Source organism: Amborella trichopoda, chromosome 5 (genome assembly GCF_054954075.1).
Source record: "Amborella trichopoda isolate Santa Cruz 75 chromosome 5, AtrichopodaSantaCruz75HAP2 v2.0, whole genome shotgun sequence".
NCBI lineage: Eukaryota > Viridiplantae > Streptophyta > Magnoliopsida > Amborellales > Amborellaceae > Amborella > Amborella trichopoda.
This window is the reverse complement of record NC_142340.1, coordinates 32,236,745-32,308,833: the sequence shown is the minus strand read 5'-3', so window position 1 is coordinate 32,308,833 and position 72,089 is coordinate 32,236,745. Positions and strand designations below refer to the sequence as shown.

The window sequence follows — 72,089 nt, the reverse complement described above, 5'->3', positions numbered from 1 at the left end:
GGTAGACATAACCTGACTCTAGGGGCCAACCTTGAGTGACAACTAGGCTAAAATTAGCCTGGAATCTAGACTCAACGAGTTTTAGTTTAGACTCTGAACTAGGGTAAGCCTAATCCAACCCTAGAGGTAACTCAAAGCTTAGACCTATACTAAAACCTAGACCTAGAAGGATTGGTTATCAGACCGGGTGTTGAGGACTGGATCAAGGTTGGGTTAAGCATGATTCTTGACTCGGACAAAAAGGGGGCCTAGGTTTGAACCTGGGCATTAATCTGGTTCGAAACTGGGCTAGGCTGGGAACAAACCGGGACTCGGACCCAGAAGATTTTAAATTCAGCTCGGGTGTGGACCCAGACTGAGAGCTAAGACTAATCAACCTAGATAAACAAGCAATGCACTCGAAAACTTTGCCCTAAATTTATGGGTAGGCTAAGTCTGAGCAGACTCCTAACTATTGAAATACAACTAGGCTGAGTAGGTCTCCACGTAGATCCTAGCCACCTATTAAAGGAATCAACCAGGTCCTACTGTATTTGGAGTTGCTTTGATACTAAGGATTACGGAGGAGTACTCACAGTTAAAGTTACACAAATCATAACCACCTTGGCTCTCAAGGCTAGGTTCTCCTCACGATGTTAATGCCGGATTTTGGGGGTTTTCGAAAAAAATTTGGTTTCCCGAGATTCCCTGGTCCATTGTGTGCAAGAGTGTGTAAAAAAGCATGCAAGTGAAAAGTAAATCGCAAGTAGGTAAACACACAATGAAAGAATGTAAGCACTTAGTACAGATCGTGCCAAGTGAGGTGCGTTATGAGTAAGAGTACAACCGATCAATAGCACAGTGAAGGTACAGGGATAAGCAACCTCTAAGAAGGTAAACAGTTAATAAAAGTGGGACTAGGCACAACTTATGCCTAATTGAACGCCCCCAGAGTCGATGGTGACTCGATCAAGGCACAATTAGAGAGAGAGAGAGTACAGGTGATCCTGGAAAGTTTCTCTTCTTTTCTTTTCTTTGTTGGATGAACAAAGAGAAGGGACAAAGGTTGAATAACAAGCAAAGAAATGAAAAGAGATTTTCGTTTTTACAAAGTATTTGTATTTTTATTTTTATTTTTGAAAAAAGAAAATGTCTTAAAAGTGACTTTTTTTGTCTTTTAAGTGAAGATTCTCTTTTTTCTTTTTTAGTTATTTATTTTTTTTTGCAAAAATGAAATGACTTACAAAAAGAAACTTTTGTAAAAAAAAATGATTTTTCTTTTAAGCCAAACAAGCTTTAAAATTTGTTGTTGTTGTTGTTGCTGTTGTTGTTTGTTCTTCTTCTTCTTGTTTTTTTTTTTTTTTTTTTTTTTGGAGATGGCAAAGACCTAAAAAAAAGTGATTTTTCTGAAATTTGTTTTTAGCTAAGAAAAGAAGGAAAATAGAACAAATAAATGCCATTTTTTTTTTGGAAAGCAAAATTGCCTCAAAAGTGATTTTTTTTAATTCAAGTGCTAAATTATAAGATAAGAAATTAATCTTTGTTTTTTAATCAAAAAATATATTTTTTTAATCTAAAATAAAATCCTTTTTTTAATCTAAAAAAACAAATTTATTTATTCATTTTTATTTTTGAAAATGGAAGGCCTCAATTTTTTATTTTTTTTCTCTGTTAAAGGAAATTTGCTTTTCTTTTTCTTTATTGTTTTGAAGGAGAAGAGGCTTTTTTTTTTTCGTAGAAGAACTGCATTTTTTTTTTTTAACTAATAGAAGGGCCCCTTTTTAGGAAATAAGAGAAAGAAGATGACTGGAACCCTTATCCCTTTAGCAAGATAATAACAAGTTAACAATTTTTTTATGGAAAGAAATATAAATATGTGATGGCCATGAGCAAGAGATCAACCGCCCCTTTTTAGGAAGAGAAAGAAAATGACCATAATCTTATCCCTTTAGCAAGACAATAACAAGTCAACAAAAATTTGTATGGAAAGAAACGGAAAAGAGTGATGGCCATGACCAAGAGATCAACCGCCTATTTTAGGAACAGAGAGAAAATGACCAGAATCTTATCCCTTTAATAAGATAATAACAAGTTAATAAAAAAACTTATGGAACGAAACATAAAGGCCTTAGAGGCGTGAAGGAAAAGAAAGTGCAGAAGTGGCAAGAAATAAGATTTTTTTTTTTTTTTTGGAAACCAACCTTAAATCTAAAATAAGTTTCTTTTAATGATTTCACAACAAATATCACTCAAAAAAAAAAAAAAATGCATCCCTCTCTCTCTCACATACAAAAAAAATTACGTGAGATGAATACACAAGAAGAAACATAAAGTCTTAAAATTTCCAGCCAACAACAAAACAAACAAGACCACCGGAAACACCAGCAAAGTAATGAACGGAACGACCAAAACCTATAAGCAAGTTGGAGTAGGTAGAGAGATAAAATATGAACAAGGTGTTATGTCTAGGGGTCTTTGAGTGCCCCTTTTTTTTTCTGAATTAAATTTTTTTCTTTTCAAAACTTTCTCCTTGAAAGAAGATCCGAGTATGTTTTAATTTTTTTTTTTCTTTTTCTTCTTTTCGTGCACGGATCTAGCTCGAAATACCCCATGGTGGGCGTCCAACTGTTCATGATGCAAATAGGAGAGATCTTTAGAGGAAAATCCCTCGGATCTGTACCACAAATTGATTTTAAAAGTGATAGATAGTGGAGAAAATCAAATTATGATATGAGACCAGATCTATTAAAAAACAAATAGATCCACTCTCAAATCAGTGGCAAAGCCATCATCGATCCAAAAAGCATGAAATATTGAATGAAATAAAAATAAAATCCTAGATCTAACAAAATAACTGAAAAATAAAGAAAAAGATGATGAGAAATCCAAAAGCATGAAATATTGAATGAAATAAAAATAAATCCTAGATCTAGCAAAATAACTGAAAAATAAAGAAAAAGAGGATGAGAAATCCAAAAGCACAAAATATTGAATGAAATAAGAATAAAATCCTAGATCTAACAAAATAACTAAAAACTAAAGGAAAATAAGTTGACGAGGAAAATACCTAACCTGAGGTTTCGAGGCCTCGCCTGTAACAGAACCACGGTTGTGTACGTATATCCATTGTTGTTCTCTCTTCAAACTTGACCAAACATTAGTTTGGTTGAACTAGAGTTTTACTGATCTTTGGTTAAAAGTTGGTTTCAAAGGGGGGACTATGGCTTAAGGTTGTTTTTCTAAATCTAGGGTTGCTCTCTAGCTCTCATATTTCCTAGCCTATGGGTTAACAAAGTCCACCCTAAATGTGTTTATATAAAAGTTCAAATTATACTAGAATAGATATATGCCAATTTCATGCAGATTTGCTAACAAAATTTCCATTTTGGGGGTTAAAGGGAATCTAAATCTAAACAAAATTAGTAGTTGCGTTTTGGTGATATTGCATAACAAATATCAGGTAAATATAAGTTATTTTACTATTTTTACTTAATTTATTACTAAAACAATGGTCTTACAGGATTCTGAATCACAGGATAGGGATCACGGATTATGATGGTCTATGGTTCGGGGATTTACTGGGATAGAGTTGTCCTAAGGGGCTCAAGAGTACACATAATTTGTCAGTTTTAAAAATAGGCGTCTACAAATCCATCTTAAAGATCAATGCAAGTAGATATTCCGTCTAAAAACAATGGAAACTAATAAAATTAAGTCCAATAATCTATCTCAAAAATAGATTTATTAATAGGCCTGCATTTCTACAAATGTGGGCTTAGCCGCATAGAAACCAGGTCCTGACAAGAATGGTTACTTTTTGTAAATTTGTAAAAGAAATTGATATTTGTCTCTTCCTTGTCTTGACAAGAATGATACGAGAGTGCTTACCTTTCAATATTTGTACGAAGAAAGGCCAACATTCATACCTAACATTTAGAGATTAGTGGTTAGGTGCCTCGAATTCGCCCTCCGGATCAGGTTGACCTAGTGGCATGTTTTCGGTTTCAAGATGGACTCGGGACCTGAGATCGTTCTCTCAGGAACCACGTAAAGAAGATGTGGGCTGGACTACCAACTGGTGAGAGAGGAATTAAGGTCGTGAGGCGGGACTTACCTCACGTGGGTCCGTGACACACTCGGGTTGGCTCGTGTGGGCACCATCTTGGATTACGTTGGAAAGCCCCCTCTGGCCTATGGCCGGTTTGGAATCGCCTCCTTTGACCTGTTTCTCTTTTCCTGGAAACACATACATAATTAAAAGTACAAACAAGTGGGGCATAGGTCCCTACCTTGTTACAGGATGAAGTGAAAGTGAGAGAAGACGTTTTACTGGGAAGCTAGGCTGGCACAATGGCTAGACCAGTACGGTGACTGACTTGACGTGGTAGCAAGACAGGCACAGTAACTCAGACCGGACGGCAGCAATACTGCTCGATAATAAGACTGGCACAACGGCTCAAGGTTCGGCCTGCCCTCTGATCAGACAAGGGATGGAGAGAAAAAAGGAAGTGAAGATAGCTCGACTCTCGCTAGGTCTTCAAAAAGAGACGAAAGTGAAAATAAAAGTGATGGTGAAATAAGAGCAATAGAGAATGAAATGAAATGAAAATGAAAAAGTTGAATTAAAATAAAATTTAAAAATGGAATTATGATTAAGATAGAATGAAGTGAAGTAAAATAAATAAAATGAATTGGAGTAAAATAAAATAAAACGGATAGAAGAAAATAAAATAAGATGAGACAATTAAAAATAAATGAAGGAAATAGAGTAAGATATGGTGGGATAAAATAGGTGGAATAAAAGAAAGAAAATAAAATGGAATAAAGGAAAATAAATTGAAGTAAATGAAATAAAATGAAAGGAAGGAGTAAAATGAAATACGATAAAAGAAAGGAGTCAAAGAAGTAAAATAGGATGGTTTTAATAAAATAAAGAAAGAAGAACTTTAGTCGGAAGAGAGAGAGAGTTGGTTTACTAGGTTTTTAAAGTTTAGAGAGAGAGAGAGACAGAGAGCTTTTTTTGAATAAAATAACAAAAAGGACAACGATTTGGTTGGTTAAGAGGAAGGGAGAGAGTGGAGTGCTTGTTCGGTTATTTAGATGAGAGGGACAGAGGGAAGAGTAATGGGTATTTGTGAGGAGGTAGGAAGATGACCGTGAGATAAAAAAAATGGGTAGATTAGTTAAAGGAGAGAAAGAGGCTTGAAGTAGGACGCAGTGAGGAAGAGTGAACGAAAGAAATATGAGACGTTATGAAAAGAAAACACAACGAAAGAGGGAAGAAAGGAGAGAGACACAGAGAAAAAGAATCGTAGAGGGCTCACTATTGGGATTTTTGTTTGAGAAAGGGAGAACAGGGAGACGATCGTGAAGGGCTGAGAAAAGGCCGGGAGATCCGCAGGAAAGTTGGAGAGCCAGGAGAGAAGTGGGACAGGAAGGTCGCGGAAATGGTGGTGCAGCAGAGGTAGAGAGGAGCGGATACAGGGCAGCAGAGGTAGAGAGGGGAGGAGATTGCTAAAAGCAGGGCGACAATGGAGAAGAAGGAAGTGAACGAGTGGTTGATGGTTGCACCTGCAAGGTGGTTGAGCTAGGTTGCAAAGAAGAGGGATGGTGTGGCAGAAGATAGGCGGAGGTGGTTTGCAGGTGATGGTGGTGGAAGCGCAGCTGGTGGTGGTTGTTGGTGGTGTTGCTGCAATGGCAGGGATGAGGCAGCTGCAAGAGTGGTGGTGGCGATAGCTTGCAGCTGGTGGTAGCTGAGCGAGGGAATGCTGGAAGGGATGGCGAGGAAGAGAGGAGGAAGCGAGATTGACAGAGTATGAGGCAGCGAGGTTGGAGGCGAAGAAGGCGTTAGCTGCTGAGTGGGACGGAGAAGGGAGAGAGGTGGAAGTGAATGTAGATGATTGTTAGCAGGGAGTTACAGGGGAGCAGTTGCGGTCACAATTGAGAGGGAGGTGAAGAGAGAGATTGTGGTCAAGCGAGATCACAAGCAGAAAAGACAAAAAGAGAATGAGAAAAAGTGAAACCCGGAGAGCGATGGGGGTTCCGCCGTATGTGGAATGCGGGACAGAGAGAGAGTAGACAGAAAAGAAGAGAAAAAAAAATAAAGAAAAGAGATAAGCTCTGAGGTACCGATTAAGAAGTTTCTCTCTTTTTTTTTTTTCTTTCAAGACGCGACTCAATAATAAAAAAAAGTCTTTTAAACAATAATAATACGTGATGTATATATCTTTTACTCAAACATAGGTGGATTGATCAAAATTAAACCTAATTGTTGAAAATTAAGATTTAATTAAATTAAAAGAAATTTTAAAAATAGGTATAAAATGACTGTTTTGCTTCTGCCTAACAAAATACATAGAATTTCAAAACAGTCCCTACTGCTACCCTAGAACGTGTGTGATCTTCCATAGATGATCTGGAGTTGCTCTAGTGTGCGTTTGTCCGAAAGATGATTGTTTTCTTGTAGGGTTCGGCATGGCATTCGATTTGATACCAACTTCGAGTCATGAATCATGTCTTCAAGCCACGATCATGTGATTTGAAATTTGTGCAAAATCTTGAAAACATATAATCAATAGTACACTCGTTTATTGATGTTTTTTTGTGATTTTTTCGCTTGATCACACTGAGCTTGCCGTCACGATCGCCTGGCAACAAACATAGTTCGATTTCGTACCCGGACGAAGATTTCACAACTGATGGGTTTTTGCTAGTATTTGTAATTTCGATGTCGGAATTTACAATTACTTTATTGGCTTCGTGTGCGAAATCCGGCCGTTCATCATATATGGGGTTCGCTGTTGGTTTTCTTGTAACTTTCTTCATGGATCAGCAATTTCTCTCTAGTTTTTCTCCTTGCTCGGGTGTTTTCACGAGGTGTGCCACATATCAAAATGTTCGTTTTGACGAGACGAATACGCTCCAACAAGTTTGAGCGCGATCCGATCTTGAACGAGTGAGATATGAACCTCGCAAGTTAATGCTTGTGACTGTCCTTTTAATATAGATTACTTGCAGGGTGGCCGCATAGGAATAGTGTGTGGCCTACCCATTTTCGGTATTTTACGGATAACTTTGTCCTGGAGTGCCCGATTAAGCCGAAACTTGACACATAGAGGTTTGTCAAATCTAATGACAGTGGTTCTACAGTTGTTTGACGCACCAAAAATATGGTTCTAATTTCAGGGGTCTGTTTCACTGTACTAGAGGCTGACTGTTTCTCAGTCTGCACTGCTTTAGAGATGTTGGAATGCTACAAAACTTGGCAGGAGACTTTTTGGAGTTCTTATGAAGATCTTGACTAGCTCTAAGGTCATTCTAAGACTGTCAAAATTTCCATTGTTTGTCAGGCTTTATTGACTGGCTTCTCTCTTTTATTTCGCATCGGGAACCCATGGTGCTAAAAAATGTCTTCAAACAATTAGATGGTTGAGGGCATGTCATTTACTCATTCCAATTCCAAGTCAACGGTTTAGACTTTGATTTCACGCGACTTCCAACTGTGATTTCACATCTAAAGGTGGCAATGAGCTTGGTTTGACCAGCTCGTGACTTCATATGCCCAACGCTTAGGGTTGAGAATTTACCCTGTCTTGATTTGAAACTCAAAATTTGGATCCGGATCTGGTACGGATCCAAGTTTCGGATCTAAAATGTGAATTTAGATCCAAATTTTGGATCTAGAACTAAAATTTAGATCTGAATTGTAATTCGAGTCGAATATGAGTATAGGTGGATCCGATTCGGATCTGACCCAGTTTTCTAAAATAATATAACATTATATATATATATAGGAAAATTGTTTCATGGGTTGGACTGCATTTCTACAATATGCGGTCCAGAGGTATAAAGCATCCATCTTAAAGATGGATGCAAATAGGTGGTCCATCTAAAAACAAGTGTAACTAACGGTCCAAATGTTTTCTTAATATAATTATTATTTTTAATCATTTCAATTTTTTGTTTTTTTTTCATATTCATGATCTTCATGTTAAAAATTATATATTCTCTAAAAATTAGGATCAAATTATATTTGAAAAATATATTTATTACCAAGCCCGTATTTCTACAATATGCGGGCTGGCGGCATGGAAAATGTGTCTATATATATATATATATATAATCACCAGGACTTGATAGTCAAGTTGATCCAGCACGATCCAACCTGATATTTATATATAATATGTATGTATATATGCAATATTATTTAGGGAAAAGTTTATATAGAGCCAAGGCTCTAAACAATCCAATTAGAACCTACCTCAAAATTTTCATTAGAAATAGCGAGCAAAAACTTCTTCAATAATATAAAATTATATACAAAAGAACAAAAAGAACAATAAATAAATAAAATAAAATATAAGAGATGGAATGAAGATCGAGCATAATATTCACAAAAAAATAAATAAATAAATAAAGGGTTAGTTTGTTGAACTCTTTTTCCCAGAGAATGATGTTGAGCTTTCTATTTCCATAGTACATAATAAGAGCAATATCCACATCCCAAACAATATAAAGCTCATAAGCCTTTTGAGAAAGCCATTTTTTTCTCTTTTAGTAGCTCACATGCCTTTTGTTATCTATCTTTTTCCTTTTCAAACTTTCCTCACCCCCATTTTTTCCAGGCTACCACTGTTTAGACAATAGAAATAGGCAATTCATGCTATTTTATAGGCAAAAAAGATAAATACTTCTCTTTGAGTAAAAATGAGAGAGCAAAGTGAGGGCTGAAAATAACTGAATCCATTATGAGGTCCTGCCTCCATAGTAGACCAGTATAAAACATAGAATCGAGGGTAAAAACAAATTTCACAAGTATGCAGGTACATTTTAGAGAGAGAGATGGGTGTGTAACTAGGGTTTATTGCATATTTTGTCTTTGTTTGGGTTACAAGTTCACCAAGAGACCATTTGGATACTTGAAAATATATTGTCTATAAAATATATTACGGGCGTAATATATTACCTGCAAATGGATTGTCACTGTTTAGGTAGTATTTAGATACAACTTGAGAAATACATTGCTACTGTTTGGCTATGTCTGGAAGAAATATGAGACCATCCAAAATGAAAAATATGGCTATGTTTGGCTAATATGATTAGACTTTGGTTACAACATGATATGTCATTGGAATAATATGATTGGAATAACAAGCTTTATTGTGATAAGCCTTATTTTTATCTATTTTTTATAGAAGTCTTTCAAATATCTCTCTATATATAATTTTAAATAAGCAATAAATTTATGATACCAAAATCAAAATATTTATGGTACAAATTAAAAAATGGGAAGAAGTTTTATTAGTAAACTAAAAGGTTTGGTAATTGCAATAAAAAATTTTACAGCTAGAGGATACTAAAGAGATATCTTATTTCAATTGAGCTTTTTACTAATCTCTTATGAGGATTATGTTGTGTGAAATTTTTTATTATTATTGTGTTGTGTAATTCCTCATTGATAACCAATTATTATTTTTATTATTTTTGCTTTTATATGAGAGCTGATAGCGGGTTACAACCCAAATTGGGGATCGAGGGATGTGGAAATTTTTTATTATGATTGCGGTAGAAAATTCTACTTCATCAAGTTCTACAACGGTTCAAATCAATTTAGATTTCCCCTTACTTTCACTTATCAATATTAAAAAAAAATTATTATTTTTATATGAGAGTCAGATAAAGACTATAACCCAAATTAGGGATAAAGGGATATAGAAATTTTTTTATTATGGTTGCAGTAGGAAATTGTGCTCGTACACCTGTTAAATCAATTTAGATTCTCCTTTTCAGATCCCCTACCTTCACTTTCTATTTACCTTAATAATTATACAACACAACGTACACTTGAAAGCGGGAAATGTTTTTTTAAATGGAAAAGGGCAAAGAGACACGTTAAATATTTTCAAAGATTACCTGTCAACCTCATAATAGATTTTTCACCACTGCCCATAATAGATTTCGTGATTTTTTGAGAAATCTCAGGTAATCTTGGGTAATGTCTTTTCATTTCCTTATTATTAAATATACCCAAACAGTGTAAATGTCACGTAATAGATTTCCACATACCCAAACGACCCCCAATGTGTTTTAAATCTTCAATAGGAAGTGCTACACCCATTCAACTCTAGCATCAAAAGTGCCCCTAACAACATTTTTAAGGACATCTTTTTCATAGTGCATTTGTAGTGTTCGTTTGGCATCATAGGCAGCAATATATAAAAATATGTAAAAGCACCCATAAAATAAATAAAAATACCAATATAATTTAAAAAGATTGAAACATACTTTCATGAACAGTATGGCAAAGAAGCATCATATCGATCCCTTTAGTTAAGATGCACCAAGATTCAATTGAACTACATCTTCAATGGATATCAAGCAATTGTGAAATGACTTTATGTTCCTGCTTACAGGAATTTTGAATCCCTATTGAACTTGCAGAGCCTTGTTTCATCTTAACAAATAGAAACTTAACATGCATTTTGGCCCCATATTCACATACAAAAATATCATTGCACAACATCCTACTGTTGTAAAAATGCCCAGAAAGCAAATAAGTAACCATAATGCTTTTACGCCTCTCATTATTATTTTTTATATTATAATTAATATCCTAAACACAAGGACCGAGTTTTCCTTTGCGAAAAGTACTCCATATATGTGTTGTTTAGGACATTCATGTTACATAGCAAGACACTCATTCTTGGTTATTAATGAGATGCTAATGCCGAACAAAGCGAATTAGTTGTTTCGGTTATGTTCGCTAACAGTATGGTAGATGCCTAGTTGTGCATTGTGCATCATTTCCTGGGGTTCTTATCGAGTAAGGCATAGAGCACAACATTTAAGGTTTGAATTTCAGCCAACATACTAAAAAGTGATGGTTATTGTTAATACTATCATTATAATTTCAAAGTTACAACATAAGGGTATGGCACAGTACCAAATGGTTAGCTAGAGTGGTCCAGTTTGGAATTAGGAGAAAATTTGTATCCTTTCTACACTTAAAAAATATATCTTAATTCGCTAGAGTAAGATCAATGAGGTCATTTTTCAAGTGGCGGTGCCACCTCATGGAACTTGAAAAAAAAGCTAGGGTTGCTCATGATATTGCATGTCTTATCTATGGGCTTTTTTGGCATGAGAATAGTGAAGTGAAACACCGTTGTTAAGACCCTAAAAAAAGAGTGGTGGAAGGGATAGCGTCATGGTTTTTCAAGAATGGAGATTTATCCCCTTGGAATCGAGGCCTTCTCTTTATCTCTCTACTCACGCATAAGAAAAAGTAAGAGGAAAATATAAGCCTTGTATTAGCTAAAACACATATTCTCTCTCTACATTCACATGGAAAAAATAGGAAGAAAAGATGAGTTTGCCATTACTCCCTAACTGAAACTTTATTGTATTGGTCTAATATGATTCGAATCCTCTCTCTTTTCTCTCTCACACACAATCTTTAATCGAGTTACTATATATGACGGTATTTACAATTCATTTCCTGGTGTTAAATGATGCTTATTTTTAGAGAGAAAATCTTGACTTTCCAAGTCAATCCTAATGGGAATGGATGGCTCCAATTAATGTGTAAAGAGAGAAAATTGCATGGGTACAATAAAAAAAGACATGTCGTTCTTTACAAAGTTGGGATGCATGGTCTGATTAATTATGAATTCGAAGCCTTTTCTATGGCCTTTTTTGTTTTTATCTTAGGATGGCTCTTGCTCGTTTCTTCTAATTTTTAGCTCCTAACAAGGATTATTTTAAAATTCACATCACCATATTATATGACAGATTTAATTTTCAGGCCATCACAAAGATTTTTGCTACTGAAAAATCATCTTTCGACACTATTTAAAGGTACACCTTACTTTGATTGTTTATACAAACCATGCCCATAAGAAAAACATGTTTTTTTTTACTTAAATAGTTAAGTTTAGATATAGACCAGTCCATAGGTGACTAATACTGAAACATAGGTGCAACAATGCAAGCAATTGGAAAAAAGCTTCTATAATTTCTCTATATGAACAACACTTATGAATTAGTTGGTGTGGTTTATAGAAGAAGGGTAGGGATTTATAAGTAGTCCCTACATTTGTATTGGGCAGCGTACAAAACCATAAGTATGAATAGTTGGGTATAGGTTGGCTAATATTACGTAGTATTTACTTGACAACTGATGTTGCTAAGTTATAACCTCGTACAAAGTTATAAAGAAGCATGTCTTATCAAGAGTTACTTGAACTGGGATCATTAAATTTGTGCCGAAATCTCGTACTACATTACAAAACATTTGAATTTAACATGTTTGGTTAAGCCTAAGCCTAAAATGTTCTTAGAAATCAAGGAGCAAATAGATAAACACAAATTTTTAGAACGCAACCAAATCTTAAAGAACATGACAAGAACTTTTTAATATCCTCATCATTGATGCATCAAACAAGCACCATAAACATTCTACCTCTTGGGAAAAAAACTTAAAAAAATATTAATAGTTACTTTATCCATCCATTTACAATGGCCACATTGTTTCTATACCTAATTATTGTGAGAAACGTTTTTTAACTAGGCTTCTTTTGTGATCTAGAATCAAACCATCCTCATCCTCATCCTCTTGCCCAAAATTTTCTTTTTATTTTGGATAATAATTCAAATCTTTAAGTGAGCTTTCTGAGAGTTATATTATTGAAGGTTTTTTTCCCCTGAAAAAGTAAACATGGAAAGCTGAATGAAGACCCATGAATAGTAGGAGTCCACGTCTACAAGGAAAAACCTTCAATGGGCTCCATTCCTAATGCAGTGAAAAAGATAAAATCATTGTTAATGTCCTTGGTGACTGTTAAAATCACAGTACTACTAAAAATTTCATGATATATTGCTGCTCCATCAATTAATCCCTTTGCCATAGACTTGCATTTGATGTATTACAAAATGTAATTTTTTGTGTATATTTTATAGTTGCATTTGTTTTTAAAATTTGCGAGGTTACCTAATTGCTCCTAGCTTTCTGACTCTTAACGTTTTTTTTAGCTCAAACTAAGTTTTAGATTTCAAAGCTTTGTCCTTCATGTCAAATCCGACAGCTTGGCACATGTTACAAAATTCAAAAAATATTTTTTGAATTTTGAACTTGATCAATGACGCACCCTTAGAACATGTGGATCTCAAGAATCAGAATTTAAGGCAAACAAGAAATTCAATTAGCCAAGAATTCATCCTCCCATGGTTTCTTCTAAATCAAACTCTCGTTTGATTGGAAAACTAGACCCCAAGAAAAATGTCTAAAGTCGAAGATTGCTACACTGTCAACATCCCATATAGCATTGGGGTAATTGTAAGGAGTGCCACCGGCTTAAAGATAGCACAGTTCTTGTTGACTATCACTTTGGATCCCGATTGTTGGAAACCTCTCAACCACACTGATTCAAAGATACAAGTGCCAGTTCGATGTCTTACGCATCAAAAGTATCAAAAGAATAATCCATCGAAAAAAGTTTTCCTTCCCATTATGTTTCAGGTGTCTACTTCTTTGACATTCACCTAATGTTCAAGTGCATGCCAAAAAGGGGCACTTGTAGATACCCTCTCAAATTCTAGCTAAGAGAACTTTTAAAAGCCTTGATTCTAAGTTTAAAATACCACACAAACTTTAGTAGGCCACAAGCAAACCTAAACCGTATATAATTGTCCTAAAATTTTTCAAAACCTATCCCAAGTTTAAGTATACCCCAAGAGCTTTCCAACAGTCTAAGAATGACTCAAATCGGACTTATGATTAAAAAGATCCAGAAAATAACAATTTGGTTTCTGCGATACCCTACAAGTGTCGAGTCTCAAGGCGGGCCATGACGCAGTAAACGCATTTTTTCTAATTAGATAAAACAAAAAAATCAAGATAAATCTTTTAAAAAAAAATCCCCACTTGAAGCCTATAAATACCTCCTTCCAAAATAAAAAAAAGACCTCAGAAATCCCTTAGAAATTATTAGAAAATAAGACACAATTCCCGAAATTAAAAAAGATACCAAAAAAAACTTAAAATTAGTAAAAATCCTTAGAAAATTCTTAAAAATTAAGAAAAATCCAAAACAATTCCAAAAAATCTCAGGAAATCCCAGAACCCATAAATTTTCATCCAATCCCAAGAAAAGCCTTGGTAGATCCCACTAAAAATTCTCAATAAAACTAATAAAATTCTCCTCAAATTTTAAAAAAAAACCTAGATAAACGCTATCTAAAATTCTTGAGTTTTTTCTATGCATTTGGAATCCTAGATCTAGATCAAAGAACCTTAGATCTAGCAATTTCAGCAAGCAAAAAGCATCCAAAAAAGAAGATGGTTGCACAAATCAGAAGAGTGACCTTATCCAATCCCAACACTTCAGGTTTCGGGTCCGTAAAGCTAAGCATTTATTTTTGTACTTAATTTAATTTAATTTCTTCATTTAATTCTCGGTTTTATTTTATTTATTTCAAAAAATTAATTTATTATTATATTTAACTAAATTTAGAAGAATTTGTAAGTCAAAATACGGATTTGGAGCTAGCACTGCTAGTGGACTAATAAAAATACCAGATCTGTATACATCTGCGATTTTTCATAATTCAAGAGACCCTACTTTCTCTACCTTTTTCAAATTTAACTAAGTTTGCTAACATTTGAGCAGATCTTATCCTAAAGATCGGTGCAGATCGGAGCGTAAACATAGTAAAATAAATAAAAAGTCTACCACATCTCTAAAACTTAAATTAACAAAAATTAAAATTTGTAGCAACTAGATCTTGATCTACATCATAGTTTCTCTCTTTAAGAAATTTTAGGTACTTTCTCTATCTAAAATTTAATATAGTTACTCTTTCTAAAATTTTAAGATGCTTTCTCTCTCTTTCTCTTTAAAAATTTTAAGTAATTTCTTTCTCTAACAACTTAAATGTTGAGATAGTTTCTCTCTTTATAATTTTTAAGTAGTTTCTTTCACTAAAATTTTAATACTTTCTCTTGTAAAAACTTAAAATTTGAGGTACTATCTAAACATTTTGAAATAATTTCTCTCTCTAAAAATTTTAGGTAATTTATCTATCTAAAGTTTGATATAGTTTCTCTCTCTGAAGTTTTAAGATATTTTCTCTCTAAAACATAAACTTTGAGATAGGTTTTTTATCTAAAAGTTTTCAAGTAGTTTTTCTTTCTAAAATTTGATATAGTTTGTCTCTGAAATTTTAATAAACTATCTTTAAAACTTAAAATTTGAGATAGTTTCTCTCTCTAAAAGTTATAAGATATTTCTCTCTAAATATTTTTAAGTAGTTCCTCTTTCTAAATTTTAATGTAGTTTATCTCTCTAAAATTTTAAAATATTTTCTCTCTTTAAAACTTAAAATTTAAGATAATTTTTCTCTCTAAAACTTAAAATTTGAGATAGTTTCTCTCTCGAAAAATTTTGAGATATTTCTCTTAAAAAAATTTAAGTAGTTCTTTTCTCTAAAATTTAATGTAATTTCTCTCTCTAAAATTTTAAGATTTTTTCTATCTCTAGAGCTTAAGATTTGTGATAGTTTATCTCTCTAAAATTTTAAGATATTCTCTCTAAAATTTTAAATTTGAGATAGTTTCTCGCTCCAAAAATTTGAGATAATTTCTCTCTACAAAATTTATTGTATTTTCTATCCCTAAAAAACTTCATTTACTTTTTCTCTCTAAAATTTGATAAAGTTTTCCTCTCTAAAATTTTAATATGGGTCCATGAAAAATTTGATCATTTCCATGAAATGTCAATTCCACCTATTTCGGTGGAATTGAGATTTCCAAATTTTAGGCTTAAAATGAGTATTCAAGAATCCCATGGAAATCTCAATTCCAATAGAAATTTCAATTCTAAGTGAACCAAACACGATTGGCCCACCTTTTTTAGGAAAAATGACTCCTAGAAATCGGAATTCAAGGAACCAAACGGGCCCTTTGGATCCCTAGATTTTTTCAATTTTGGGAAAAGTCAATCCTGAAATTGAGATTTATTGGAATTGATATTTACTGGAACATGGTGTATACTGTTTGGATCGCATCTTGTAGAAATCAAGAAAATACAAATTTCTTGTTTGGAAGGCCTAGAATATCCTTTAATTGGAAATGCAAATCATTTCTCTCTCTCTCTCTCTCTCTCAATTTTGAGATAGTTTCTCTCTCTAAAATTTTAATTATCTCTTTCAAAGACTAAATATTTGAAATAGTCTCTCTCTAAAACCTTTGAGATCTCCCTCTAAAAAGTCTATATACTTTCTCTCTCTAAATTTTGAGATAGTTTCTCTCTCTAAAATTTTGATATACTTTCTCTAAAACTTAAAATTTTAGATAGTTTTTCTCTATAAAATTTTTGAGATAGTTTTTCTTTGAACAATTTCAGGTAGTTTCTCTTTCTAAAATATATTTCTCTGTATAAAATTTTAAGGTACTTTATCTATCTAAAATTTAAAATTTGAGATAGTTTATTTCTAAAAAATTTAAGCTAGTTTCTCTCACTAAGAAATTTTAGGTATTTTCTCACTCTAAAATTTGATACAGTTACTCTATGTAAAATTTTAATATGTTCTCTCTAAAACTTAAAATTTGAGATAATTTCTCTCTTTAAATGTTTTGAGATATTTCTCTCTGAAAATTTTTAAGTAGTTCCCCTATCTAAAATTTAATGTAGTTTTTCTGTTTAAAATTTTAAGATACTTCTTCTCTCTAAAACTTAAGATTTCATATAGTTTATCTTTCTAAAATTTTAATAGTCTCTCTAAAACTTTAAATTTGAGATAATTTCTTTCTGTAAAAATTTGAGATAGTCTCTCTCTAACAAATTCGTATATGTTCTCTCTAAAAAAATTCGTTTACTTACTCTTTCTAAAATTTGATATAGTTTTCCTCTCTAATGTTTTCTCTCTCTAAAATTTAATACAGTTTCCATCTCTAAAATTTTGATTTTTTTTTTTGTTCTTCAACAACAGAATGGATCATTCCATGAAATGTCAATTCCACCTATTTTAGTGGAATTGAGATTTCCAAAATTTAGGCTTAAAATGAGCATTCAGAAATCCCACATAAATCTCAATTCCCACGGAAATGTCAATTCTAAGCAAACCAAACGCGATTGGCCTAGCTTTTTCAAGAAAAGTGACACTTAGAAATTTGAGTCCAAAGAACCAAGACCTGTCGTCTTGATTCCCGGGATTTTTCAATCTTGGGAAATGTCAATCCTAGAATTGAGATTTCTTGGAATTGTCATTTCTTGGAATCTGGTGTATCTTGTTTGGATTGCATCTCTTAGAAATCAAAATCAAGAAAAAACAAATTCCCTATTTGGATTGTCTGGAATTTCTTTTTCTTGGAAATGCATGTCCTCTCTCTCTCTATATATATACAAATTTAAAGATAGTTTCTTTCTCTAAAATTGATAGTTTCTCTCTCTAAAATTTGATATAGGTTTTTTTGGAAATTTTAATATACTCTCATTCAAAAACATAGAATTTGATATAGTTTCTCTCTCTAAAATTTTTGGAATACTTTCTCTCTCTAAAAATTTTAGATACTTTCTCTCTCTAAAACTTAAAATTTGAGATAGTTTCTATATATAAAAAATTTGCAAATAGTTTCTCTCTCTAAAGAATTTCATATAGTTTCTCTCTTTAAAACATTATATAGTTTATCTCATTAAAATTTTAAGGTACTTTCTCCCTCTAAAACTTAAAGTTTGAGAACTTTTTAAAAAAATTGAGATAGTTTTCTCTATAAGAAATTTTATGTACTTTCTCACTTTAAAATTTGATATAGTTACTCTCTTAAATTTTAAACTGCTATCTCTTTGTAAAACTTTAATTTTGAGTTAGTTTCTCTCTCTAAATTTTTCAAGAAGTTTTTTTAAAATGTTTTTACTTTTCATTCTCTCTCTAAAACTTAAAAATTGAGATAGTTTCTCAATCTAAAATTTTTAAATAGTTTCTATCTCTGAAAATTTCAGATAATTTCTCTATCTAAAATTTGATATAGTTTCTTTCTCTAAAGTTTTAAGATATTTTCTCTCAAAAGCTTAAAATTTGCAATAGTTTCTCTCTCTAAAAATTTTGACGTAGTTTTCGCCTTTAAAATTTTAAGGTACTTTATCTCTCTAAAATTTTGAGATACTTTCTCTCTCTAAAACTTAAAATTTGAGGTAGTTTCTATCTATAAAATTTTTGAGACAGTTTCTCTTTCTTAACAATTTTTTGTAGTTTCTCTCTCTAAAGTATGATATAGTTTCTCTGTCTAAAATTTAAGGTATTTTCTCTATCTAAAACTTAAAATTTGAGAATTTCTTTCTAAAATTTTTAAGATAGTTTCTCTCTCTAAGAAATTTCGTATACTTTCTCCTTCTAAAATTTGATGTAGTTACCCTATAAAATTTTAAAAAGTTTTTCTCTCAACTTTAATTTTGAATTAGTTTCTCTCTCTAAAATTTGTCGGTAGTTTCATTCTCTAAAATTTTACTATACTTTCTCTCTCAAACTTAAATTTGAGGTAGTTTCTCTATCTAAAATTTTTAAAATATATTCTCTCTAAAAATTTCAGGCACTTTTTCTATCTAAAATTTGATATAGTTTCTCTATCTAACTCTAAAGCTTAAAACTTAAGAAGTTTGTCTCTCTATAAATTTTCAGGTAGTTTTTCTATCTAAAATTTGATAATCTAATCTTTAAAATTTCAATATACTCTCTCTAAAACTTAAAATATGAGATAGTTTCTCACCCTAAAAGTTTTGAGATATTTCTCTCTACTAAATTTTAAGCAGATACTCTTTCTAAAATTTAATATAGTTTCTCTCTCTAAAATTTTAAAATACTTTATCTCTCTAAAATTCAAGATTTGAGATAGTTTCTCTCACTAAAATTTCAAGATACTCTCTCTAAAACTTTAACTTTGAGATAATTTCACTCACTAAAAAATTCATGTATTTTCTCTCTCTAAAAAATATTCGTATACTTTCTATCTCTAAAATTTGATATAGTTTCACTCTCTAAAATTTTAATATGTTCTCTCTAAAATTTGGTATAGTTTATTTTATTATGTTTTCGTTCTTCACCACCAAAATGACAATTCCACTTATTTTGGTGGAATTGAGGTTTCTAAAATCTATGCTTAAAATGAGTATTAAGGAATTCTTTGGACATCCCAATTCTAATAGAAATGTCAATTCTAAGCGAACCAAACATGATTGCTCAACTTTTTTCAGGAAAAGTGACTCCTAGAAATCTGAATCGAATGAGCCAAACGGGCCAAAGGAATTTATTAGTGAAATTTTTGATGGAATTTTTATTGTAGTAATATTCTTAATTCACTCTTATTATTAATGTGTTTATCTCTAAACCAAAATCAAATAATATTAAGTTAATGAAGAAATCAAGTTATAGGGATGAAGTTTTTTGAAAATAGACTAAATACAGATTTGTCTAGGCTCTATTAAAAAAGATATTATTTTGAAGGGTTATGTTAGGGTGCTCACACTATATATCATTTTATAATTTTACTCTACAAAATTTGGACATTTATATACCTTTGTTTTGTCATTAAATGGGGTGTGATATCTAAGTGTGACATTACCACATTGTGTGCTCCATATGGTGATCTTACATTCTTCCTAATGACAAAAAATACTTTTACTAAAAAAATATTTTATGTATAAAATAAAGTATAACAGCTCCGCTCCCATAGCATACTTGTTGGAGGGTAACAAGGTGCGAGCCCACGACCAGAGGTAGCGAATGTCACTCAGGTGGGAGTGTGCTCAACGCTTTTGAAAAGAACGAATCAAAGTAAACCACGAAAGAAAACAAAATCTCAAAACCCAACAATAACAAAAGCTGAACAAATTAAAATCAATATATACATAAGAGCTCTAAAGTTATTACAAATATATCCAATGCACTAAAGGCCCAACAACAAAATACATAGCTTCACAACAAAACCACTATATGGCCAACTACCATCTAACGCCTACAATCAAAGGGGAGCTTTCTTGTCAAGTGTAGGTCTTCAACCGCCAATCATGATCACCTAATCGTACGGCCTCGACCCGCGAGCTATCACTCTACATTCAAGAAAGTCAAAGGAATAAGCTATGAAGCCCAATAAGTAGGTCAAAGCGCCATGCATTCCTGCCTAAACACAGTTATTCAAATAACCGCCCCAAAATTCATGCCGGTTTTACAATATGGAATCATGCACCACAGTTCAACGTGTCATGAGAAATTTCTCTCATGGTGGGGCAATTGCAAATCAAATATCAGACATAACTTGAGCAAACAGTTTATCTGATCAACAAATTTAGGTAAACATATATTAACTGTATGCAATCTTAAAGTCGCATATTCCCGAAGTAGAAGCCCTATCAATCAAGCCAAGTCAATCTCATTGCTTAAGACTTCTATCATTCATCAGGAGGGAAGACAATGACAAATGGATAATTCATTTTGTAATATCTTCACACACACACACAGTCCCTAATGCGTTTGGGGCTTTTGATAGGCAGAGGCCTTACAAAACATGACTCTTATGTCCTTATGGCCAGAGAGCGTTACACTACCATGGATGACCGAATGTGTAGTGTCCATATAGATTTGGGGGCGCGACTCTCTTGACTACTCTAATTCGCATCTTAACTCTCATCCTATCATGGGGAGTTAGAGAAGATCTCAATTATTTGTACAACTTTCTTATCATATCATATCACATGACACTACTAACGGATGACCCGTTGCGTAGTGCGTCATATCACATCAATGGCATGTCTTGTTAGTTCACTCACATTTCATAGGCATGTCTTATTACAACAATGCGCATTCAATATTTCATACATTCACTATTTCATATGCATTCACTATTTTATAAGCATATCTCATTACAACCATGCATATTTAATATTTCATAAGCATTCACCATTTCATAAGCTTTAGCTATTTTTTAAGCATGTCTTATTACAATCATGCTCATTCAAATATTTCATAAGCATTTAATATTTCATAACAGAGCAGAAAATTTAGTGTAACAGTCTCTTAGAAAAACGAGCATAGTTTTCACTCATCATAATCACTTTGAAAATAGACTCCCTCATCTGTCTTTCAGAAGTGGTTTGGCTTCATTCTGAGGCATTTTGGTCATTAGACAATGCTACACAAAACATGTGATAGTTCTAGAAAATTCAGCAGAAAATCTAGTGTGGTATCATTGTAGAAAATGAACATAACTTTTGAATCACAGAGAATACGATCATGCTTGCTGACCATTTTTAAAATAGATTCATACATCTTTCATTTATAAGTGGTTTGAGCTCATTCTGACAGGAATTGCTCAGTGAACAATCTTACACAAAACATGTAACTGTTTTGAAAAAGTTCATGCATTCACAACAGGGACATCTTCATAGAAAAAAGGGGCATAATTTTCCAACCGTAGGGAATTTTTTTTTAATTCCAAAACCAATTTTGTTTTAATTCCAAAACCATGGTTAAAGTAGACTCACTCATCTTTCATTAAAAAGTGGTTTGAGTTAATTCTAACACGATTTGGTCAGTGAACAATCTTGTACAAAAACATGTAAATTTTATGGAATTCATTTTCATAATTCAAGCATATCTAAGCAAATGGCTCATAACTTTCCAATCAATATAGATATTGATATTGGATATTTTTCTTCTTAAAATAGACTCAAAGGGGTACTTCCCCACAAACTTTCATAATCAATAAAAATAACTTCAGTGCTCAAACAATTACTCAAATTGGAGTTACAATTCTAAAAAAACAGGCACATCCAGCAAAGTTGCAAGAGCATTCAAGCCATATTCATATTCAAAGTTTTATCCAAAAACCTCATAATTTGATAGACTAAAAAAACATGCATTAACTAAAAACATGAAGACGTAGTAGCTAAACACACATACATGCACCAAAAGACTCCAAGTTCCCCACATAGGTTCTCCTTAAAGGCCAAACTTCTAAGCTTAATGTTCTAAGTGTTAGAAAGGGAGGACGTGGGTGAGAGAAGGCAAAAGTTCTTAGAGGGGTTTGAAGGGCAGTATTTGTAAGCAAAGAGATGGGGGCAGCAGGCAAGTGGTATGCAAGTGACACACAAGTGACATACAGTGGCATCTAGGTGGCATACAAGTAACTTACTGGGGCATACAAGGCATACATGTAAAAGCAAGGTATAAGAGTTCTCTTGACATCCACGCTCGGCAGTAACACACATGGCGGCGTCGTGCTCAGCGACATCACGTGCGGCAGTGTTGCTCACGATGGCTTCCTCCTTGGCAGCAGCGCTCATGGCAGCATCACGCACGGCGGTGCCCCCCACGGTAGTGACGCGCACGACGGTGTCCTCATGCACACACGACACCTTATTCCTTGATGCAGTCATGCCCACGGCTTCCCCATTGGCAGCAGCGCTCATGGTAGCATCACACACGGCGGTGTCGCGCGGTGACGCGTACGGCGGTGTCCTCATACACGTACGACGGCTTACTCCTTGATGCAATCATGCCCCTTCGTGACCGAGCTAGGAAGGGTCGTATAACCCAAGAGAAAAGAAAGGGGCATTGATGTAATAAGGGAGATTATTAGGGTTGTTTTAAATTTTATTATTTTGATAAAAATAGGGAGTGCGCATGGATAATTAGGAGGACATGAGTTTGTATTGTGTTTATCTTGTTAGTTTGAGATGTAAATATGATAAGGTTAAATTAGGGGAGTTTTATCTTTATCAGAATAGGAAGGCTTTGAGTAAAACGTGGGAGGCTTTGCTTTGATAAAAATGTGGCTATTTATTAGCATGTGAAGTTAAGAGAGAAAAAATAGGGAAGAGAGAAAAAAAAGGAGAGTGTGTGGAGGTTTTTTTTCTCTTTTGCTAATCTTCTTTTTTAGTATATTTAAAAGGAGGTTTCCCTTTATTGTAACGTAGTCTATGAATTGAATAAAAATTAGTCTCGTGAAAGAGATTGTTTTGGGGGTAGATTCCCTTACAGACCTTTGAGATAAGGTATTTTATCTCAACCTTCCATCTTTTTATGGTTAATTTTCTGGTTTTTGTTCTCTCCTTGCATCACTCCTACACTCTCGGCGGCATCCATTGCACGCACGGCGGCATCCCTTGCATGCACGACAAACATCCCTTGCATGCACGACGACTTACTCTTACACGCACAATGTCATCCCTTGCACGCACAGTGGCATCCCGTGCATGCACGGCAACTTACTCTTACACGCACGGCGGCATCCTTTGCACACATGGTGACATCCCTTGCATGCACGACAGCTTACTCTTACACGCCGGAAAAGTCTGAGTCCATACATAAGAGCATATAAATATCCAAAATTTGTTGAATACAATTATAAAATGAGCACCATAACATAACCATTTCTTGAAAATCTTTTGAAAAATTAGGACTTTTAAACATAGTTAAAAAAAGGGAAAAAATTATATAGAGTAGTGGTTTTAAACAATCAAATTAGAGCTCACCTCAATAATTTTCACTAGAAGAGGTTGTTTTGATGTCCAAATATCTTCAAATTAATCATCTCAGCATCAAGATGCATGGACATGAGAAAAAAATGGATTTCAATTTTTGAAAATAATGCATCTTGTAACGCATTTTTTGACAGTAAATTTGTAAGTTTTCATAGATTGGTTCGATCTACACTATTTTTGAAGCTTTAAATATTATAATTAAAGATGAAAATATATTTTACGGCTTTCAAAAATATTTTCAATATTAAAACCACATTTCATGACACTATTTTGAGGGTACGCTTCACTTTTATTGTTTAGAGCCTCAACTCTATACAAACCTCACCCTTAAAAAAAAATGTGTTGTTTGTATAAGGCCGAGGCTTTAAATAATCAAAATAAAGCACACATTCAAATAGTATCGAGAAATGTGGTTTCAATACTATAAATCTTCTTGATAGCTTTAAAACATATTTTTATCTCTAATTATAAAATTTAAAGCTTAAAAAATAGTGTAGTTTGAGTGGATCTATGAAAAATTAAAAATCTTGAAAACTCGTGGTCTAAAAATGCATTACAAGATGTACTATTTTCAAAATTTAAAATCTATTTTTTTTTTCTCATGTTCATGCATCTTGAAGTCGAGATGATCAATTTGAGGATATTGTATTTGGGCGCATCAAAATAAGTGAAATTTTTGAGGCGGGCTCTAATTTCCTTGTTTAGAGCCCCGGCTCCTTATAAACTTTTTACTTAAAAGATATGATATATATAAACTATATTAAAGGGCGCGGTTTGTATAGAGCCTAGGATTTAAACAATCAAATTAGAGCCCACATTCAAATAGTGTCGAAAAATATAGTTTCAATACTGAAAATTTTTGTAATAAAATATATTTTCATCTTTAATTATAAAATTTAAAGCTTAAAAAATAATGTAGATCAAGCATATCTATGAAAACTTGAAAATTGACGGTCAAAAAATGCATTACGAGATGCACTATTTTTGAAATTTGAAATCCATTTCTTCTCTTGTCTATGCATCTTGATGATATTTAGGCATCAAGCCAAACTATTCTAGTGAAATTTTTGAGGTAGGTTATAATTTGATTGTTTAGAGCCTTTTATATAAATTTTTTCTTTTTTTTAAATCATATTCATAAGAAAAAAGTATCAAATGAGAGTGGTTTTTTTTTTATAGAAAGTAGTAATCTTGACCATTGGAATATAAAATTGGATATGAAATTGGAATATAAAATTGGATGGCTGAAATTATTCTATTGACCAAGCTTTTCGAATTTTGTGAAACCACCGAAGTTAATTACGCTCTGGATCAGAGTACGGAGTTTAAACGGGCCGAGAATGTTTTCGGAGCCAGACTTAGAGGGAGAGAGAAAGCGTCGCAAATCCATAATGGGGTTGGAAGAATGTACCTGACCCTTGCTTACCCCACTCGCTTTCTCTCCCTAAACGCCCACCTCCCCATTTTCCTTGTCATTAAACCTGCAACGAAGTTCCTCTTCCTTGGAAAGAAGACCATGTCCACGAAAACCCAACCGCACGCGTTTGCAGGCAACCCACTGAGAGCTTCTACCTCTAACACCATCCCCACCACCGATGAATCTTCTTTCTCTTCAGCTTTTTCAACCCTAAAATCCATTCTAGACTCCACCCAAGAAGGCCCATGGCGCTCTTGTAATGTCAAGGTCCTTCCTTTCAAAAGAGGCAAGCCTTTAGCCTCTTCTTCCGTTTCTCCTTCTTCTTCTGTCTCTGGTTCATCTGATGGTGTTCCACTTTGGCATTTGGGGTGGCAAAGTTTATTGGGTTGTAAGGATTTTCTTGGGAGTTTTGAAGTTAAGCTGAGCCATGAGCTTCTGGTTTTTCTTGGAAAGCAGAAAGATGTTTCCTACTGGGCTATCGATGTTTCTGCGATGGATTCTTCTGTAGTTGTGGCCCAATTGAAGGGTTTCTCTTTTGTGGAGCTTAGGACTCTCATGGTTGCTACTGATTGGGCTGATACTTCTGCAATGGGGGAATTGGCAGTCGCTGGCCATGTTAGTCTTTCTCTTGATTCCTTTTTCTCTTCATTTTTCCATTCCCTTTATTGACTTAGTTTAATCTAATGATAATTCAGTTTCAAAGCTAGGAAATTTTTACTCAGTTTAATTTGTAATTGTTCAGTCTGAATACTTGCTTCTTTTACTTTGTTCTATTTGGAGAAATTCATCAATTACTTCAGTTTTGATGGTTGCCTCTGTTAATTTAAATTGGATTAGAAGTTTGAGTTGAGATAGTTCAGTTTCTATGGTTCCTTTTTCACTTGGTTTGAATTGGATTAAGTCAATATCAATACTTGCTATGGAGATGATGGAGTTTTTTTTTTTTAGTTTTAAACGGAGGAGAGGCTTTTGTTTATTTCGTTCAAATCCCATGTTGATCTACCCAACAAAAATGATTTTTTGTTGTTGTTTTCAACCGATGCTAGGAGATTGAGTGGTCTTCTAATAACTCGTCTGAAGCATCTAGTTCTTCTGCACAGATATATATCTCATTCACAGATTATGGCCCTTGGTGTTGTCTGTCTTTTAACGAAGCTCTATTCTTTGTTAATGATTGGACTTTGAACTGTGGGTAATGCATCTACAATTTTCTAGGCAATGACCTTGTGAGCTATGTGTTAGGACAATTTAACAAACTACGACATTTCCCTTCTCAAAGATATGCAAGCAATTATATAGATAATCTATATCATAGTTATGACTTTTGGTTATAGCCAATTTCTGTGAGATCAAATGTCGACAACAAATTGGAATAAATTTGCAGGAATTTACCAATCTATGAAGGACAGAAATAACGCTGCCATCCTTGTTAGCAATGAGATTTTTTTTTTTCTGATGAAGTTTTGGCAATGGAAATTATGGTAAATATAAAGACATATTGACTAAGTTGTGTTCATAATTTTGTCATCATGGACCTTTTGGAGCTTTTGAATTTATAGACATCATCAGGTAGTCTAATGGATTATTCTTGTTTAGTGCTCAAAACATGGCTCAGGCAAGGTACTCAGCCCCTGTCCGAGCTGAGTTACTCAGTTTGGACTCAGCTGAGTCAACGTACGGGCCACAAGTAGCCCCAACAAAATCCCAAAAAATTAATTTATAGTTTCACAAAATTAGAAAAACAGTAAAAAAAAAAAACAAATAGAAACAACACAAAAAAGTATGTAAAAGATGGAAAGTGATAAAAACTGATCTCATTTATCAAAAAACTGATGAAACACCGAATTAAGTTACTAGTTACTACTATTGTAATATTCCAGTGATAATTTAAATGAGGCCCATAAATTTCTACTTCACAAGATCACAACTTCACATCGAAGACAATTAAGAGTAAAGATTAAGATAATACATCGCTCTGTAGTACATAAACGTCTCACAGACGCAGAATCACAGTGTCATAGAGAGCACTCCTATACAAGAATACATTGCTCAGCAGCCTAATACCAAAAGGAGTCTCTTGAAGGTAGGTGTGAAAGAGAGTTTCCTCCCAAGTATCTGTTGGCTTGACAGAGCAGTCTCTGCCCTTAAAGGCTAGAGTTGGGTTGGTAGCCCTAAGGCCCCTAACTCAAAGCCTAGGCTTGTCCAGCCCTTATGCTCATTCTCAACAGGGCTCTATCGCTTATGATCACCATTTTGGCTATGCCTTCCACCACCTTGGCTTTGTCATGATCATCTTAGTGCTCCTGTTCAGTAGAACCCCCACCATTTTGGCCCTCCTCACTTCCTCTAGATTGGCCAGTATGCGCCCCCCCTAAAAAAAAAAAAAACAAAAGGAAAAAACACAAACACACATACTTATCTGTCATTTGAGTCATTAGCTTGTTGGTTCTTTGTGCTTCACCATGCATTCCTCTGTTTGATCCTCGTTGAATATTTAGTCGAGGTTGATAGAATCATAACCATTCATTTGCCTCCTTAGCTGGCTGTTCCTTAGGTTTAGATTATAATGTAACAACCTAGCGTATGCAGCCTCTCAGTTTTCAACCTAGTCCTCCTTAGAGCATGGATCGACTTATTTACTCCAATTTCTCTTACTACACCCTATGACAGAACGAGTTTGGTTGAGGACCCTTATTGCGATCTTTTTTTAATAGGGCGGGGGTGGTTTTGCTTCCATGTGATTCCCACCATTTTTCTTAAAAGACATAAGATAAATTTATCATATAGGCATTGAATTACATCATCATCATCATCATCGTTTGAGCCTTATCTCAACTTTTTGGGGTTGGCTACATGAATCCTATTTTGCTATTCTGCTCTATCAAGGGCAATACCCTTAGTCAGACCATAGGTCACCATATCTCTTCTCACTACGTCCATCCATGTCCTTTTGGGCCTTCCCCTTACCTTTTTAGAGACTTCCACTGAAACCAAATCGCCCCTCCTAACTGGTCATGCTCTAGGCATTGAATCATATATACTAGTTATTTTAGGCTACAATAACTCATGGAAATTTGAAAGCTAACCTGGATCTAAGTGCACTTGACTTCTAGCCATATTGGTCTTGAAATGCCTTGAACATCCATAGTAATTAGGCGAAAACAATAAAGAGCACATTCTCAATCTACAAACTGCAGCAACCGAAAGAACAATGTTGTTCACATTTTAAAGTTATAAACGACAACTTACCTCTTTCAAGCTTCAATTAGGGTGTCCTTATTTGGCTCTAATTTTCCAATATAATATTTCACCCCATCCATGAACTCAAGGTAATTACTTTGACCTGGTAAATAACGACAAGTCAGGTTTAAGAAAATACTTGAACACATTGATTATATGAATTTATCAACATTCAGGTCAACTGAGCCAACATAAATCATAAATTAAGGAACTTAAATTGAAACTTGAAAATTAAAATTACCTGCTGCATGGATATGGTGGTGCAATGTGCCTGGCCACTTGTTATCAATGATCTCCCTCACTTTGCTATAGAATTTACACTTTTTTTATATGGCTTGCTTTGCTCAATCCAATCCCTCGTACAAGTATCCCATGGCAGGCTTAACATTTGCATCCACATCCTTAAAGCTTGTACAAGTGCAACCTGTTTGCACCTACCCAAAATTTACAGTTATTAGTAATTTCCAAAACCTTTCTTCTAGTCTGAATCTATGCAACAGGTGTAGAATTCCATTCCTCTAATGCTGCCATTGTCTTCAAACTTAATTGCTGCCTTAGGATTGAATCTAGTGTTAAGTAAGAGGTGGCAAACCTAGTGATGGTAGGCCTAATGAGCTCTCTTTCAAAATACTGCGATATCAAGCTAAGAATGAAGGAACAATTGTATATGAATTTTGTAATCCTTCTCCCTTGCTCAACGCAACCCTTTACCTCCTTCAATTCACTGATAACTTCTTACATTAAATCAATAAATTGAGAAATGCAAGGCCTCCATGCTAAATTCTTTCTCTTTTCATTAATTTCCTCCTTGCTTTAACATAGCTCTTAGCATTATCAGTTATAACCTGCACAACATTTACCTCCCCAATCTCCTCTACTGCTTTATTAAGATACCTAAATAACAGCTTTTCGATCCTTTTTTTTTTTTGGGAAAGGTCACAACTTGAGTGGAAAGTTGCCCATCTAGTGCAATGCACTAAAAATTGAACAATTTGTCTCCCTTTCCCATCTTTCCATCATTCAGACATGATGGCAACCCCAGACCTAGGCCACATTTGCTTAAAATTTTTAAGGAATAAGTCCACCTTGGCAAGCTCACTTGAAGTTGGCCCTTGAACCCTAACCTTGCTTCAGCAATAGTGGATATCATTATCTAATAATATTCACTATCAGCAGCAATTGAAGGTGTAGCACTGTCATAGAAAACCTAGCAATCACCCTCTTTACCTTATCCTTGTTTGTCCCTCTATGAGAACTTAAGGGTCTTCTGGTGATATTCAGGCCATAAGGGGTCAATTCAAGGCGATTCAGTAGGGTGGGGTTGGGATTGCGGTTGTGTAGATCGAGTAAAAGTAGATTTCCTCGAAGTGGAACACCTAAAGAGTTCTTGCCCACATCCTTCTGCACAAGGTTCTACTGGTTCAAAGGACAATTGCTAGAAGCTCCCGCCCTTCAGCATACATCTCTTCAATCAAGAGCTATCTAGCTTGCATTTCTGCTAGACTGGCCCTCCTTGCAAGCTTCATGTGGACCTTAAACTCTTCCTCCTCATCCTCTTGAGGAGATGCATCGTACTCATTACCAATCTCCTCAGTTATCCTATATTTGCACCTTCTTTCTTTTTGCTACATAACTAGTTCTTTGCATTTGCTTCGTAATTGGCCAAGTGCCTTTGTCATGGCGAGTTGATGTTTTAGGCGATTAACACCACCTGTCATTTCCTTCCTACAATGTCCAACACTGCATGAAGCTGTTGGAGAAGTGCAAAGGCAGCGTTGGGGATGATAGGTGGTGTTAACCATTAGCATATATAAATACATCCTTTTTACACACAAAAAATAAAAAGATTGAATTACTGGATTTTTGGGGGTGAGTGAGAAAGAGAGCACTACTTCTAAAACAATCAAAGCATGTTAAATGCATAAAAAACACATAAAAACAATACAATCAGTACCATCACATTGTAAAAATCCTAATTCTATATAGACTCATTACAAGTCAAAAAACTCTCTGTATACAAGAAAATTGGAACAAAAAAAAATAGAATCTTACAAAATGCAATAATAACATTACCATTGCTAGGTTATATGATTCTAGTAAAAAATAAATCAAATATATGAATTTAATGTGAAAAATAATGATATTTACTTGGAAATCCAAAATTTTGAGGTGATCCCTAAATCTTTGCATGTGGATAAAATTGTTGCATCCATTTCTTGTCGAAGCTTCCCCAAACAACCTCAAGACCCCCAAACTAGTTTTTTGTTTTTTTATAAAGTTAACAGTAGGACCCCCAAGCTAGTTTTGGTTTTGGAGTTCGGATCTAGGGGATTTGAGCTCTTGAAATTGTTTGGATGAATAATTTATCCAAAATTTAAATCTATCAAAATCTAAGATTTTTATTTTTTCTTGACATACCTAGCATTCGATCAAGGACCTAAAAATAGGCATGGGATTCAAAGCTCATTAAGGATCAACCGAAATTTGTGAAGAAATCAACTTTTTTTTGAGTTGTGGCTAACCCGTACCCAAAGCCTTAGATCTCAAAAACTCAAGACCTGAGTTTTTTTCTCGAATCCAATGCCTCTAATGAGTAGATCAAGCAAACATATAGCTCAAGATTGAATTTGGGTGAAAATGTGGGTCTCTAGGGCAAGAAAATGTAAGTTGAGATGAGAAAAGGGGGTGGATTTCCATCCCCCTGTTTTATCTGCTTTTCAAATAGTACTGGGCGACTAGTGTACAAGGTATCCAGTGGCGGCACCCGGTTCTGGGTAACTTGCCCTAGTCCGAGTCGACTTTGGTGATTCTTCAAACACTGCTCATATTAATAGCTTGTAATGCGTTTCTGCTGCTTGCTCCACCAAGGTTGGATCAAGGTTGGCACCTAAAGGTGTGCATCTTGGAGCAAATTGGATTTCAACTGAAATTGTTTTTGGGGAATTTTTTTTTTTTGGTTGTATAGATTATATGAGATGTTCAAAGCATGAGGTGTTATCTATTGTCCCATAAAACTTGACACCACGTAACTTTGATCAGCTGATGTTTGATGAGAATCCACTATTTGTGTATATGTAGTGAAGAAGTGAGTTAAAAAGATTCTGTTATTGGGGATCTGCTCTTTCACCAATTTCTTTTCCAGCACTTCAAATTGCATAATTCACTAAAACATTTTGGGCACAACTTGGTGTCTTTGCTTCACTTTTATTGTCAAGGATTTATCGGGCATTGCAAATTTTGAGGTTTTAAACCTAAAACTTTTCTTCCCTGTAGCGTTTTAAACAACTATGCATTCATGCACCCACGATTTAGGTAACTTCATTATCTTGTGTATATATCTTTTGAATGATGATTCATAAGCGTAGACTTTCACCTTGACATTTTTGTTCATTGTGACAAGTTAGGCTAGGGCATTGTTGGAATGGCATAATTTGTCCCGTTTTTGTGGTTACTGTGGAGCGCGAAACATACCAACTGATGGGGGAAGACGGAAGCAATGTGTAAATGAATCTTGCAAGAAGAAAATCTACCCTCGTATTGATCCTGTATGTGTTGATGCCTGCTTATTGGTTCTCTCTATATTCATTAGTTTAACTTAGTGCATAGTTTATTTCTGAATTCTTATAAATAAGCATTGTTTGATGCACTGCTTAGTAACAGGTTGTCATTATGCTAGTCATCGATAAAGACAATGATCGTGCACTCCTAAGTCGTCAATCCAGATTTGTTCCTCGCATGTGGAGTTGCATTGCTGGTTTTATAGAGGTACATATCTTTTGTTTTATAAAGATATATATTTTTTAAACTTCTAGGTTGAATATGCATGATGCTTTTGTTTTAAGGGAAGGTGTATCATACTTGATGTATATGATATACAACATACACTCGCACAGATGAGCTATCTGCTTCTAAGTGATAAATTTCATATGTTGCACTTATTGTTGGGACATAATATTCTTCATGATGTTAGTAGTGGGGCTCTAAGGTATTATTGTACAGTATTTTTGTCATTTCTAAGTTCTGGATTGTTTCGATCCATGTATTTAAACTTTATGTTCAGCTACTATTCACAAGGAGCTAGTCATTCTGTTTATTTCTTATTTCATGGTATTGTACTTTTGTTTGTGATAACATATATGTATATGCATATGCATGGATATGGGTGTACTTATGATGGTCCCAAAGAGAACTATGGGACAAGTATCTTCAGGTTCTACCAAAAATATGCAATCTAGCATGGTACCCTCAGAGGTCACTTGGATATGTATACTGAAAACCGCTATTTGTATATCATATCAAATGCCTTATTTAAGCCATCAATAAGGATGTCAACAAGCTGAGCCAAGCAAACTTGGACATGTTCAAGATCAATTTGCACGGGTCGAAGGCCAGTTCAAGATCGATTCGAGCATGAACTACCCAGCTTGAGCTTGGCACGATTAAAGGAAATTGAGCTCGTCTGGGCTTAGCTGGTTTATTTCTACAAGCACACAAATGAGCTGAGGTGTCAAGCCCATAAACGACCCAAGTAATTAAAGAAAACACACACACACACATACATAATATTATTCAAGTATTTTGAGTCAAGTGGCCCACAATAATAGGTTCAGTGTACATCACGAGCATAAGGATTGTTTTAAGTGGTTCCCTTAATGTAGAGTCTATAATTAAAGAATTAAATTAAAGTAATACTCTTGCCATCAAACCAAGATAACATTTTCTTGTTGGTTATATGCTATTGAACAGTTGTCATTTTGCTGGACATTGGTCGGATGGCTAGTTATACTCCTTTTGTGATTTTGGGATTAGGACTGCTTTTAGAAAGATATCCCAAATATATGGCCCATACACTTCAAATGCTCTATGGGCCCATATGTGAATAATTAACTATAAATAAAGAAATTAAAATATAGATTTTTCAAAGATGCATTTCCAATTTGTGAATGAGTAATTAGTCTTAGCATACTGTATAGGCGCCAAAATATAAAAGGAACAATTCTAGCAAAAGTAATAGAAAAGAGGAGTCTCAAGTTTCCCCATTCTACTGTACATTTTACAACTTATTGAAGTTAAATCCCAGTTTAATACTCGAGTAGAAATGTTTGAAAAGGTAATTAGAAGTTCCAAAGAGGCCACCACAGTCGGTTAAACTATGAACAAAGCCATTACAAGATTGAAAACTTATGATAAAAAGCATGATAACTGAGCATATGACTGGTCATGTATTTATGCATAAAGCCTAAAGCGAAGCTGCGAAACAATTAATGAACTTCATAAAAGCTACACAGTTCTCAGAAAGTGGTAAATTCAGGACTTGCCTGCCAAGATAATTTTGGGTAAAATCCTCAACCAGGTTGCACATATCTTTTCTTTCCTTTTTTTTTTACAGACAAACCACGACATATTTTCCTGATTAACCCTCCACATTGCCTATCTGATCCAGACCTAGTGATGACTGAGTATGCAAAGTATGAGAAGTAAGATACACAAAATGATTTTGATGATGTAACATATTAAAGAAATAGGAACAATATAAATGTAGAACCCTTGAATGAAGGAGTTCAGTTACGTCTTGTAGTATATTCTTTATCTACAATTATAGTTGTGCTGTGATTGATCTCCCGTGGAAACTAAGGGATGTGCCGTCTCTGGTGACTAAGGCGTGATACAGATAAATAACACTGCTTCCATCGCTAAATTCCATCTTCTAAGTAACAATTGAAATGGGTATCATCATTCTCATGAGCCATCATAAAGATTGAATGGAACTTCAATGCAATACTTCCCCATCATTCCTTGAGAGCTTTCTGTAGGACATGTTCCAAACTATTTCTTTTTGTGATTTGGTCTCTTGTAACCTATCCTCGAATTCTTTAATAAAATCTAATTCGTTAACTAAAGCAGTTTTCCCATTTGAGCTGCATACTATTTGCAAATTCATAGTATCTGCATCTTTTGCATTACTTGAGGCCTTGTTTTTCACCATTGTTCAAAGAGATGGAGGCAGCCACCTATGTGGGAGGGTCTATATATATCTGTGTGTGTGTGTGTGTGTGCGCGTGCGTGCATGCGTGCTTGCGCGCGTGTGTAGCGAGAGATAGAGAGATGAAAGTGGAAAGTTAGAGAAAAGGAGAGAGTAGAGATCCATCATCTACCCACATTCTTTCATCATCTACCCATGTTCTTTCATCATCTCCCCATGTTCGTTTTTGATCAGGACCACATAAGACACACTACGTAGAACATCTCATTGCATTCGGGCAACTTTATAAGCCCTTATTCTTTTTGTGAACTTATTTTAAATCCTTTGTAATTGGGCAGGTAAATAAGCCCACATTTTGTATAGGGTCTACTGACCAATTTTGTACCGAGAGACCCGTCTAGAGGGCTCTCTTGGACTACCACAATCTGTACCCCAACTTTTCTAATGCAATTCAAATGTTAACCTTTCAAAAAAAAAAAAAAAAAGTTAAAAAATTAAAAAATTTGGCCGCCTAGGCAGCCATTGTGTTGGGCAATTTGCAAAGCCCGTGCATGAATAGGCAATTGTGACTCAAGAAATGCTCAAACACCCTCACCCTACTAGGTGATTAGCCTTGGACAATGTTTTTTTCTATTTCTGGGTAAATTTGTTTCAAGGTGTCTGTGGATACCATGCCATTTACATTCACCACCTCATGAGATGGAGGGGAAAACTACCTCTGTTTAATCTGTTACAAATGGAGGAAATACAACAGAATTTGCAATATACTTCCCGCGCATATGAAGGGTCATCTATTGTGTTCCTTTGATCTCTGTTCCTCGCTGCTTCTCATTTCTGCCTGTGCATTTGCGTTCGCGTCCACAATCTATGCTTATTTACAGCCTGGTTGGCATCTTTTTGTGGATGTTTATACTTTACACCAGGTGGTTATACAATCTTGCCTGATAATGATGTTGTAGGGGGCATTGTGATAGATCCACTTACTCATGGAGATCATGTGTTGACGTGTTCGTTTATCAACAAATAATGCTCCTCATGGGGGCCATGTATCATCTAGATAAGTTTGGAGTGGGATCTCATGTGTCATATATGTCATGTAAGCTTATGGCTCACGTGTTGATAGAAGTCTTCAGGTGGAATGTTCCTTGCTTATATTTCACGGGAACTTACTTGGACTTGAAACATTTGATTCAATTTCTTTCGAAACATGTAGTATAGCTTGTTACTTAGTCCTCATGACTTATTTTGAGAGGTCTAGGAAATATTACCCAAAAGGTTTTAGCATTTAGTAACATATCTCTGAGGTTCGGACTAAAGGAAAGAGAACTTTTCTCATCTGCCAGAAGATCCTGATGAGATAGGGACTCTTATAAATTTTGCCGGAGCAAAATGATAAAATAGAGGGGGTAAAAGGATTCACTGTAGTGATTGAAATATATAAAAGGTGTGGTCTCGTCAGTCTGACGAAGACTACTGGGGTGCTTAAAAAGAAGTGCTGCCACCAGGACTGCTTTTAGTCACTATACGGAGCTGTATGTAATGCTTGGCATTACTGTCTTCATCATGCGTAGATGCGACTGACTTAACCTTTAATGATGTTTATATAAAAGGGGGTCTTTAGTCTTTTCTAGACAAACTTCCTGTGAAGTTTCAATGGTTGTCAAAATTTCACTAAACGGGTGCCGAGGCCCTTAAGGATCCTTGTGCTTCTCTTTTGCCTAGACAGCACCTTGATCCTCTTGGCATGAAGGCAGAAAAAAGTGCTCTTCATCAAGGGCGGTTTGTGTAATTCTCCCGCTTTTTAAGGGGGGCATTCTACCCTGTAAAGCCAAGAAGGCATGATAAGGGGTAGGGACTGTTTCCTGTTGACTCGGAACTAAGTTGTCATTTCGTATTTGAATTTTTATTTTTTATACAAATTCAAATCACTTGAAATTTTGAGCGTCTATTATTCAAAAATAGGAAAATGAATATTACAATAAGGCTCTAAAGTCGCTGTGACCCAATCATCCCTGTAAAGCCAAGAAGGCGTGATAAGGGGTAGGGATTGTTTCCTGTTGACTCGGAACTAAGTTGTGATATCGGTTCTTATGGCAAATTTCCTCAGAACCTTATCCAGCAGATCAACTTCTACGAGTTCTAGTTCAAATGTCTTACGTGTCAATAATAAGGAAGAAATAATCATAGACAATATAGGAAAATAAATTCAATACTGGAATATCCCTAAAGTTCCAATTCATGACGTTTAGAAGAGAGGAACTTTTGATGTTAAGAGTAATTTTTCAATTAAAATAATTGAGAAAACTATATCGGTTATGGAAACCGAAGATAGTTTTCAGCTTCTATCTAACAGAATGATAGAAGAGCATAAGAATAAATTTTTTAATTATCTCCATATTGGACTGGTTCAAGTGGCGATTAAGCCATTAACCAGAACAGGGTTAAATAACTCAGTTCTACTCTGCCTTAGGGATAATAGGCACACACGTTTTACTGATTCCCTTTTAGGGATGGTTAAATCAAATCTATGCAAAGGCCTTATTTATTTTAATTGTTTTTCGAACTTTTCTGTGGCCCTTTCAGATCCAAACCTTTTAAAGGTTTTAACCTTAAACTTAAAAATGCAAGGGTTTGATATGGATCTAGGATCCCAAAACCTTGCTTTTGTTTATAGGATTTGCTATAACTTATGTCCAAATGCCAAAAAAATGGATACAAAGGGACAAACAGTGTTTTTTCAAACAAATATAGAAACATCTAATCTAGTGATACCTAAAACGGTATCATGGAACCAAATTAAGTTGCCTGAAAGATAATCGCTTCATTTTGAAACTTCGCCAAGAATTTTAGAAAATAGGGAACCTGAACATATAGTTGTATCCCGTTGGCAAAATTGAGATACAGTAGCCATTATCGAGAAAAACAAGACTTAATATAACTAATCGCCCTCCTAAGATACCTTCTAGGTTTCCACATTATCTGTTCCGCAAACAGATTATAAACGATCCTATAATGATAGAATTGTTTTAGAAGGTTTATGAAAAACCTCTTAACATGTTCAACAACTTATGTACAGAGTAAATACCCCTGATTCCTTTTCTGAACAAACGGTTGATTCCTTTTCTGAACAAACGATTTTGAGTTTGGAACTTACGTCATTCAAAAACAAGAGGAATTTTAGATAGATAAAGAATGGTTAAAACGAGATTTTGACTTTGATGAGAACAAAGAGATTGGAGAATGGTTTTTTAAGGAGTTTAAAGAAAGACTCAGAGAACTTTTTCTTGAAAAATTTAATAAATTCATGATAGATTATAAGAAGAATGTTAGATTCTTTAGCTAGCTTAGGTAAACCCTTAAGCAGAGAGGACTTACAGTCCCTCAATTCCCTAAACAACAAATCAATGTAACTGCAAAGACTTTTCAAACCTTTCATACATGCGATGGCAAAACCATAGAGGTAGTTCACCCTCCTGAAATTGCTCGTGTTAAAAGGTGAAAAGGCTGATGTCAGTTTTTCAAAAAGCGCTAGGTGGCGCCTAGGCAGTCGTGGGGGTCCAGCTCGCCAAGGGCCTAGGCGGGCGCTCAGTAGATTTTTTTTGTTTTTGGGTTTTTCTCTCTCTAAAATAGGCTTTAATGGGTTTTAGGTTTCAAATGAACCTAAAACCCACAAATTTGTACCTTTAGTATTAAAAAAATGACCAAAAAATACCCCCAATGAGGGGCATTTCTGCCCCTGGGTGGGGTGCAAGCCTGGGGCGGGTTCAGGCGGTCGCCTAGGTGGGTTCTTGGGTTCCTAGGCTGCCGTCGCCTAGGGATATCCGCTTTTTTTGGGCTCCTAGGCCTGGGCAATGTGCTCAAGCCCCCGGAACTACCTAGGTGGCCGCCTAAGCGCTGTGCAGTCCGCTTTTTGAAACACTTGCCGATGCTAAGGCTACTCCTTTTAAATTGGAGCCTCAAAATAGAGATCAAGTGGTACATGTAGAAGGTATGGCTCAGGTAATATAACAAAACAATTACACTAATCTTTTTCTTCAATCTTTAGGAAATCAAACTAGTAGGATTGAAAACATGTTAAACATTCCAAAACATGTCTTCAGGGAAAAAGAAGAGGAAGAAAAACCTAAACATGCTTTATTGTTCAAGCCTTCTCCCATTATAGAAACGGAAAAGTTTAACCTACAAGGTATGAAAAGGAAAGGAGATAATCAAGAACTTGTAAATGAATTGGTTAAAAAACTTTAAGAGTTAAATGTTTTTGACAAAGGAAAAGGAGTAAATGTTATACAGGAAAACAACGATTATACTGATCAAGAAATAGTAGAAATGGAAAATTCTTTTAAAACAAAAAGCCTAGAAATAAATAAAATCGATTATGGAAGGAAGACTAGGCCTGTAGCTCAAACTAGAATCTATTATTCTAAACCTATACCTGTAGACCTTCAAATTGAAGAAGACTTAATCTCTAGTTTAGTATCCTATTCTGGGAAGTCTATTATAAACTGGAACATAGATGGTTTCTTTGAAGCGCAAGTGCTTGATTTAATAATGCACATGACTATGTATGCTACTGCATGTAAAGCTGGTGGTAATAAGGACTGTGAAATTGCCGAGGCTATAGTTTGTGGATTTACTGGCTGGCTTCGAGGATGGTGGGATTTCCACTTAGATGAATCCGCCATAAATCAGATTTGGAATGCCACTAAAAAATGGGTTGTTAAAACAGAAATAGGCTTAGGACAAATCTAGGAAACTTTAGTAGATGATAGAGATGCAGTAAATACTTTAATTTATACAGTTACACTTCACTTTGTGGGAAGTATTGCTCTCTTAGCAACAAGATCAGAGGATTTATTATCTAATCTTCGTTGTCCAACTCTATCCCATTTTAAATGGTATAAATATGTCTTTTATTCAAGACTCTTATTAAGAGAAGACAACAAAGCATATCATTTGAAGGAGAAATTTATCTTAGGACTTCCAAATCTCTTTGTTGAAAAGGTGAATACTAAAAAATAAGCATAATGTTATTATACCCTACTCCCTAGTATACACTTGGAGAACTATTAGCAGAAATTTGCGCTGAAGGTCTTGCACTCTACACAGATTTGAAACTTCGACGGCAACTAGATAAGCGGAGAATGACAGGCAAAAGAGAGCTTGGAGATTTTTGTGAACAATTTGGTTATAACACGCTTCTACTATCTGGTTCACACCACAAAGAAAAATCCCGGAGAGGTGAAAAGTATAGATCATCCTTGAAACGGGACCAGTCTTCTAAAAAGAAGAAGAAATTTTATAAAAAGTTTGTAAAAGATCAATCCTTTAAACATAAGGGAAAAAGAACAATACCTGTTTGCTTTAATTGTGGTAAAGTCCGACATTATAAAAAGAAATGCAGAGTCAAAAAGAAGATTGATGCTCTTGAAATTGATGATAGTATTAAAAAACAACTATAAAACATTCTTTTAATAAAAAAAGAATCATCAGATAGTTATTTTGAATCTGATGAAGATATGCTAATTGGAGAAATTGAAGATGAAGAATTAATTATTTCAAGTTCTGATTCAGACTCAAATAATGATGACAATCAAGATGATCCTTGTAATGATGACAATCAAGATGATCCTTGTCACTGTAATTTCTATAAAGCCATTATTGATATGAATGGATTAAGTTTAAATTCTCTTTCATAAGAAGAAAATTTGATTATCGAACTAATCGATAAAATCAGTGACCCTAAAGCAAAAAAAGAAGCTTTGATTCGGTTTATTAATATGGCCAAAACTACCTCTAGGCCCTTCACCCCTAAGCCTTCTCTTATTCCTACCTAGAGAAGGCTATAGTTTTTTGGAAATTATGAAAACAGTCCAGGATAAAAATGGTGATATAAGAGAACCCTCTATTCCAGAATTAAAACATGAGTTGAATGAAGTTCGAAATGAACTTATGACTCTTAAAACTAGAGTCCAGGTGTTAGAATTAGCTACTACTTCTTCTTTTAAAGGAAAAGAAAAATTGGAAGATGAAAATAAGTTTGATAACTTAATGAATGATTATCAACAACTTAGAATTCCTGAAATAGAAGATACTCTTCCTCACCTAGAGGAAGAAGTAGAACCTTCGTCAATAAGAGCATGCAATGCCCTTGAAAGAGCTCAATTGAGAGATCTAAAATTTGTTAATCTTATAGACAAAGTAATTACTCAAAGATGGTTTACCTTGATAACCATAGTGGTTAATAAATAATTTAGTTTTCAAACCACTGCTCTCATAGACTTTGGTGCAAATTTAAATTGCATAAATGAAGGTTTGGTTCCTACCAAATATTTTAGCAAAACCACCCAAGTTTTAAACACAGCTGATGGTAGCAAGATGCTGATTAATTATAAGTTATATGATGTAGCTGTTTGTAATAACGGAGCATGGTTTATTCTACCATTCATTATGGTTAATGGTTTAAGCCCGCCTGTTATTCTTGGAACACCATTCTTAAATATGTTGTATCCAATTGTTAAACTTGATGAGACTGGAATTGAATCCCAGATAGAAGGACATCAAGTTAAATTCGATTTTATTCAGAAACCTAGGTTGCATGAGATTAATAATATCAAGGATAAGATAATCACCAAAGAGAAGTTTCTCTTCTATTTAAAAGAAGAAATTAGATACAAAATAGTAGAAGAAAAAAAATCTCCTAAAACTCAGCAGGAGATAAGTGTGTTTAGAAATACCTTAGATAAGGAAATATGTTATGACATTCCTGATGCTTTCTGGAATAGAAAGCAACATATAGTGGAACTACCCTATGAGCCTGATTTTAATGAACGTATGATTCTTACAAAATCTAGGCCTATTCAAATGAATAGTAGACTTGTTGAAATCTGCAAAGCCGAGATTCAAGACTTGCTTAATAAGAAGCTTATAAGAAAAAGCTCTTCACCCTAGAGTTGTTCAGCCTCTTATGTAGAAAAAGCCTCTGAAATTGAAAAAGGAGCACCAAGATTAGTTATAAACTATAAACCTTTAAATAAGGCTCTAAGATGGATTAGATATCCTATTCCTAACAAAAAAGGCCTTCTTGACAGACTTGTGGATGCATGAATCTCTTCAAAATTTGACCTAAAATCTAGATATTGGCAAATCTAGATTGCTGAAAAAGATAAATATAAAACTTCTTTTAATGTTCCTTTTGGGCATTATAAATAGAATATGATGCCATTTGGGTTGAAAAATGCCCCTTCTGAATTCCAGAATATTATGAACGATATTTTTAATCTTTATACAAAGTTCATGATTGTTTATATTGATGATGTGCTAATTTTTTCTAACTCTTTAGAACAACACTAGAAGCATTTAAATATCTTTGTAAAAGTGGTAAATAATGCAGGTTTAGTAGTCTCTGCAAGGAAGATTACTTGGTCATAATATCTACCAAGGGAGTATTATTCAAATTGAAAGTGCTATACAATTTGCCGACAAATTTCCTGACATGTCCTAAAAAGGAGGTTTAAATTACATCTCAGATTTTTATAAAAATCTTGCTTTTGATGCAAAACCTCTATTCTAAAGGCTTGAAAAGAATCCTCCTGAATGGACGAAGGAACATACCAAGGCGGTCACAAAAATAAAATTAAAAGCTAAAGAACTACTATGCTTAGCCTTATCTAATATTGATGCTTTTAAGATAGTAGAAACATATGCATCTAAGCAGGTATTAGGAGGGATTCTTAAACAAAGAATCCATGATAAAGAACAACTAGGCAGATTTACTTCTAAAGTCTGGAATCCTACCCAGCAAAATATTCTATAGTAAAATAGGAGGTTTTAGCTATTGCTCACTGTATTACTAAATTTCAAAATGATCTACATAATAAAAAATTTCTTATCAGAACTTATTGTAAATCTGTAAAAGAAATCTTTGAAAAAGATATCAAAAACCTGGTTTCAAAACAAATCTTTGCAATATGGCAAGCAATATTAGCAGTATTTGAAGTTATGATTGAATATATTAATGGTAATTCAAACTATTTGCTTGACTTCTTGACTCGAGATTTTTTACAGGGCAGGGATAAAGGGAAAATAGCCAATGGATATTGTTCCAAGCCCAGGTAAAAATCTGACAACACCATTAAGAACTCCAATGGCTTCAATGAAAATTCCTAACAAAGAGATTGAAATATCTCCTAAACCCTTAAGGACTCAAAGTCCTAATATTCAAGGTGTTTATATAGCCTCGGCAACAATTCCATTAATAATAGTGGAAAATGCGCACCAAAATAATCATCCGTCTGATATTGCAACCATGTATCTCAATGATCATATTCATCATTCAAACGGGTTTAAACCACGTGAATATTATTAGGTTGTTTTAAAAGAAATAGAATCTGTACATATAGTTCACCACTATAGAAGTAACCTGCAGCGTTTTGCATATTCAAAATTCAAAATTCTTGATATTATATCATATAGAGAATGGGGCTTTGATCCCTTAGAGCGAAAATATTTTCGAGAACCAAATACGGTTATTCTATGACTATATAAAAGCATGGGATTTATTGTGCGATTTTTTTTTTATATTTTTATTAGGTGCACCTTGATGAGTAGAATTTACGCTTAAAATTTCAAGTTATTTGGATTTGTAGAAAAAAACTGAAAATTCAAATACGACATAAGGTTGTGACCGTTTGTTTGACCCAGATTCAATTTAGGCCGTTGGCTGACATTGTAGCCGTCAACCCGTAGGCTGACAGGATCCTTTCCACATATATATATATATATATATATATATATATATATATATGGGTTATTCTAGAATTCACCATATTAATGGTGATTTTATTAAAGTCTACTCCCAAAATTTGGACAGTGAGTTGCCCTTCAAATAATTAAAATTACATTAATATATTCTTCATAGTCAAATTAGGAAAGGGCACCTGACGTAATTTAATAAAAATAAGATCCTCTTCATGGAGCCCCAAGAATCTCTCCCTCTTTTTCTCTCTCTCTACCGTGGTGAAGCCTGCAGAAACTCTCCTCCTATTTCTCTCTCTCTCTCTCAACCATGGTGAAGCATGTAGAAATACTCCCTCTATTTCTCTCACCTCGCAGAAACTGCCCGTGTATTTCTCTCTCCTTACCCACTGTGAAGCCCCCAAAATCTCTCTTTCTCTTACTCTTCTCTCTCTCTTAACGCCCCAACATCTCTCTCTGTCCGAAACTAACTCTTTCTATCTCTCTGGAATGAAGCCTCTACCAACTCTTTCTTAGGGTGAAGGCCTGATCTCTCTCCCTCTCTCTCTCTCTCTCTCTCTCTCTCTCTCTACAATGAAAAATGAATAACGTGGGTTGGGTTTTGAAGACCGAAGAGAAAATTACAGTGTCTCATGGCAGCTTATAAAATGGGTTTTCAAGAGTAGAGACCTATACAAGAGAGAGACCTATCAGCTCCCTAGGTTTTCTCTACGATTGAGGGCAAAACTTTGATGTTAGAGAGAGATCTGAGCGGAGGAAGGTGGGAAGGCCAAAACACGGAGATGGAGTGACAAGAAAGGACAATGGAGAGGAAGGCAACGTAAATTTAGGGAAGGATCAAGAATTACATCAAATTCCCCTTTTTAATTTAAGAACGAAGAACATATTCATGTAATTTTATTTATTATAAGCTTACCATCCAAATTTTGGGAGGAGAATATTATAAATCACCATTAGTATGGTGAATTCTACAATAACCATATCATATATATATATATATATATATATATATATATATATATATATATATATATTATGGAAGATACTACAAAACGCCTATAGGCAAAAATGAACAGTGATTTTGTCTACCATCATCACCGTCCAAAGTTCATCGCATAGTCACGATTGTCTAGCAGTGTTTCATTTTTTATTTTTTTTCTACAAATTGGAATGACCTGAAATTTAGAGCGTGTGTTCATAAAAAATAAGCGAATCTACAAAAAATATCAAAAAAATATTTTACATGAAAAAAATTGATCAAAATACCCCCAAAATGTTTCGGGGTATTTTGATCAATTTATTTGTAGAAAAAAAAAATGAAAAATGAAACACTACTAATCGTGATCGTGCGATGAACTTTGGACGATGATAAGGTAGGCGAAATCACTGCTCATTTTTGCCTATAGGTGTTGGGAAGAGTTTTCCTATATATATATATATGGGAAATGATTTAATGCAACGGTTGTATAGTTGTATAATGCAAACACACTTCTAGAAAACCATATTTTTGGCATTTGTATGACCCCAAATTTTGCACACACATTCTCTTCATCCTCATAATCAATCCTACGAACAACAAATTTCAATTTGCACCCTAGATATGGTCAAAATTAGTATCCATCCAACATTGAATATCGACCATTCATTTGATGAATTTCAAGATCCAGGCCTTAACAAATTTCAAAATCACTTTTTTCAGTTTACCATTATTAATCTATTGATGATAAAGCTATATAAAAATTTTGGGAATAAAAAAATTCCTTTTGAGGCCTATATGTAACCATCTCAATAAAATGGACGGCTTGTATTAATTGGGCTAGAATGAAAACTTTGTAGAGCGTTTTTTCAAAATTTTCTTTTTTGTGATTGTTCTTCAAAATGAAAAGAGTGTACATTTAAAAATTCGTCTCAAACAAATGTCTCTAATTAGGTTTTTGAAGATGGTTGGATTATACTACTATAAAACCGTTGCATGAAATCATTCCCCGATATATATATATATATATATATATATATATATATATATATATATATATATATATATATATATATATATATATATATATATATATATATATATGGAAGATACTACAAAACCCTTATAGGCGAAAATGAACAGTGATTTCGCCTACCCTCATCACCGTCTAAAGTTTATCGCACGGTCACAATTATATGGTAGTGTTTCGTTTTTCATTTTTTTTCTACAAATTGGAATGACTTGAAATTTAGAGAATGTGTTCATAAAAAATAGGCGAATCTATAAAAAATATCAAAAAAATATTTTACAAGAAATAAATTGACCAAAATACCCCCCAAAAGTTTCAGGGGTATTTTTATCAATTTGTTTTTTGCGAATTATTTTTTTATATTTTTATTAGGTGCGTCTCACTAAGATGTACACACGCTCTAAATTTCAGATAATTTTGATTTGTACAAAAAAAAATGAAAAATAAAAAACTATTAGACATCGTGACCGTGCGATGAACTTTGGGCAGTGATGAAGGTAGGCGAAATCACTGTTCATTTTTGCCTATAGGCGTTGGGAAGACTTTTGCTATATATATATATATATATATATATGGGAAATGCTAGCGTAGACCAGTGGGCCTACTGCTACATCTGAGCCCAACGGCCCAAATGCAATTTAGGTCGATCTGACAGACATGACTTCATTTCGTATTTAAATTTTAATTTTTTTCTACAAATTCAAATCACGTGAAATTTTAGGCATCTATTCTTCTCATCAAGTTGCGCGTAATAAAAATATTTAAAAAATAATTCGTAAGATATAAATTAACCAAAATACCCCCAAAACTTTTCGAGGGTATTTTGGTCAATTTATTTCTCACAAAATATTTTTTTGATGTTTTTATTGGATTTTTCTTTTTTTAAAGAACACACGTCCAAAATTTCACGTGATTTGGATATATAGAAAAAATTAAAATTAATTGGATCGGCCCAGATTTAATCTGGATTGCTGGGCTCATATGTAGCTGTGGGTCCACTGGCTTACGCTAGCATTTCCTTATATATATATGGGAAAAGATCCTGTCAGCCCACGGGCTAATAGCTACAGTGTCAGCCAATGGCCCAGATTGAATCTAGGCCGATTTGACGGTCACAATCTCATTTTGTGTTTGAATTGTAATATGGTTTTTACATATCCAAATCACTTGAAATTTGGAGCGTCTATTATATATATATATATATATATATATATATATATAGAGAGAGAGAGAGAGAGAGAGAGAGAGAGAGAGAGACATACACATACATATACTAGTAGATTTACATGCGTTGCACGTATAAATGCAATGATAGGTAGAAGAATGAAAAAAGCATTTTAGAGAGAAAAATAAATCAATGATATATTTTATGTTAAAATATATGCAAAGATAGATGAAAATAAAAATAAATCAAAGAACAAAGGAAATTAATAATATAATTTTAATGTACTTATTTAATATTAGATGGAACTTAAAAATTATTCCTACATCCGAAAACATTATACCAAAAAGTTTGGAAAATAATCATAAGCAAATTTTATAATATAGAAAATTTTCTTTTTGGCAAGTCAGGGGGAGAGAAGGCCCCCTACCTGAAGTTTTCATTAATAGAAAAAGAAGAACACATTAGTTTACAACCCTATAGTAGGTAGTTGTGCCAAATCATGTAATAAAAAATTTGCTTAAGATAACTTCAATTTTTATATTTCAAAGGATATGGAAAGGAAGATGGTATTAACAAAAATTTGTGGTGTCAGAAATTCAACATTTATAAATAGAAGATATCTTGGACTGATTTTCTGCTATTATAGTAAGTACAACATTTTTTATTTGAGACACTTTGAAATTTGTAATTTTCCAAAAATAAATAAAATTGGTTTCATTGTGTTTAAAATATTCTAAAATGAGATAAAGTTTGTTTCCTGTTTTCAATGAAGAGAATGTTATGACCTTCAAACTATTGAAATAATGTAATAAAAATTTTGAATTACTCATAGATATTTTAGGTACAGAAAAATTATAGATAAAAAATCGGCATGGAGTGTAGAACAGTTATAATTTTCTAATAAAAATATTTAAAATAATAATAACTCTTTTAAAAAATCATGAAATGCACAAATATTTAATTAAAAAAGGGAAAATTAACAATGGTAGTTTTTGAAAATTATATAAAAGGTTTTTTGAAAATAAAACTTTGCTTGTTTAAAGTAAAATTGGGATGAAAAGTTTTTGTATTTAAAATTTTATAGAAATTAGTTTTACATAATTTTAAAGTATTAAAATAATAAAAACTTAAAAAAATGTTTGGTAGTAAGAAAAAAAGGAATGAAAGATGGTTTCCTTTTACCTACTTTCATAGAAAACAATGCATAATTTTTATGAAGAATTTTAAAATTGTTAAAAAATTTAGAAAAATAAATAAAACCAAAATTTCTTTGACAACAGTAAATCATTGGTAATAATATAAAATAATAAAGTTAATTTATATTTGATTAAAAATAAAAAAGTCAAAATTACATACATAAAAATGCAAAACAATTATCAGAAAATCTAAATATCTACAAAAGGATATCTAATCTATTTAACTTTCCAAGCGTGCCTCTTAAGTGTAGGATAAAGCCAAAAAAAGAAAAAAAAAAAAGAAGCAAACTCATTCCCTTAAAAATAAAAAATTTTATGATCTTAGGGAAGAAGAAATAGTAAATCAATCACGGACTAAAACAGAGAAAGCAGTCTAGATTATAAAAGTTTCGCCATAAATTCGAATACAAATAGCACTTACGAAGGTCCTCCTAGAGGGCAAGGGCCTTAACAAGAGTGGAGTCCGCGACACTAATAGGGCGAGAGATAGACATCAGAATACGTCCATCACTAGCACGTAGGAGCCCCATATAACTGAGGGCCCCGGGTTGCCCAGGGAGCAACCATCAAACTTGAGCTTAAATGCTGCTCTTTCCGGTGGTCTCCACAGAGCCCTCGAGACTCTGGGAAAGGCAAGACTCAGTTAATTTAACCAATTGCTGTGGAAGTCAGTGAAGGATAAGTTCTTGAAAAGAGTGTGATTGGTGGCTCAAAAAGCCACAAGGTTCCTGATTTTCTCTGCCAATTGCTCAGCCGTGGATCTCTCTCACCTAAAGGTTCTGTGATTTCTTTCAATCCAAAGTACCCAAAGAGATTGAAAGTACCCAAAGAGTGGCTGATATCGAAGCTATCCACTTAAGTCTTCCTGCCTTCGGCCAGGGTAATAGGAGAAAAGCTTGAAAAGGGTGGGGAATGGATCTCGGGGTGACTCATGCCCAATCGAACAAAGTCAGAATGCATCTCCAAACTGCTCTAGAGAATTCACAGTGGAGGAGAAGATGTTCATTAGATTCTTCATCCTCCATGCACAATGCACATCTATTGGGGGTTTGCACCCCTTTCCTTTGGAGTTCGATGAAAGCAGGAGACCGAAAATAAACCTGAGGGAGAAGGGGCCCAGATTATCCTGTCGATTCCAGAAGGCAGTAGAAAAATAGAGTGAATTCTTCCAGCCATAGAACTGAATTCCTTGAGCTCATGGTCGAAAAGAGATCTCTTAAAATTAGGCGTCCAAGATTTCGCTGATCTAGAAGCACTAAAATTATCAGCAACCGAAGAAAGAGAATCATGAGCTAAAAGGAAAAGGTTGGGGTATTGCTCCTGGAGAGGAGAGTGGCCATGCCAAACATCTGTCCAAAATTTCACCCTTGTCCCCTCCCTTGGTCGGAACCGAACATTAGATATGTTTCCAGCATGTGCAAGAATTGTAGCACCAACCTCTTATCTCAGTCAACTTTGCTTGTTAACAATTTCATCAAATTTACGTCTACATGATTGTGATCCTTTTATAAACGTAACTCTTTTACTGATATTATGAATAACATCCTGAATCTCACTATGTTATAATCTTGGAGAATGAAATTTAGGATATGGACACAATATTGGACTTGAAAAATTATTCACTTAACGAAGCATTTGCCTTTTATATTCGTGCTAAGTCATTCCCTGAGTGTCATACCTGGTCTTCCCATTATTTAATGATATTATTATCTGAAATAATTGTTCAATGTTTTGTGCTCTGTATATTGCCTTAAGCCAGGAGAAAGTTTAGAAGAAGCAGTGAGGAGAGAAACAATCGAGGAAACTGGCATTGAAATTGGGGATGTTGTCTATCACAGCTCTCAACCCTGGCCTGGTATATCTTAGCCATATCGTACTTGCTTCATGTTACCTCGCTTGTTGGATTTGTAATCTTTTTCACATTATATCTTTAGGCAAATTTAGTAACAACATCTAACAAGAGTCTTGAAGGTGATTAATAAAAGAACAGTTTGGCACAAAGGAAAAAGGTTATTAAGAGGATTGGGACCAGAAGTTGGCCTTGGAAAGAATATGAAGGGAAATAAAATGAAGCGAGGAACCTTTTAAATGTAACCTTTTAAAGGCATGTGTAACTCACACACATGATTCCTTGTTTCACCCAACCACCAAGGAAGGTTGGAGTACAATCCATGACCAATATTCTAAAAAGAATAACATTGTGAGGGAGTACATTTCAAAATACTACCATGTTTGCCTGATTTTTGGTCTAAAAAGTTTTTTTGTCGTAAACTTGAAACAAAAGCCACTTGCTTAGTGATAAGATCATGGACGAGTGCCAGCCAAAGGGGAGTTTCTCCATTATGCAAATACATTTCAGACATGAGGAATGTGTGACTCTGAACTGTCGTTGAAAACGAAAATGGAGCTTGGATGCCATTATATTCCAATTTCCGTGAAGGGTGCCAAAATTAATGTTCCATGGTAAAAATGAACACCACAAACAAAGAAATAAAACCAACAAATTCATGCCAAAATGGCCAAAAAAAGTTAGAACAGAAAAAGGTACACTTGACATGGGTTCAGGATGGGCCAGTTCATCTGAACATTTCAAACTGGCCAGTCCAGAGGTGGTCTGAATACTCTCTTATTCAATCTGGTATTTTAATTAAAAAAAGTCCATATTACCTTCTGGATTGGATGAGAATGGGTTCACAGTCTGACAGGGCCAATTTATTGGCATTGCTCCAAACAAGATGCAACCACTTCAAATGTCATGTCCAACTGACAAGACTAGCTTCACTGATTGCACCTAGAAGGAAGCCATGCACTCGTTGAGGGTTAACTTGCATGCCAATCTATCTTCTTAAGAAACTGTCAACTTTTCCAAACTAAATGCCAAAGGTTGAGGACTCCTAGTGCATATACAAAAATCGAAGCTCAACCTCTTAATCCTGAGGCATGTCCTTTGATGGGAGCTGTAACAAAACAGAGCCATCCTTGAAGAGTCTTCGATATCATAATTGCTTGAGCGCAGTCTTCGATATCATAATTGCTTGTGCACTTATGATGATGACTATTGCTTGTAGAGATTCTATCTCCTCTTTAGACAGGAGCCTAGATCCTTTTTTCTAGGACTCAAGACCTCTGATCATATCACAACCACATGTTCACCCCATTAGGACTCCACCCAAGAATTCACAGCACATACCCATGTTTTCTCTGTCACCCTCTAATACGGACCTTTAACCTTCCACTCCTTGTTCAGTAAGTACTCAATTGAGGGTGCTGTTGGGCATACATGCATTTGACTCTCTAACCTATGGAGATCATATATAATATGTCGTTGGTTAAGATAATGTCTTCCATCACGATGAGGAAAAAGTGACAGTATGAGAGAGGGTGGAAGAGAAAGGTTCCTAGGAGTGACATATTAAAGTGTATTGAGTGTTAATTAGAGGGCCAAAGGCCCCAACTAGAAGTACTTATCTGTTCTAATGAGTGTGAGATAATTAAGTAATGTTATGTTGGTTCACGAGTCAATGCTTGATAACCACGGCCTAGTCTATGCAGTGGTTTGCAAAAGTTGCAAAGTAACTATGTTGTTCAAAGAGCATAGCAAACGTTCGTATCTAGAACATCTAGTCATCTTTTTTACAGTTGTGTCGGGAGGAAGTGGGGTGGAGAGATGAGTGGGACAGGGAGAAGAGGGAGAGAGCTTGGAGCCACGAAAGAGATAGGAGAACTGCTGAGTCTGGTGGGCAACGGGGGGGTGGGGGGGTGGGGTGAGAGAGAGAGAGAGAGAGAGGAAATTGAGATCAACACATCAGCAGCAGCAGGCATGCTAGATTGGAGGCGGACCTATTCCACTGGATGCTCCTGCCTTGGCCAACCCATCAGCAGTGTTGTTGGCCCGTATGTGCCTGAAACTGACCAGAAAGTTCCTGCAGAGCACATGTGTGTAGTCAAATAGGTGTGCTAATGTCCATGGAGCTTGAGCTGTTTTAGTGGCTCAGGATATTACATTTTTAGAGTTCCCTTCCACTATTAAGTTGGTGAACTCAACATTAGCCTGGAGGGTGCATTTTAGATCTTCTAATAGAACAATTTTTTCTGCCATAGTAGTATCTGTGTCCTATGAAGCCTGAGGAAAGGATTTGTGACCCATTGGAGTTGCTTAGGATTGCTTCAAAACCAGTGGGCGGGGGGCGAGGATTACCGAGGGAAATTCAATGTCAGGCTCCCTATTGGAGGGGACCAGGGAACATACACTACTTGGAGTCTTGGATTTAATACTATAATATGACTCCAATTGTTGAGGACGGCCGAGATAGGCATGTTGGTCTGGTGTTTCATACCCCTCGCACAAAAAATAGTCTAAGCTTGTATGTACTCCTGGATTGTCTGTGGGGGATGTATCACACACCGGAATCTTGTCTCCTCCTTAAACTTTCGTCTGCACTTTGCTATGCTTTTCCATGCACCTGAGGCTCTGTGAGAGGGATACTTGGGGAGCCAACCCGCATTTTCAGTGCCATATTTGCTACAATGACCTCCCTGCACAATGGGCCCTCCTCACTTGCATATCTTCACCACCATTTTCCCAGCAGAGCCAAGTTGTTTTGTCTTTGCTTTCTTATATCTAGGCTTCCACTTTTTTTTTTTCGTTTTGGGTTGACACACTCGATCCCAAGGAATTCGGTAGAATTTGTGTTTGCTGTTGAACCCCCCACATCAAGCATGGTTTTTTTGGCTAATATTTGAGCTTATATTTCCTGGCATCATTGCTCTCTCCAAGTTTTCCTTGCATATGAGTAGCGATATTTTTTCTCGTTGTTCTCCATTAGGATTTTCCGTCGCACATGTATAGGGAACCCTAAGAAACATATCTGGTGCCTAGAAAATTTTTATTTGTTATGGGAACATCATTTAACCAGAAAAGGTAAAAAATGCAAAACGCGTTAAGATTTTCTCTTTAGCCATATTTTACTTCCAAAAGAAATGCTATGTCTCTTAGTGGTTCCCTGGATTTATTAAATGGCCTTGTTAAGTGAATTCCTTGATAGGGTCTTTATGAGGATTTCGTTTTCACAAAGCGGTGAATTAATATTATGCGTGTTTTGTGATTTATTTGCAGTTGGACCAAGTAGTATGCCATGCCAGTTGATGGTTGGATTCTTTGCATATGCCAAATCTTTTGAAATACGTGTGGACAAGGAAGAGTTGGAAGGTACTTACTGGCTTCTAATTTAGAACTTTAATGATTGAAAAAGGTTGGAAATTTCAGGTCATACGGTGCCCTCTTTATGGCATGTGCTCATATAGTACTATAAAAAGAATTGTGCATTCATAGCCATATATTGCTGTGATGTTGAAAGAGAATCTTACATGCATGATTATTTTTTTGGTCATGTTCATGCTGAACTTCAACGCAAACGGCAACTCTCATTTGATGGAATTGATCCCATCTCTCTATGTACAGTGTAGGATTTGTTGGGGATTATTGACTGAAAATGTGATCCGGTACTAAAAATCTCTCTATGCCCAGAAAATGTGATCCGGTACTAAAAATCATAGACAAGAACCAAAGAAAATATATGTAATTCCAACTGCTAATGCTAGAGTTTCAAATTTTCTATTTCTAGCTGTGGTTTTGTGTTAATTTTGACTGGAATTTGTGAAAAATGAGATAACACGAATAGGTATGATGTTAAGACAACCACAATACCCTTGGGGTCCAAAGGGAAAAAAGGAAAATTTCCGATTAAAATTTTTTTATGGACACAAAATACATACAGAATATGTAGTGCTTTTGTACGCATATAACTCCACAATGCATTCATCAATATTTGACAGATTTATATTGATATAACCAAATCAAGATCACTTTTAATTTTGAAATCTAATGTGAGGTAGAACATTGCATGCAGGCTAGGATGTTAAGTTAAAATTCAACAATCTAGTAGATAAGAGATGAAGAAGAGCGAGGAAGATAAAGGGTGCTGAAGAGAAAGTGTTTTAAGAGATAGAAGGGTAGAGAGAGTGCTATGTTGGGAGAGAATGTGAAATAGGAGCCATAGTGTCATAATAATCTACATACCCCACTTAATTATGCTTTTAATAGTAATAAGTATTAAGGTACAGTACTGCCCTTATGTAAGGAAGAAGACAAAGGCATCCTTAGCAATACAAGTAAAATAGATAAAAATTCTGCCCCCTGCCCCCCCAAAAAAATAGCATAGATATTAGTCATGCCCACCTAGCTTAAGATCACTTGTAGTTGAGGTTTCCTAATAGCCTTGGTACGAATATAGGTTAGATGGTCTTCTGTTTTAACATATGGAGAGCAAATGTCTCTGGTGGCAACTCTTTTCTCAAATAAAATGTCTATCTACCTCTATGTGCTAAGTTCTGTCATCCTAGACCAGATTGTGAGTTAATTTCCTTGCTATCACAATGCAAGGACATTGACTCCTTCACAGGAAAGCCAAGTTCTCGGAAGACAAGTTTTGTAGTCAAAGTAGTTCACACACAACTGTGATGTAGTGAAATTTGAAAAAGCAGTAAAATCAGCAAGAAAACATGCCAAACACAAGCAATAACAAGGAGAAACATAGGGTTTCCTCCTTGGCCTAAGCTAGGGTTCCAAAAGCCTATGCTTTTCTTTCTCTTTCAATTTCAAAAAATCACGTGGAATGACCCCTTCAAGCCCCTACCACCTCTCATATATTACAATTTCATACTCAAAGACATTAAATGTCCATACAATAATTAAAGGAAAAAGTTTATATAAGGTTGCAACCTTAAAATGTAGAATTAAGGATGCACCTCAAAAAATCTATCGGAAAATGCTTTTTTAATGTTGAAAAACCCTCTAATTGATTACCTCGACATAAAGATGTATAAATGTTAAAAAAAAAAGATTTGAAGTCCTAGAAATAGTGCATCTCGTAACACCTTATCTAGACCGTCCATTTTCAAAATTTTCATATATTTATAGATCTACTTGATTTTAACCATTTTGAGAATTGAAAATTTTATAATTAGATATAACAATAGATTTTCAGATAATCCTAGGAGTTTTTTACACTAAAATTACATGCTATAATAAAATCTGGAGGTGCACCTTGATTGGATTGTTTAAGGTTGCAACCTTATAGAAACCACACCCATAATTAAAATGACCCAAAATTCCTAATTTAAGCACACAATTTCTAATGACAATTGTATCCCTATAAACACTAATATGTGAATAGTACCTAGTGAACAGTAAATAAAAATAAATAAATACTTAGGATTGCTACAAAAAAAAAAAACCCTTAAAAATCGTAAAATTAGAATCAAAATATGCATCATTTGAAATTGAATAAAAATTAAAAATAAGAATAATTTTATCCTACATCAAACTGACTGCTTTTTACTTATCCAAGCAACAAGTTACCTCCGATAAAAGTATAGTAGCTTGATGGCGATATTTGATCCTTAATAGAATTGGCCCAATCTGCATTAGTGTAAGCCTCAAGCGTAGTGCCAATGATTGGCAAACAAAATTGTTCTACTTGGTGATGATTTTAAGTACTTGAGAACCCTAGCAGCAGCCTCAAGATGGATAGTTCGTGGAGACATAAACTGACTAATAATGCCCACATCATATGCAATGTTTGGGTGTTCAAGTGAAAGATATATCAGTCAACGCACTAATTTTTGAAACATACCCACATCTTTAAGGGCTTTGCGCCTTTGGTTGTCAAGTTTGTGATTTGTTCTATAGGAGTGTTAGCTGGTTTAGTCTCGAGCGTCCATGTTTCCATAAGGAGGTCTAGTATATGCTTCCTTTGAGAGATAAAGATGTCTCTCTCATACCTAGCCACTTATATTCCTAGGAAATACTGCAATGGAACTGGATCTTTGATTTCATATTCTCTTGTCAAAAAAAAATTTAAGTTGTTAAGTTTCCTTGGGACAATTACGTGTTATCCAAATAAACAATTAGGGCAATAGTGTTGTCCTGGTAATGTTTAATAAGTAAGGTATGGTCATCATGGCTCCGGGTATACTAGATCTTTAAACGAAACTGCTGAACCTCTCAAACCAAGCTTGAGGAGAATACTTTAGTCCATAGATGGCCTTTCTTAGTCTATAATTTTTTTTCCTCAAATCCAAGAGCACAAAATCCAGTTGGAGGTATCATATACGCCTCTTCCTATAATTCTCAATGAAGAAATGTGTTGTTGACATCCAATTGGTGCAACGGCCACACCAGGTTAGCTATCAAAGGAAAATGAACCTGAATGGAATTCATCTTAACCACAAGGGCAAATATCTCCTGGTGGTATATTCCACAAGTCTGAGTGAACCGCCTGGCTACTAATTGTGACTTGTATTTGTCAACTGTACCATCGATCTTATGATTTACAGCATAGGCCTGTTTGCAACCAACCAACTTCCTCTCTTTAGGAGGGTCTACTAGTTTCCAAGTACCATTCTTGATTAATGCCCACATCTCCTTGGATACAGCCTCTTTCCACTTGATGTGAGCTAAAAGCTTCTATAACACTTAAACGGAATAGAAATAGACGGCAAAGAGGGCACAAAAGCACTATAGGAAGGTGACAAGGGCTCATGAGAAACAAAATTGTTTATTGGGTGAACTGTGCAACTGCATCTACCTTTTTGTACAGCAATGGACAAATCCAAATCATCACACTAAGAACTGATGAGATTATTTGGATCAGAGGTATGCAATTGTCTTGACGGGATGTCGTCTCTGTTCGTTTTCTTCCTGTTGAGCATGGACTTTTAATTCTTTCTTTCGAACATCATAAGAACGCCCCCTGCTGTCCTTTTGAGCTCTAGAATCGGGAAAAATGGGGGTAGGAAGAAGAATAGAAGATCTCTCTTCCTCATTGTGCTTCACTTGAAGAGAGGTCAGAATAAAAGGAGTGGACTCAAAGGTTATATCCATCGAAACAAATGTCTTCCCACAATGGGTTATAAAATTTAAAACCTTTTGCGAGGAAGGATAATCAAGAAAAATACATTTCACGGATTTAGGTCCAACTTTGTACGGTCGGTATCAAGAACATGAGCGAAGCAAACAAAGAGAAAGATTTAGGAGGAACACTAAATAGTGGAAAATGACATGGAATTTTATATGGGGATTGTAGTCTAAAATACGAGAAGGCATATGATAAGGTAGGATGCTGCGAGCATAACTTGTACTTCTTGGCTACAATCATACTCAAGAGAATTGCACAACTAACTTCCAAGAGGTGTCCATTCTTTCTTTCAGCCACCACATTTTGTTGCGAGGCATATGAGCAAGAACTATGTTCTATCCATGCTCTTCCAAATAGCACAACTCATCATAGCAGTACTCCCATCTTGATCATAACTAAGCACCTTAATTTTAGTATAAAATTGAGCATGCTTCATCTAATAGAAGACCTTAAAAATATTAAGAACCTCTTCTTTGTGTTTCATGGGATAGATACGTGTATTGAATCATCCTCAAAAGAAATAAAATATTGATAACCAAAAATAGAAGTACCCATCAGTATGGATAATAGCAAAAGGAACAACACTTTCATTATTATTGGGTAAACAAAAAATTTCTGTAATATTTTAGAAGTTCACAAACTTCACATTGAACCTCTGGCACACTAGTTGAAGTAACGACTTAGAAATAAAAATTTCAATGGCTGGAACGACCAACGACCAAGTCGGAGATGCCACTGTTACATCTGATCTTTTTTTTTGTTGATGAAGATGTTACATCTGATCTATATTAATGCTAATGCTTGAAGAGCATGTGGAGCATGTAGAATATAGAGTCCACCAACTTCATGACTACTGGCAATGGTCATCCTCGTACCTATGTCCTGAAAAACATAATGGGAAGGAGAGATTCAAGGGAAGGTTACGTTACAATTTAGACTCTTGCTAATTCTATTCTATAGACATTTAGTTTATATAGCAAAGCAAAGAATGTGAAGAACTGAAGAAAAGGATCCATCAACAACCCTAACGTTGTCTCTAACCAAACAAAGGGGATAAGAAGAAAACAAGGGAGACATGCCATACATCTGATGTTAAGCTCCACTATAAATGTTCCAGGATTGCCCAAACAGATGAAGAGATATGATTAACAGAAGCATGAATACCCAAGTGAGTAAAAGATGAATTAGAAGTAGTGGAGGACCCATCTACCTAACTGAACAAACAACGAATGCTATCAATTTCCCTTTTAGGAACTGATATATCATCTCCTTTGTGGGGCAGAATGTGAGGGTTGAGTTGCATTGGACAGTGTCTGATCCATATTGATATGAAGCTATAGATAATGTCAACCAATTGGTGGTAGCTTAATATTGTGATCACTAGTCTCCCCCTGAAATGGTCGTGAAATTCCCTTGTCATTTACCATATGCAGCTGGAAGGATTAACATCCTAATAATCACATGAAAAATATCAATGATATTTCTCGTGATTTGTCTCGAACTTCCTTTGTAGTTAGTTTTGCTTCAAGGCTACAATTTGACATAAATAATTTGTCCCCGAGTTTTTTGATAGATAAGTTTTGCTTAAGAATGCCTCTTATTTTTGGATGAAATCAGTATTTTTTTCTTCTATAAAAGCACTCAAGAACTTTTTGTTGCATTAACAGTGGCCCAAACACTGTAATTTTGCATCCAATATGATGACAGTGTTTATGGATTTAATTTGTGTCTCTCGTGTGTAGATGCCCAATGGCACAGCCGGGAAGATGTGAAGAAAGCTTTGGCCTCTGCTGAATACAAGAAAGCACAGAGGAATGCAGCTTTCAAAGTTGATCAGATGTGCAAAGGCGTGGAGAAAGGACACAGTTTCTCAGCAGATTTCAATGTGGAAAGTGGTGAACTTGCTCAGATGTTTGTTCCAGGCCCATTTGCCATTGCCCACCATCTCATTGCTGGTTGGGCCAATGGTCATAACGCTGATATGGGGCCCACCACTTCCAACTCTGTGTCCAACTTGTAGCATGTCACCATGTAATTCATGCATGGATGGATTTAAGTGAATCATATATGCATGCTCGGAACATGATATTCATGTGTGGTTTTGAGTTTTGCTACATTTGTTGTTATCACTGAAAATAAGCCTGGTTGGCCTCGTCATGCGGCTTGATACATGACATGTATGTATGATGCTCTTCCATTGGGCTAAATACTTGGGATCAGATTAAATTCTTGTCAATAGCTGATGTTAAGTTCAAATTAATACAAGCATGGAATTCGTAAACAATTGAGGCTTCATCTGATCTGTAGAGAGCAATTACTATTTTAGGAATCGGCGTGGGCATGATTGGTAAGTCACTATCGATTCCATACTAAATTCCAACTTCAATTCCTACTACCAAACCACCAAATCGAAAAAAAGTTAAAAGGGCCAAGTGCCTTTTTGTTTGTTGTGTGGGTTCTTTAAGAAACAGATTTTCGTAATTTATCTGGAATCATGTGAGTTATTTGAGGCCTCCTAATAATTCATATCAAGTGAATTGCTTGTGGAGTTTTGGTTGGAGTTTTTCTAGTAGTATGACGGTCATTTGTAGTGGCTGCGCGTTTATCTGGTTTTTTATTGTGTATGCGCGCCCACATGCGTGTAAGAGAGAGAACTTGGTTTGCCTCGGAAACTCAAAACGATGGAGGCTATGACTCTGTAGATCTTTTCAGCTTTCAAGTGAATTCCAAGCCCTATCCACTCAAATCCAAACCACTTTCTGGTTAGTTATTCGGTCAACACTTGCAATCGCCTCATTGTACCTGCCACTTTTTCAACTTGAATTATTTAGGGAATGCATCTTTCTTTTTAGGGTGTGGTTTTTGTAAGCTTAAACAATCCAATTAAAGCTCACCTCCAAATTTTATAACATAAAATTTTGGCGTAAATTTTTTTTAAGATTACGTGAAAATCTATTTTCATATCTAATTATAAAATTTTAAAACCCAAAAATGGTTAAAATCAAGTAGATCTATAAACATATGAAAAATTTGAAAAAAGACGGTCTAGATAATGTGTTGCAAGATACATTATTTCTAGAACTCAATTTTTTTTGTTTTCGTAATCATACGTCTCAAATATCAAGATGATCAATTAGAGGGTCTTTCAACATTAAAACAATCTTTTCTAATGGATTTTTTAGGTGCATCTTTATTTCTTCATTTTTAAAGTTGCAACCTCATATAAACTTTTTCCTTTCTTTTTTATTCCATGAAACACATTTCTCATCTATATTTGTTCAGCCAGAAGTCCTGATACACATTCCAATATCATGACAATGGGGACAAAAAATTAGCATTCCAATATCAGGACAATGGGGACAGAAACTTGGTATCCTGCACCGGCCTTTATTTTGGCAAACACCTCCTGCAATTTATCATAAAGCTGCATATGAAAGATCTCAAGCCTTTTGTCTTGACCAGGAAAAAGACTCATAATTTTGCTCAAAGCACCCCCATAATTTCATATTCACATTGCACATGACCGTATATATCATTCTCAAAGTACAGATCACAGGACTCAAAAACCAATATATGCCGGATGGTTCAATTGACGACATCTCGGCATGCCTTTGTGTACTGTCTCTGTCATATACATACTATTACTGCTATTATTGCATTATCATTGTAACCTGCAAAACTTCCTATGAGAGCCACTTCAGCTCAAGCAGTAAGTTAACAATCAGTCGATGTTCATAGTCACTTAATGTTCATAGAAGTAGCCATGGATCTTAGCTCCTTTGCTATCTCTGAGAAAGTCGGCCTCTCATCAGGATTGGAGGACCAGCATCTCACAATCAGTGATCTCCACAAGGGGTCACACCAGCTCGGGATCTCTGGCCTCAGTTCACCATTGATTATCCCCTCTATAAACCATAGCAGCAATTAATCAACAAAAACAGTAATGATTATAGCTCAAAACCATGCATGCAGAAGTAATCATCATGTATGTATCGTTAAAAGTATTTGATTGATGGGTAAAACACATGTGGTGTTCTCTTTACATCTCTTTGATCTTCAAATCTGTATGAAGGCAGAATGGCAGTGTATGAGCAAACAGCAGAATGGCAGTGTATGAAGGCTCTAGGAATCTATTAAAGGAGATTCTAATAGCATCCAACAAAAAGGCATGTATTAGAAATGGGTCGTACGGATGCAAATATTTGGGGCAATATATAGAAGATCACTCTAATAAACATGGAAAACAAAAGTGGGTATATTAAAATCAATTGTTTTTCTCTCCAGAATATTTAGTTTTTCAATCTAGGAAAGCCTCACCACTTTAGCTCTACATTGAACTTCTCTCTTTTTCAACAGATAATTCATTTGCATCAAACAAACTTCACAAACTCAAAAGCGCTTACCAATCATTTCACTGGAGTGCATCTTATCATAAGGTTCATCTCCATTTAAAAGCTCCCACATAACTATTCCAAATGAATAAACATCGACCTGCATCCACTTTGTGTGAGTGACATGAAATCTACAAACCAGGATAGAAATGCGCCAGATGAGAGAGAGAGAGAGAGAGAGAGAGAGAGAGAGAGAGAGAGAGAACAAATACACCTTCCATGTAGATGATACAAACCTTCTCAGTCACCATGTTTGCTTTCAGACTCAAGAGCTCCGGGGCCATCCATGGTAAAGTTCCTCGCACACTACCAGATACCAAAGTCTGCTGTTTGACTTTTGACAAACCCAAATCTCCAATCTGTAGACATGCAAGACAATTTCCTCATGTTATATCAAAGAAAACCGGAAGAGTGCACAGGCCAACCGGATATAACTGTTAAAACTAGACTTTTATCAGAAATGGTGGAGATAACATTGGAAGACAAGTATTATGAGAATAAACAAGTTCAATGAAGCCCTTAACATTAACTACTAATAATAGGCGCCAGTGCTCATACCTTACAAACCGGCCGATGAGGATCTCTCATATTTACTAACAAATTGTGGGACTTCAAATCGAAGTGAACAACCTTTTTCTCATGTAGATATTCCATTCCAATTGCTGCATCCATGGCTATTATTACCCTCTTCCGACGATCAATTGTTCTAACAAATCACAAGTACAAGAATGATAAGCCAAAAGCAACAAGACATACAGAATATGGATGATGCCCACCTTAGGAATACAAGAATTCTAAAATATATCTTAAATTTTAGAGAATTACCATTCATAAGGTACATTAACATCAATGGCATAGAGAAAAATATTTACAGAAAAATAATGTTTCCAAGACCCAATTACCTACAGATGTAAGTCACTAGAGAAAGCAGAACTCAACTGTCATAAGGACTAACAGCTTGATAAACATACCGGTCCTTTCTTCGAAGCACTTGTCTAAGGGATCCATTCACCATATACTCTGTGACTATGGCCAGACTACCAGCTGGTCCATCCTTAACAACTCCATAGAATGCCAACACATTAGGGTGGTGAAGCTGACCCAACATGCGAGCTTCCTTCCATAACTCTGCAATCTAAGAAGGAAGAAGAAGCTCAGGTGAATATGAGAGCTTAGGCAATCATCAGACCATCTAAACTGGGACATATCACATAGTAGATAGTTTCCACATGATAAATATGTATCACAATGCCAAATCTTTCAAGTTTTCAAATAATTAACTTATTCTCAACCCACAAAAGAAATAAGGTAAAGCTTCTTGAAGGCAAGAGTAAAACTTGATGCGCAATCGACTAGTAAAACATAGCTTAAAAACACTTGAAATAAAGACAGAATAAATGTCAAGCTAGAGAAGAAAATATACCAATTTATTATCCTCTGGTCGCCCACTTGAAAAACAACTACCTTTGATCCGCTTGATGGCTACATCAGAGCCCCTCCATTTTCCATAATACACAGTACCATAAGTCCCTGTTCCCAATTCACGTATTTCTTCCAAGTCTGAATACGATATGATCTGAATGTGATAAGTATACAAGTTTAAGCCTCAACGAAATGGGCAGCAATGATATTAAATACTGCTTGATTAGTCAACACTCAACAGGCACCCTTCACCCAAAGCAACGGGACATTGAAATACAAAAAGGTCAGAAGGAATGAGTACCTGCAACTCTTGCGCAGCTAAATGAGAAAAGCTTGCCAAAGTATCCATTTTGACGCCCCGTATCACCTCGGAACCATTTGGCTGCTGTATAGCAGTATCCTGCAACCAAGAAACTCCAAATTAGAGAATAATACCACATTGGCGAGGTATTGCCACCACAAAATAAGTATGAAACCACACAAGTAACTCACCTCAGGTTCCTGTTTCTTATTATTGTCCTCTGGGCAACCATCTACAGCCAGAACTGAAAATCCAGTTTCTCCATTTAGATTTCTTGAAATAGGATCCTCTCTAAGGAACTCGCTTTGTTGAGTTGGTTGTGATGCTTGCCTCAAAGAGTGCATATCGAGTACTGAAATGCTATTTGTCTTACTAAAATCATTGGGGCACAAACCGTTCGGCAAAAGATCATTTTGTGTTTCCTGGGTTGATTGATCAGGACAACTCACATCTCCTTCACAAGCCTCGCCAAGTTCAGCAGGTGCTTTACTGTTTTCATCTTGACCAGTGGAACTCAATTCCATCCCCTTTTCTTTTACAGAAGTATCCATTACGCTTTGGGAATCATTCTGACCTGAAGCATGAATTGTAGAAAGGGATTCCTCCATCCTTGCAAACCTTGTTAACCGTGGCTTTTCTCTGTTACGGCCCATCATCCTCCCCTTTTCATCCCAATTGTATTGTCTAACATCACAGTTCTTGCGATGGGACTTGCTCGTAGAAGGAAGGCTCGGCTTCGATTGTCTCAATTTCAGGAGAAAGGATTTGGGTTTCGATAGATCTCGACAGCACTCTCTGAAACGAGGCCCTTCCTCATGGCTCAAAACACCACCATTCTTCTGAAAATACCTATTGGGCAAGAAATTACAACCATTTTTACTGAGTCCAAGAAAAGGAAAAGGAGCATATGCAGGGTTCAGTTCACCAAGACCGCGGTTACCGTCTTCATCATTACCCATATACAAATTCCCAACAAAAGAAGATCCATCAAAACTAAGAACCCTACTCGATTTATAGGTTCCTTCGCAATTGCAGGATCGATTGGGCAATAGAACAGGACTGATTTTATACCTAGGTAAGGAATAACATTCGACATCCCTAGGCTTCAACTCTGGCTCAAATTCTTTACCATTAAAAACACCTTTTGTAACTGGTTCTTGGATATGACTTGGTAATCTAAAACCTGAGTCCCGAGCCTGGTAATGGGTTTTGTGGGTTTTAGAACCAGGAGCTTCCTGACCAAAGCGATCGCCATAGAAACTTTTTTGCCCCTGCTTAATCCCAAAGAAACTCTTCACTCCTTGAGTTCCTAGACTACGGACATTGCAAGAAGTGCGTGCTTCAATGGAATCTCCATTAAAGTAGGCAGTTCCTTGAACGAAAACTCGATTCAAAGAACTGTGTTCTCGAAAAGAACCTCCAATAAAAGAATTGGGTTCTTGAATGGATCCTCTGGTAAAATAATTGGGTTCTTCTTCAATGGCATACCTGGTTAAAGGCTGAGGGAAAAGAAAGAATCTGAATCTTGGGGTCTTGCCCTCAGCGAAGAACTCAAGGTTCATCTCAATCATATTACAATAATCATCTTCACCTGAAACAGAAACCAGAGGGGTACAACTACAAGAATCGGGCAACATGTATTTCAAGGAGAAAGAATGGAAGGGACAAAGCTTTGAGAGCTTAAAGATGAAGAGAGAGAAAGAGGTATTCTTGTCGATGCAGAGAAGACGATTTTCACCACCACAGTATCTGGTTTTTCCGGCTTGTGAAGAGTGAATAAAAGAGCCACCATAACTACATAGAAACTTAAGCTTTTGGTCTGAATCCATGGAGATTTTAGTGGGTTTCTTCTTCTGGTTCAGAGAAGAACATTCATGGACACCCATGCTCGGTTTCTCTCTCTACACTAACAAGAAGATCAACGAGATTTCGGAGAGAGAGAAGAGTTGAAGAGTAATTAAGGGTTAGAGAGAGAGTAATTAAGGGTTAGAGAGAGATTAATATAGATTTAGAGAGAAAAAGAGGGGCGTTGAAGATAAATTAAGAGTGAGAAAGAGATTTAGTTGAAGAGTTATCACGAGAGTGGGTTGCGCGCCAAAGAATCCGCAAATCCCGGTATCTTGGTAAATAACCCGACAGTAGTGAAAATTATCGAAGATACCCTTAAGGCAGTTTGGGTAATGGAAATCTATGACGTGGCATTCGATTACAGGGAAATATAGTATTTCCGTCTGTGGATACCCTTTGCAGTTTGGGTATGTCAAAATTTATTATGTAATAATAGATTATAAAAAAATATGACATTGGGTACATTTAATCATAAAGAAATGGAAAGAGATCAGCAAGGGTTACGAGCGACGGATAATTTTGAAAAATTTTTGGTGTGCGTGTTTACTTAATTAAAAATATCTTCTAAGCGTTCTCTTTTTATAATAATTAGATGATCCCTCTTTTTTAAGTTCGTCCCCTTATTTAAAAGCATCAGCTGTTATATAAAAATAAAAATAATAAAAATAAAAATTAATAATCAATAATAAATTACACAACATAATCATAATAAAATTTTACATAACATAATGGATCTTTCCCTTCTTAAGCTCGTCTCCTCATCTGAATGCATCAGTGTTATATAAAAACAAAATTTATAAAAATAAAAATAAATAATCAATAATTAATAATAAATTACACAACACAATCATAATAAAAAATTTTACATATCCATCCCTTCTTAAACTCGTCCCCTCATCTGAATGCATCACAGTCATATAAAACAAAAATAATAAAAATAAAAATTGGTAATTAATGATAAATTACACAACACAATCATAATAAAAAAATTTAAACAACATAATCCTCCTAAGATATTACTAAAATGTCAATTGAAATAACATACCTCTTTATTCTCCTCGAATACCTCAAAATTTTATATTGCAATTACCAAACCTTTTCGTTTATTAATCAAATTTCTTCCTATTTTTTAACTCGTACCCTACAGATTTTGAATTTAATATCATAAATTTATTGTTTATTTGAAATTATATAGAGAGACATTTGAAAGACTTCTATAAAAAATAAATAAAAATAAAGCTTATCATAATAAAATCATGTTATTTCAATCATATTATTCCAATGATTTATCACGTTGAAACCAATGTCATGTTAGGAAACATGTGATTGCATATAAGTGCCAAAGGCACTTAAAATAAGCAGGAAATAGTGTCATGACTGTAAAATGGTACAAGTTATTATTAGAAAATCTTTTTAGAATTGTAATAATGTTATTGGTAGAAATCGTTTTGAAATAGTGTGATGATGATTTTTAATTCAGTATTTTAGTGGAATTTTGTGACACAAAAGAAGGAAATGATAATTCTGTATTTTAGTGGAATTTTGTGATAAAAAGGAAAGAAATGATATTTTATAGGCATGTACTGGTAAAATGCTAGTAATGCATTTCTTATATTTCTTCTAGACATAGCCAAAAATCAGAAAATCCATTATGCGAGGTGAAAGGTGAAAAATCTATTACGACAGTGACAACTATACGACAATGAGCTAATGTTGAGAAATGTATGTTTCGCCTGCGTTTTTGCCTATCCTACTCTAATTAAAAAAATCTTCTAAAACCCTCCCTCTTCGTAATAACTAGGTAATCCCGCCTTTTTTAAGCTCATCCCCTTTATTTGAAAGTATCAACTGTCATATAAAAACAAAAATAATAAAAATAAAAATCAGTAATCAATGATAAATTACACAACACAATCATAATAAAAAATTTTACACAACATATTGTGATCCCTCCCTTTTTAAGCTCTTCCCCTCATCTGAAGGCATTAGTGTCATATAAAAACAAAAATAATAAAAATAAAAATCAGTAATCAGTGATAAATTACAGAATACAATCATAAGAAAAAATTTCACATAACATAATCCTCATAAGAGACTACTAAAATCTCAATTGAAATGACATACATCTTTAATCTTCTCCAATACTTCGAAATTTTATACTGCAATTATCAAACATTCTAGTTTACTAATCAAACTTCTTCCCATTTTTTAACTCGTACCCTACAAATTTTGAATTTAATATCATAAAATTTATTGTTTATTTGAAATTATATAGAGAGACATTTGAAAGAATTCTATATAAAATAAATAAAAATAAGGCTTATCATAATAAAATCATGTTATTCCATTCATATTGTTCCATTGACTTATCATGTTGAAAACAATGTCATGTTAGAAAATATGTGATTGCATATAAGTACCAAAGGCACTTAAAATAAGTAGGAAATAGTGGCATGACTGTAAAATGGTGAAAGTTATTATTAGAAAATCTTTTAGAAAAGTGATAATGTTATTATTAGAAATATTTTGGAATGGTGTGATGATGATTTTAATTCAGTATTTTAGTGGAATTTTGAGACAACAAAGAAAGAAATGATAATTCTGTATTTTAGTAGAATTTTGTGACAAAAAAGAAAGAAATGATAGTTTATAGGAACGTGCTGGTAAAATGTTGGTAATGTATTTCCTACATTTCTTCCAGACATAGCCAAAAAATAACAATGCATTTTCCAGGTTGCATTTAAATTCTACCCAAATAATAACAATCCATTTACATGTAATGTATTACGCCAGTAATATATTCGACAGACAATATATTTCCAGGTATCCAAACGGCCCCTTATGGATTTTTACATCGTTCAATGACTATTGAGGCCCGATCCTTTTTGCAAATTGCAAGATGAGTCCATGTCTTTATAGATCATGGAAAAATGCATGATGAGAATATTTACTTTGGAAAAAGTTTATATAATGTAGAACTACGGATGCCACCGTCAGAAAATATATTTTTAATGTTGAAAAACCCTTTGATTGATCATCTTGACATGGAGATGTATGGCTATGAAAAATTAACAGATTTTAAGTCTCAGAAATAGTATATTTTACAACATATTATCTACACCGTCCATTTTCAAGATTTTCATATATTTACAGATCTACTTGATTTTAACCATATTTAAAATTTTAAATTTTATAATTAGATATAAATATAGATTTTGAGATAATCCCAATAACATTTTACATCAAAATTATATATCATGATAAAATTTGAAAGTGTACCTTACCTCTACACCTACGGATGCATATGTATGCCAATTGCACCCATTTACTTTTGGTACAAGGTAGTCACAACCAATCTTGACCACTGCATGGATGCGTTTATTTTATTGATCAAGCTCAAAATTCAAAAGAAATTTTTTCAAACTTTGTTACACATTCAAACTATCAGATTTCACATCAGATAGTTATAAGTAAGGACACGGTTGGCATGCGACCGCCAGCCAGCATATCATAGAAGGGCGGGCTTGGCAATAAATATATTTTTTAAATATAATTTGATCATAATTTTTAGAGAATATGTAATTTTTAACATGAATATAATGAATATGAATTATTATTTTTTGAAAACTAGAAATAATAATTATATTAAAAAAACATTTGGACCGTTAGGTACAATTGTTTTTAGATGGAATACCTATTTGCATCCGTCTTTAAGATGGATGCTTTATACCTCTGAACCGTATATTGCAGAAATGCGATCTATCTCGCATGAAACAATTGTTTTATAAGTAATTGTAATCTCTTTCTACCAAAGGTAAACAATTTTCTTCTCTTTTCACTTGGATTATAATTATTTTCTTGTCATAGAGGTGGCAATAGGTCGGGTCACCTGGTTCTAAAAAATTAAGTCTTGGATCACAAAATATGACATGCTGGCCGACCAGGCTAGTGCTATGGCCACGGCCATGACAGGACTGCCACGACCAGCCCTACCCTCTTATTTTTTTCTTTATTTTCCTTCTTTTAATTTTTTTTTTTTTTTGAATTCTACCTAGCTTCGCTCGGCCTTAATAAGGCTCGGGCTGGGCATTAGCCAGGGCCAACCCTACGGGGTTAGGACCAAGGGGGGCCCGGGCAGGGCGGCGGGCCCTATTTTTTTGATGAGCTCATTAGATAGCCCCTCTTTTCCCCTCGATGTGTGAAAAATGCCGACCTGCATACTATGTCTAAGTTGAACATGTGGTGGAATAGGAGAACAGTTGAAGCGCCTGCATGAAGAGAGAAAAGTGAGAAAAAGTGGGATAAGATGGAGAAAACACGTTGTCCCCCTAAGGGATTGACTTTTAAGAAAGGGACAAGTAGATGCATTTTCCTGATTGGAATTCAACAAAGAATTAATATTGAAAAACATTTTTTCTGATATTTTGGGAATCAATCAAGTTATGTCTATTGAGAAGCAAGCCCTTAGTCCGGTTTGTGACTTTTTGTGAATATGTATATGCATTTATTTATTTTTCTTTTTCTATTTTTGGTAATTTAGTTAGGATTTGAACCTTGGATGTTATGTTCCCCTTCTTGGCCATATAATATGTACTTATTCTGGAAAAGAATAAACAATAAAAGGGATTTTATTAGGGTACTCTTATATATTGAGTGTTTTTTTAATATTTTTAACATTTTTTATGCAATAACTCTTTTGTGTGGAGGTATTTTATATAATTAATCGAAAGTAAAGTATAATATTTTAATAGAAAGACAAATATTTATTAACTATAGTAGATAATGACATCATTCATTTGAGATCTGGTATCACTTAAATTAATTATGTTTTTAACCACTAATAAAATGCTACTACTTTCTCATAAAAATGTACATTTTACCTCTCTTAATGGCAAAAATGGCTTTGCTTGAGAAATTTTGTATTGCAAAGCAAAAATAATGAGAGTCTAATGAATGTTGAGCCCATTAAAAAAATGATTCGGTTTTTATAGAGTTGAGGCTCTATACCATCAAAATAAAACACATCTTCAAAGTCTTGCCAAACCCTAAAAGTAAGGCCTTGGCTAAAAAGTGGCCCAAGGGAGAGGCTAGGCTAAGGCCATAGCCACAATAGCACCGCCTAGGTTTGGCTTGGCTCTAACAAGGCTAGAGAGGGGTATGGGCCAGTGCATCTTTGCTCTGGTCAAGACCAGGCCTAGCCTGGCGTGGGCCGGACCAATGGGGACAAGGGTTTCCTTGCCTTCCTCAAGTTGAAACTGTTGAAGAGGCCATAATTGATATTTATATGCGAATAGGAGGGTAATTTGTAGAATATGAATTGGGGAGGGGGTGGGCCCTGGATGCAGTTTTTGGGTAGGAAGAATGCATATATTCCCTTTGTGGTTGCTTATAACGACTTGTGGTGGACCCTCATAGGTTCTTTTTCTCTCTCTGTCAGGTCCTGAGAGAAGAGAGGCATGTACAGTTGTGATTTGAAATGTGGATTAAAATTAGGTACTTTATGCCGAGAAAAGTTGTCGGCAATTTATGAAAAATTCAGGTTTTAAGCTTTAAAAATTGTGTATATTAATTATTTAGACCGTCTATTTCACTATGAAATAAGTGGTTACAGATGTATCATATTTTTAATTTTAAATTTTGTTATCGGCTTTGAAAATACATTTAAATCCAATCTAAATATTTCCATTGCTGAAAGTGCTTCCTTCCATGAGGATTTAAAAATGAGGCTTTATTTTATTTTCATAAAGCCTGGGTCATCCTTCATTATTCGCTCAAATCATCATCCCAATCCATCTTCGTGTCTCTCTGTCATGACTCTCTCTCTCTAACTTTCTCTCTCTACTATCTAGAGTAGAGCTTATTGTTCTCTTTCTCATTTTTGGCTCTTCCTTTGAACTCTCTCATTTTGTACTCCTTTACTGCCCCTTTGTCATTGTTATCGCTCTCTCCATTTTGTCTTTGTTTGGCTATTGTTTTTTTCTCATTTTTAGTAAGCTCAATTAGTGGAAACTAAAAGTACAAAGTAACAAAAGTTCAATTAGTGGAAACTAGAAGTACAGAGTAACAAAATAAGAGGGTTGGCAATGGGCCGGGCAGCCTGGCCAAGCTTAAAAAAGTAGAGCTTAGCCATAAACTGTAGCCCCATGCTCAGACTAGGGCTAGTGATAGTTTGGCTTCTTTTTTTTCTTCTATGTTATTAATGACCCAACCTTTTTTTTTTTTTTTTTCTGCCTGGGTTGGCCATATAGAGACAATGATGGACAAGTGCCTGGGTTGGTTGTATGGAGACTATGATGGACAAGTGCCAGGGTAGCCCTGTCAATCTTGCGTTTTTTTTTTTTTTTGGGTAATTCAATGGGGAAGACATGCTTCTACCGGTCTTTTTCAAGTATGTAGGGTTCTCGAGAACCCCTAGCTTGCGAAACCGAGAATCCCACACAAGATCGTGTACATAATTGATTAAATGCGAAGTAAATGAATACAACTATAAATCAAGTGCAAGAAATAAAGCAAACATAAAATGCACACCACTACAACATACGATTTACGTGATTCACCCCGTAGGGCTACATCCATGGCCTCGGCAAATAGAAATCAACTATCACAATAAATATTACAGTTTTGGGTTGCAAGAGATATACTTCTCTCTAAACATCAGTAAAAACCCCTCACCAATCTTCCCTTCTAAACTCGCTCTCCCGATCGAACAATACCATCGATCAATATATTCTTTCCCACTGCAATACTATTACCGAAAATATAACTTTGAGAGTCACCAAGAAACGTTCTCTCGCTAGAAGTCAAAGTTATTCAATCCAAAACTCATTATTTCCTACCGTAATACAGCTATCGGAAAGATAACTTAAAAAACAACTGAGAAATTTTTTCTCTCTAAAAGTGGAAGTTAAGTAACCCAAAACTCATGAGAATACCGCCTCTCTCTCCAAGGTGATGTCTCTCTTTTTTAGAGATCTATCTTCATCTTGGAGATCCCTTCCCATACCCCCAAAAGGGTGACCCTCATGAGGATGGGTATTATTATTATTATTTATGATAATACCCTTAATCTTGTAAACAAAAATGTGGGTAAGATGACTTGACTATCACCAAACTAGCAAAGTAAATTGGGAGTTAGCTTTTCAAAAGCATTAGTAGGGTAGTATTAGTGATGGGAATAGAAATCACAATGCGGCGTGTTGCCACCCTTACAAAATAGCTCCATTTTTTCGATTTGGAACAATAATTCCTGGTTTTTTAATTCGTGTTATTAATATTTTCATTTTGTTGAGCTTTTTGTTTACGAATGGTGCACTCTCCTAACCAAACATTTTAGTACCTTTATAAGTGTGAAATAGAGGCCAATATTTTAGTAGGAATCTTGCTTAAGAGGTCCAATATTCCTAATCACATCTAACGGTTAGATTGCAGTTAGATCTTTTTTCTTTATTTTTTTTGTTCCTAGATTGTAACTCAATTATGAGATAAAGTTTGCTCTTAAAACTTATTCAAACACAAATTTTAAAGTTCATACAAGAAAAGTATCATGCATGTATCATTTGTGACTTGTTCAAATTCAAATTCTAAAGTTCATAAAAGAAAAACCCCATTAAATTATCATTACACATGTATCATGTGCCTGCTAGTTTTTGCAATCAAATAAGAGATTGTATATTTATTCAAAATTTGTACAACAAAGTTCATTAAATTATAGAAAAAAGTTTATATAGAGCAGAAGCTCTAAACAATCAAATTAGAGCTCGCCTAAAAATTTTCACTAAAAGAGATTGTTTTGATGTTAAAATATCCTCAAATTAATCATCTTGACATCTAGATGCATGAACATGAGAAAAAAATAGATTTTATGTTTTGGAAATAGTA

At 34.8% G+C, this 72,089-nt stretch overlaps 2 protein-coding genes across 14 annotated transcripts; one reads left to right on the top strand and one right to left on the bottom strand.

Moving 5' to 3' along the window:
* Positions 1-24,898: 24,898 nt before the first annotated feature.
* Positions 24,899-58,533, top strand: NUDX19 (nudix hydrolase homolog 19). 9 transcript variants are annotated; one of them, XR_016055358.1, is made up of 7 exons: positions 24,899-25,542; positions 31,572-31,712; positions 31,822-31,932; positions 42,215-42,261; positions 49,031-49,126; positions 52,388-52,480; positions 57,992-58,533. XR_016055358.1 is itself a non-coding variant. In XM_088866489.1 (7 exons), the coding sequence occupies exons 4-7, from the start codon at positions 42,240-42,242 to the stop codon at positions 58,267-58,269; spliced, it is 489 nt and encodes a 162-aa protein (XP_088722615.1). In that variant the 5' UTR covers positions 24,899-25,542; positions 31,572-31,712; positions 31,828-31,932; positions 42,215-42,239; the 3' UTR covers positions 58,270-58,533. The 9 variants fall into 9 exon arrangements, 3 of the variants coding, with proteins under 3 accessions (XP_088722615.1, XP_006842823.1, XP_088722614.1); XM_088866489.1 differs by having other exon boundaries at positions 31,828-31,932; XR_016055355.1 differs by lacking the exon at positions 42,215-42,261 and having other exon boundaries at positions 31,828-31,932.
* A 1,193-nt stretch (positions 58,534-59,726) lies between these two features.
* On the bottom strand, positions 59,727-64,411 carry LOC18432656 (uncharacterized). Of its 5 annotated transcripts, none has more exons than XM_088866487.1 (9): positions 63,852-64,334; positions 62,555-63,212; positions 62,364-62,462; positions 62,064-62,216; positions 61,612-61,775; positions 61,199-61,346; positions 60,877-60,999; positions 60,653-60,740; positions 59,727-60,311 (listed from the first exon to the last, which is right to left on the bottom strand). In XM_088866487.1, exons 1-9 carry the CDS (start codon positions 64,247-64,249, stop codon positions 60,289-60,291), a joined length of 1,854 nt encoding a protein of 617 aa, XP_088722613.1. In that variant the 5' UTR covers positions 64,250-64,334; the 3' UTR covers positions 59,727-60,288. The 5 variants fall into 5 exon arrangements, 4 of the variants coding, with proteins under 4 accessions (XP_088722613.1, XP_088722612.1, XP_020521963.1 ...); XM_088866486.1 differs by having other exon boundaries at positions 59,727-60,154; positions 63,852-64,333; XR_016055353.1 differs by having other exon boundaries at positions 59,727-60,154; positions 62,064-62,200; positions 62,555-64,401.
* Positions 64,412-72,089: the final 7,678 nt, after the last annotated feature.

Coding starts and splice junctions, on each gene's coding strand:
- NUDX19 (XM_006842760.4), top strand. CDS start 24,916: ATGTACCTGACCCTTGCTTACCCCACTCGCTTTCTCTCCCTAAACGCC. Junction 25,543..31,571: donor AATTGGCAGTCGCTGGCCAT/GTTAGTCTTTCT, acceptor GTGACAAGTTAG/GCTAGGGCATTGTTGGAATG. Junction 31,933..49,026: donor GCATTGCTGGTTTTATAGAG/GTACATATCTTT, acceptor TATTGCCTTAAG/CCAGGAGAAAGTTTAGAAGA.
- LOC18432656 (XM_006842759.3), bottom strand. CDS start 64,249: ATGGGTGTCCATGAATGTTCTTCTCTGAACCAGAAGAAGAAACCCACT. Junction 62,463..62,554: donor ATAAGAAACAGGAACCTGAG/GTGAGTTACTTG, acceptor TCTTGGTTGCAG/GATACTGCTATACAGCAGCC. Junction 61,776..62,063: donor GACCAGAGGATAATAAATTG/GTATATTTTCTT, acceptor CTTCCTTCTTAG/ATTGCAGAGTTATGGAAGGA.